Below are 72,089 nucleotides of genomic sequence, written 5' to 3'. Positions count from 1 at the left end.
TGAAAGAAGCCAGGAGCAAGGGAGCCAAGGTACAGCTGTAGATTGCTGTAGCCCTGGGTAGGTAAAAGTACAATGGAGAAGCAAGGCAGAGTGCCTTCGTGGTTGTTTCCAGTGTCTGAGGTGGATGGCAAGCATCCAAGCAGTGGCAGTGACGAAGGGCCTGAAGAGATGTGGAGACACGTTCCTCAGTGGTGACAGTGGGGAGAGGCTCAGGAGCAGACCTTCAAGATGTGGGATAGAAGAACCAGGAGCTGTGAAGATCAATAAACTTTCCCTCCTACCAGAGCCAATTAATAGGCTATAATCTTTCCAGTACATTGAAAATAAGGTACTTTCCTTGAAGTATGGATTATACGTCCATGCCTTTTCATATATACAACAAAATGTTTTTAGATTATGCCACTCAAAATTATATTATCTTGAAAATGCTTTTTTAGTTGAAGGGCAGACACAAGTCTTATTTTTGCCTTGTATGTAATTCGTATGTGTGTGTATGTTCTTTTACACTCTGTACAGCCATCAGATTTATGCATTGACTATATATTAAGAAGATACAAAGCGAAAAGTCATTGGTAACCTTTACATTGGGAATGTGACAATCAAAGACACATTTTTCATGAAGCTAATGAGCCTTAAGCTCCAGATCCCCTCACTTGTACAGGCCCATTCCAAGGCTCTGGGAGTGGCCCTGGCAATATGTACACATTATCATATGCTTTGGAAAATTTTGGAAAATTAAGAAATTTTCATCTCAGTCAGTTAACATTCTGGTCTCTTTCCACTCTGACCTTCCTTTTGTCACACTTCTTGTGTCAGCTAGCCTTGAAGTGGAGGTATTTTTGAGATCCAATTAAGGAGAAGTTAATCTGGGGATATATTAGTTTAGATTTAATAGGATATATTTATCTGCTTTGCTAGCCATTCCGGTATAAAGAGTGGGTTTTGGGATTATGCCTGCCATTCTAATGTGCTAATTCACCCAGTATCATGAAACAAAGGTACAAGACCAGATGTTATACCACAATACAAATGTCCTACAGGAAATTGGTCCCAAAAATATATCTATAATGGAGAAGAAACACAGTTTGAAATGCATGGAGGTAGAAGGTAGTCTGTAAAAAATTTCTCAGTTCATCAGACGTATGAAATGGTGAGTGAAGAATTTGTTTTTCTTTGATAGCTCATCAAAATGGACATCCTCTTCTGTCAACAATATACTTGATGAGATGTGGGAAAAAGCATTTAGGCTTTGAAATGTGACTGGGTTTGAATCTTGCCTCTAATATCTGTAAGCCTCAGTTTACTTCTCTGTAAGAAAAGAATAATAATATCTCTCAGAATTATAATAAGAATAGCTAACATTGAGTACTTTATTGTGTGTCAAGCATTGGGCTTCAAAACAACCCTGTGAAGGGGATACAATTATTTTTTCCATTTTACAGATAAGATTGAGGAATTTGCCCAAGGTAATATAATAACATAGTAAGCAATGAAGTTAGAATATGAACTCCAGTAGTTTGGCAGCCCCCGTAGCTACTCGACTCTTCTCTGAGGATACAAAAGAGATATGGAATGTTTATAGCACTGAGGCAGGCAGTTATCATCATCCAAGAAATTGTAAGGACTGTTATACAACCCATCATGGGCTTCTCTACCCGTGGTTGCCACTGCCAGTTATAGTAACCAGCTCAACTCTGGAGGCTGCACAATTGTCTTTGTCTCTCTCTCTCTCTCTCTTTCTCTCTCTCTTTTTTACCCACTACGGCCTTTGTCTTTGTTTCTTTCTCCTATGTGGATCTTTTCTTCAAAATAGGTGTTTTTTAAACTTTACTCATTATCATTATTAGCTAACCTATGTTATTTTTGGAACTAGATACTAAATTATAAACAAGTATGTAAAATGATGCTATTATACCATCTTTAAAAGGCTATGATAAAACAAAACAAAATAAGATAAAATTTTTAAAAGCTATGATAATTGTTATTTACACTGTTGTTGATAATTACACCATTCTCTAAACATTCTAAAGTTTTATTTGTTATAAATTATTTGCATGTATATATCACCAAGAATATTAAATTTTTCCTAGACCTGCAATAATCATTTACAGCAATTGACATTTCCTGAGTCACTATGTAACATTTAGTCTTATTAAACATACCTTGCTTCAATCATAGTATATTATTTGAATCTTGTAACTTCTAGCAATGAGATTACATACCATGCAGGTGTTATTCTGTTTCTGTTTGGTCATTCATTCATTCAATCAATACTTACTGTTTACTGTGTGCCAGATATTGTCCTACATTTTAAAAACATTTTTGCACATGTAAATTGTTAAATAGTTATATTCAAAGCTTTTAAGTCTGCATTTAATCTTTTCATTTTTTTCAAACAATTTCCAGGTTTTTATGATTATCATTTCTGATGGCTCCCTAATGTTACATTTGAAGATATCTGCCATACCTTACCATTCATTAATCCATTCCCAGGAATTTGAATCATGGTTTGGCATTAGAAATAATGTTGTTGTGAATGTCTTTGTAAATAAACCTCTACCTTTTTTCTTTTTATATATATATATATGATTTTTTATTCCATTCCCTACATTAAATTACTGCAACAGGTCATGGAGACTGAACTTTTTTTTTTAACTGGAATTGCATTCAACGGACTGTTAAAGTTCACACTTCCACCTGAAATGTAAGGCTATACCGAACACTTGAATATTGCTAACACGTGAATATTGTCATTTTAAAAATGTTTATTAGCACGTATAAAACAGTGCCTCCTTTTTCTTTAACTTTGCATTTCTCTAATAATTAGTGAGGCTAAACATTTCTTCTACTTTTGAAAACATGTTTACTAACTCTTAAATTATCTACAATAGAGATGTGTAAGGAGAACCAACACCAACACTAAACATGGACCAAACGCACACTGAGTGTTAGGCACTGAATTGGGTATACTTGAGGAATATTCATGTAAAGCTCCTGATGGTGACCATAGTGGCAAAAGTGTGGATTGAAAAGGCCATCCAACCTTGGGTTCATATAATTTTTCTTCCACTTACCAGCTGGGAAATCCTGGACCTTAACTTTCTTGTCTATAAGGATTGTAATAATATAAAACTTCTAAGATTGTGTTGAGTATTAAATGATCCTGTGGTACAGATCGTATTTCTAGTACATAGCACAATGCCTGGCATGCAGTAGGTGCCCAACAAATGTGTTACTTCACCAAGTCCCAATATGAAAAGTGCTGCCAGGCGCGGTGGCTGATGCCTGTAATCTCAGCACTTTGGGAGGTCAAGGTGGGCGAACGCCTTGAGGTCAGGAGTTCGAGACCAGACTGGCCAACATGGTAAAACCCCATATCTACCAAAAAAATACAAAAAAAAAGTAGCCAGGTGTGGTGGGTGGCACACACCTGCAGTTCCAGCTACTCGGGAGACTGAAGCGGGAGAATCACTTGAACCCAGGAGACGGAGGTTGCAATGAGCCAAGATCACACCACTGCACTCTAGCCCAGGTGATTGGCAGAGTGACACTCTGTCTCAAAAGAAAAAAAATTGGCCGGGAATGGTGGTCACGCCTGTAATCCTAGCACTTTGGGAGGCGGACGCAGGTGGATCACCTGAGGTCAGGAGTTTGAGACAGTCTGGCCAACATGGTGAAACCCTGTCTCTACTAAAAATGCAAAAATTAGTCGGGTGTGGTGGTGCATCCCTGTAATCCCAGCTACCCAGGAGGCTAAGGCAGAAGAATCGCTGGAACTCAGGAGGCAGAGGTTGCTGTGAGCCGAGATCATGCCACTGGACTCCATCCTAAGTGACAGAGCAAGACTCCGTCTCAAAAAAAAAAAAAAAAGAAAAGAAAAGAAAAAAAATCCAGAAAGCATGTCTTTCAATACAGAAATATTACAATATAGAAAGTCTTTCAATATAGAAATAGTACTTACTAGAAGAGTGCAAAGGACTCTTGACAGAATAGGAGGGACAGAATAATCAGTATGACTTAGTTCATCTGGAAGGGCAGGAGAATATAGGATAGACAAATCTATAGGGGCAGAAAGTAGATTAGTGATTGCCAGGACCTGGGGGAGAAAGAATTGAAAGTAAACTGCTAATGGGGTTGGGGATTTTTGACAGAGTGATAAAAATATTCTAAAATTAGATAGTGATAATGGTGGCACAATTTTGTAAATATACTAAAAACCACTAAACTGTACACTTTAAAAGGGCGAACTTTATGGTATGTGAATAACATCTCAACAAAAAAATTGGAAAAACATTATTTTCTGTGGCTCATAATTTAGAATCTATAAAATAAGCAAGTTCAGAGGCAAGATTAAGGAATCCATTCAAAAGCTCTGATATTCCATTTTCCATATGATTGAGTCCCAAACTTAGAAATTAGGGGACTAGTTCAAAAAAAGCGTTCGTATCAGCTGCCCCTATCATCAAGAAGAGAATGTGAGCATCTTCAAGTTAATTATTCTTTTCTACCCCTAAAATTAGCTATTAATTTCCTTGAACTTAAAGGGTATAAAAATTACTGTTTTTAATTATCTTGTATCTGTTTAATGCTCAGCAGTGTCTTAGGAGCTGTTTAGAGCATATTTCCTAACTAGGCAGCAATAGATCACAATTTCCCAATACCATGCACATGAAAGCTCATAATTCCTTGGGTAAAGACAGTAAAGATGCCTTTTAGGATCCTCTAATTATCCAATGAAAAGGCAAAATAAAGCAAGTGAAGGCTGGAACACCACCAGTGTAATTGTACTTATTTCCTTTTATAATTACTTTTGATTGTTATTTCTGATGCCGCCCTTTGAAATATCTTGGGTCATCTTCCTCCTAGTTTTGAAAACTCCTGAACTAATAATTTATTATTGCAGAATGTAGTTATATCACTGTGAAATGGGCAGATGGTGGGTATCAGATACCCAAAACAACTATACCTACTCTAATCTTGTATTTAATTTGTATTAACCTGTGTCAAATATAATTTTTCTGTGAGAAACTCAAAAGACAGACTTTAATTATATTTATTTAATTTGTAATACATTATGTGAGCAATCATACCCAGAACGTGATTGTATGACTATACACACAGCAATGTTATACTATACACTGTGTGAGATGTCAGATTACATTGTGTTAAGCATCAACTTATTCTAAAATTATCTGGCAATTAAAAAAAAAGTGATTTGGCCCCTTCCTGTGTAGTTTCTTTTGCTACACACTCTCCAGCGCTTACACACTTGATCACAGAATACCTGGCTAGGTGCTCTCAAAGTTATCAATCAGACATGGTAGAATCGAAATCTGTCTTGGATTCCTGCTTGAGCCAACAGAAAGAAAATATTAATCCTCTGCTATTTTGTCCTATTTAAAAGTTAAAAAAAAAAATCTTAAATACGTAGGAAGCAAACAAAAGCCTTCTGTTAAAACAATTGATGAAGCCTACGCAACAATTAATGACTTAAAATGTCAAATAGGCTCCCTGGATTTATCGCCATTAACCAACTCAAAGAACAGTTTAATTTTAAAGTGCATGTGTCAGAGGAAAATAAACATAACAAATACATTTTCACTCAGTTGAATCTTAGGATTGGTAGAGGGTCCAAAGTGGTGGCGAAAAAAAGTCCACATTGCCTCATTTTCATTTTATTGTAGGCCATAGGAGATTACAGTGAGTGTTCCTTTTCCTGGAGTTTTCTTTTAACTCTTGCTACTTAACAAAAGAAAGCTTACCCTTGGGGTGCCAAGATTTGGAAAAAAAAAATCAGCCTGTTCAAATCAAGACCCCATGCCCCCATTTTATTCTAATTTTGGTGCCTTTGAATATTTCCAAGCTCCATTTCTCTCTGCTTGAACATGGTAGGAGTGACATGGCCTTAAGAACGTTAGAATATTCTGGAAGCCAGGTGAGTGATGTTAGGTATTGGTTTTAGGAGTAAATGAATGAGGTTCTTAGAGGACGGTTACCCCAAGACTGAACTATTCCAAGACAGTCATTTCTCCCAGGAAAATCTGGCATTCAAGTGAATAGAGACTGTCCCTATCTTTCCCTTCCTGTTCTTTCTCTTCCATCTCCTCTTCCACATCTCAGAAACAATGCCTGGGTAAAGTCTTTGGAGTAAGAAAACCCTTCCAGTTTTCCTTGTTACATGGCTTAGGTTGTGTAGTAAACAAATGGCAAAAAAAGAAAAAAAACAACAACAAAAAAAACCAAAGCTGACCTGTGAATTCAAAGAGCCCAGGATTTAAAACCTGGCTCAGTTCATTCACCTGAGTAAATTCTTAATCACTTTTGGACTCAGTTTCCTGATCTATTAAATGGGCATATTTGCCTTTACTAGTTTATTGTGAGGAGAGTATCTGATACCTGATAAATGCTTAATAAATGCTGTTGGTCTACCTGTGTGCACTGGGAGGTATTTGGGAGGTGGAGGGAGGGATGGTATAAATGAATGCACTTAGTCTCTCCACAATTAAAAGTACCAATGGATGTACTGAGTGAACCCAGAAGCAGTTACAGTTCGTTAAGCACAATTTTAGAAAAGGGTTTACAAGATCTCGATTAAAAATGTCAACTGAACTAGCTTATTCAGAGTTCTCGTCCTAATACTTTGAGGGTTTTTTAAAATAAGAGCATCATAAAAATACTAAAGGATTTTTTTTAAGATGGATCAAATTCACATTTTAGAATAAACGATACGCAATTTTGAAATAAACTTAGCTTTAATTGTGGGTATGTAATTATACATGATACATATTTTTCAAATACAATTCAGCCACTACTGACATAAAGTATCAAAAAAATGCATGAGATGAAAAACTACATAGCAAGTGGGTGAAAGTAAAACAAAATGTAAATGAAAATAGAAGAGTATGTCCAGCTACATATTGGCACCTTTAATTTAGCACCTTTAATTAAAATTTCCAATTTAATTTTATTCTTAGTGATCATCCAATTTAGACAAACATTTGACACATTATAATTTTAAACGCACATGAGAATTACAATCATTTTTCTTTTCTCATTTTCCAGATCACTTTTTAAAGTATTTTACTCATTTTTTCAATATACAGCCACACCTAGAAATAAATTTATATAAATATCATCATAGACATCCCTTTTTAGTCCCTTTCTCATACATTTGTACAGCTTCTCCCATCCCTCCTCTTCCACCTGCATCAGCACTGTCAGGCAAACCCATGATAACAACTTCATATGTATCCTTCCATGTTTTTCCAGGCTTAAACAATCTTAGATGGACATACACATATATATGTGCTTTTTTTTTTCTCTTTTCAGTATTTGTTTTACAGAAACAGGATTATCTTTTACCAAATGCCCCAAAAGGCCACAATCTATAAAGATTTAGCTCAATCTTTATTCACTGTCTACATCTAAAACTAGCAGTTTTATAATGTTTGGCATACCACCAAGAAAATAAACTAATATATTAATACTTTGGACTATTTTCAAAAGTAAAGTTGAAATAAATTGATTTTACAGATCAATCTTTACTTAAGCTTGGTGAGAACCCATAGCGAAGAGTCCTGGGCTGAAGGGAAGAAAATCTATGGGTATGGTTCTAGTTCAGCCATGGACCACACATAGGAGGAACTTAACAACTCACTTTGCTTGTCTGGGTCCCAGTTTTCTCATTTGTAAAATAAAGGTCTTGAACCAGATGACTTCAGGGTCACTTCCAGCTCCAAAATGCTAAGATTCCTTCTCAGTAAGAGCTTGATTCTCAAACCATTTTCTTGTTTTTACTGAACTTTTTTTTTTTAATGCCTGCTGTCATGCTCTGTCTACCAGGGTGAATTTCCAAAAGTTTCTGCATAGCAATTTTAGCCAAAACTATATATGTTCTGGGGAGGATAGGCATAGGCACATTGAAGACCAAAGGAAAGAGTGAAGAAGTGTAGTTGGGTCATTGTGAATGGATGTTTAGATTGTCAAGAAAAGTGGGCCAGAGGCCCCACCTCACACTAGGACGGCAATTGCCTCTCATTAGTATCTCAGGCACCATGGGTCTTATTTGGTGTCATAAGAAACACCCTCAACAAAGTAATGAACCCTCAGCCTCCAGCTTCTCTTCTTCGGGATTCTTCTTAGGGCCTCCTTTTTCCTTTTATGTTTCCAGTACCCTGAATTTCTTATTCCCATCCCCCATTAAAATCTGCTTCAAAGAAAAAACAAGAAGGACACATTCACTTTAAGATCCAAATGAATGATAAGAGCTTAAAACATTATACTTATCAGTATTATTTGCATTTTTATAGAAACCAAAACCATATTTCAACAACAACAACAAAATTCCAACAATAGAATTGTTGTCAAGGATAAGAGAAACATAGGAAGAGGGCCTGTGGAGCTTCTACAGCACTCCCGAATGGACACATTAAACCCCATGAGAGAGGGCCCTGAGAATCCATTACAAAGTGCCCTGGGCTGAAAGTCAGAAAATCTGTGGGCATGGTTCTAGTTCAGCCATGGACCACACATAGGAACTTAACAAATCACTTTGCTTGCCTGGGTCCCAGTTCTGTAACTTGTAAAATAAAGATCTTGAACTAGATGACATCAAGATCACTACCAGTTCCCAAATGCTAGCATTCTGTCGCCACAGTGGCTCCTCTGAGTGGACCACATTATCATCTGAACCTTTTTTTAAAAACTTGCATGTTTGCCACAGTACCATAAGGAACTTCTTGGTAAATCTCTATTCTGCATTAGTTGCCTTTCTACCCCTAAATACCCCCTCCTACCACTACAGAAGAATGACTCCAGAAAAGTTTCAGCTCCAGTTCCACATGTGTGTTGATCAGTTCCTTGGCTGCTCACAAGACTGTTCCATGTGTTCTCAATTTTTCTATCTATTAAGCTCAACTCTACATTTCTGATAGGACTTTTTTTAAACATAACTGATCATGCCACTCCTGCTCAATTATCTATACTGGTTTCTCATCATCTACCATAGCAAATGCTGTTGGTTGCCAACTCAGCAATCAATTGTCTCCCTTTCTCCTACTCTCTATCGGAAACCCAATTTTGTTCCAGTATCCTCTACCTGGGCCATATAATCCAGAAGAAGTGGGACAGTTCTTCCAGGGAGTGAATCAAGATTGGTCTGAGCCAGTAATGGTGGTTGCATTCCCCTTGCCAGTGAATGGTTTAGGATTGGGCACGTGATGCACTTTTGGCCACTGAGGCATAAGGATGAGTCTGATGGGAGTGGCAGGGGAGCTCCTTAGGAAAGATTTTCCTTACTGATTGAAAAGACACAAATCAAGACAAAACAAACACCAACAAACCTCAAAAACAAAGAAACAAATCTCTCTTCCTCTTTGGTCACCTTGCGATCAGGAGAAGAGCAAGTCTGAGAGCAAACCATCATACCAAGGATGGCAGAGCGAAAAAAATGGAAAGAACCTAAGTCCTTAATGACAGAGTCGAGCCACTGAATTCAGTTATCCTGGAACTGCCTTTGAACATATTACATGTGCTAATAAATTTTCCTCAGTGTTTAAGCCAGTTGAATTGCAGATTTCTGTTCCTCGCAGCTGAATTCATAATAATAAATGTATGGTGTAAAACTAGCATACTTTGACATACAAGAACCCTCGTGTTCTGACCACCTCATCTCCATCATCGTGCACTAGACTCTAGCCACAGTAGCCTTTGCCTTCACCATTACTCATCCTACAAGTTCCAACACAAGCACATCCTCCTCTATTAAACGTTGACCACTCTCCTCAGGCAGACTGTGCTGTCTTAATTTTCCACAGCATTTCTTGCATGCCTCCATTATGTTATCATCTGCATGCCTGTCAACCTCACTAGACTGTGAACTTCTTGAGGGTAGGGGCCAGTTTCTTTTGTATTAACGCCCTACACATATGCCTGATTCATGGGCACACAATCAATATCTGCTGAATGAATGTAGTACAAGGACCTTATCTATCACTTCAGAAATGCTGCTCACCTCTAATTTAGAAAGTTCAGTTCCTTTGTATCTCAGTATGGGCCTTGCCTAGTAGGCTGTGACTCAAATTCACAGTCTGAATAACTGAAGTATCTGTAACAACAAAACCACCAGTTCCTAACTAAAACCTTCATGAACTTTGATAGGTGGCTTTGGAGTTAGTTATGTTTCCACAGCCTGTCAAAGAAATGGACAATGGAGGGAAATGTGCCTCCAATCATTTGGGCAGTATAAGAATCCTGTCCTGCAGCTTGACTCCAAGATGAAAAAATGGTAAGGCACGACAGGGCTCCCCAGTTGATCCATCTGAAGAGCATTAATGCAGGCTTAGTTTTAGAGCAACCAAAACTCTCAAAAAAGAAGGGTGAAACAAGCAAGTTTCAGGCCACAGAACCAAAATGTGAATCAATTCAGCATAAGTACTCCTATATGTTTTTAAACTGCTTAGCCAAGACCAGACATCTTCTGTTTAATGAACTCTGCTGCTCCTCTGTGCCCCTCCACATACCACACACACATAAACACCCAGGAAATCAGTTCACCTTCTTTTTGCAAATAAAAGCAGCTTCTTTTGATAGGTCTAGTGAGAGACAGTTTTAAAAGTTCGCATCTGCCCAGATGTGAAACAAAAGACACACTCTGTGATAACAAATGATAAATTGCTGAGAACTGGAACCCAACAATTTCAGCAGTCCTCTATTCAGGCCAAAAGCACTCTTTTAAAAATGTAGGTCACGTTTAGTGTGACAGGGGGTGAACAATTACACTAGGGTTGAGATGACTCATTTAAATAGCATAATTCAAATATCCTATTCATCTTGCAATATAATCAAACTCCTGAGAGATTGCGACGCTCTTTGAAGAAAAAAAAGAAAAAGTGACAAAGAGGAAAAATGCAGGGAAATTAACATAGCCTGGATATGCAGGTACCAGAAGCTGGAGGGAGTCAGGGTGAGCAGGATGCTGGCCGCCATAAAAATAAGGAGCCCTGATCAGCCCTCGAAAAGCAAATAAAAAAATTACCCTCTACTTTTCCCAGAGTCATGCATGAGTCCCCGCTGACTACTCACTATCTGCCAGAAAAATACAGGAATGTAAAACCAGAGCCATCCCATTATCAAATGTGCTGAGCGCTTACTATGTGCTGGCAATGGGGGTGCAAAGAGAAGAGAAAATTCTTCTTGTGGAAGAAGCCCTCACAATAGTAGGGAAAGCAGATGAAACATTGTGGCTGTGCTAGAACAGAGAAGTAGAAAAGACACTTCTGAAGAAAGTAAATTGAGTGTGAGTGTCTCAAGGCAGGCCTCACAGGACTTCTGTTTAAAATGCCTTGAAAGATGAGTGGAATTCTTTACATGAGCAAGGAAGGATATCCTGGGCCTGTTACGAGAGGCTCAGAAATAAGGAAACCTGTCAGAAGGCAGGAAGCTCGAGTGGGTGGGTTGGAGGACAGGTTGGAGGACTGCCTGGAGTCATATGATGAGAGGGGGTGTGAGTGACTTTCACATATATGCCCTGCCTCGAGCTGCCTCTCCAGTCTCATTTCCTCTGACTGCTTTCTCTAGATTACATGCTGGGCACATCCTTAAACACTCTGCCTGTGCCTTTCCAAGCTTTCCTCCCTAAGCATGTGCCCTGCCATCTGCCTCAAGTGTTCCCTCACTTTGTCTCTTTTCTGTGCCTGGGCCCCTCAGGTCTCCATGAAGCCCCCACTCCATATCCTTGGGTAGACTGAGGTGCACCCCTCTCTGTGCCTCTCATGTGTCCACTTGGTTAAGACAAACTATGCGTCTCCTTAAAAAAAGCATAGACACAGTCCTTGCCTTCACAATCAGCTCCTTCAGAGAGCTTGTGAACCCAAAGCCCTATAACACAAAGCAAGATGCAAAAGCCATGAGAAGCACCATGACAGTACGATTCCCGGCACTCAGATGAACACTGTAAGTCCTGAGCTGCCTCATTGTAATAAAGGCTCCAGAACCCAAAAGCGGTGTCCTAAGGGAGCTCCACTCTGGCCTCATGCCTCATTTCTTCCAATTCCAGTGTCTCTCACTGTATTGTCTCAATCCATGACCCCAATTTAGTTTCATCTTTTTAATTTTCCATTTTGAGGATTATCCAGTTCTTTTTCTACCTCACAACCAATTGTCTTAGGAGACAACAGTGAAAGAGAACACAAGTTTTGACTTCAGGCAGAATTGGGCTTAAATCCCAGCTGCAGAAACCTGACGACTTGCAGTGAGAATTTAAGGAGATGATAACATTGCACTCTCCCAAGAAATAGTAAGCTTTCAATAAGCCATAACTCTCATGGCTATTGATTATCCTTGGAGTCATCTATCACTTCAGTCATCTCCAAGCTTCATATCTAGGGCCATGAATTCCACCCATTTTCTCCCTTCCCTTTTCTTCTCCACTCTGTCCTCTTTCCCTCAACAAGAGTGACAAATCTCATGCAACTCTGAGACTCTGCAAGTTTCATAAAAGAAGTAGCATGTGTGAAGCATCTGAAAGAATAGTGGCACCTCGAACTGTGGAGCTGGCAGGAAGAAGGCATGCCAACCACAGTAAATGGTGAATAATGACAGAGATAGAAAAGCCCATATCTTGTTCATGCAAGGGACTGTGGGTGCTGCATTTGGCTGGATTTAGGGGTCCATGCCAAAGATCAGAATGGACAGAGTCTGGGACCATCATCTGTAGCTCCTGGGAAACGACAAACATGGATTCATGGGGGAAGGGGGTAGGGAGACTGTACACAGGATGCATTGGGAAGAAAAGAGAACAAACCACAGTTTGTGTCTCAGATACATCCTGCACGTCATGCAAAGCATACTGGTCCTGAAGTAAGAGTCCCTGGGCTCCAAGATCTGTAACCAATGAGGTGAGTGATCTTGGGACTTCAGTTGGCTCATCTGTAAAATGAGATGCTTGACCTTCATGTTGAGGCACCCAAGTTCAAATACCAGCTTGATTACTTATCAGAACAAGAAGACCTTAGGTAAGATATGAAACTTTTTGTTGCTTTCATTTTCCTCGTCTGTAAAATGAAGATAATAGCACAATCATTCCCTTGCAGTGCTCCTGCAAGGATGCAATGCCAAAACCATACCTGGCACACAGTAGAAATTTTAAAAAGCAAAATGGTGCTGTGAAAAAAAAAAAAAAATCATGGGCCTTTCAATTACAGAAACGACCATTCAGCAAAAAAATTTTGGAACACAACCTGGGCTAGTCTGAGATACAACATGAAAAGGTTTTTGTTGGTTTTTCTTTTTTTTTTTTTTGGTCCATTTTTCAAAAAAAATTATTTGAGTAAATAATGTTGTTTTCCAGATATATGTTGTCTTCAGAAAATGTTAATATATTATTAGGAAGATAGAAAAGCATTTGAAGTCCTGCAAGCATTAAAACTCAAGTAAGCCTTTGATTTCTAACCGGAATTCCAAAGAGAACAGGTTATCAAATAGAAATGCCAGTGTACCACTTGTTTTCCCTTGCAATTCATGGAGACTCTAGAAAACAAACAGACCACAGAACTATAACCAAGCATTTGCCAAAGTCATCAAAGCCTTAAATATCTCCAAATTTTGTCTGCGACAGATCTTTTTGTCCCCCTTCCAGAATGTGGTGACCAAAAATGTATGACTTATTTAAAGACTCGGGCTGATGAGGTCCTGCATTCGTTCTTAAAAGAAATTCCAGGAGTTTCTAGTTCTACTCCACCCTTCCAACACATCAGGTACTTATCTAGCATTAGGAAAACCCTGGCCACTTTGCACCTGGGTTTCTGCCTGCTTCGCCTCCCAAAGACCAAATGTGAGGACATGTCTCCTTCACCTTGCAGTGCCTCCCATATGATAGTTACCACACCTAATGTGTATTCAACCCTCATACATATGGCAGACTCACACTAACCCACTAACCTGAATGTTCTTGCTATTACACCTATTGCCTCCCAAAGTACTGAAGAAAAAGATATACCTGGAATAAATGGATGAATGAGCTTTCACATCTCATGCCATTCTTTCTACACCAAATACTCTTTCTTTTCATTTTTGAGACTTCTCAAGTCTCCTCTGGAAAGCATTTCCTCACTGATGCTTGCTCAGTTCTGACTATTTTCTGCCACTGTGTCCTTGTTAACTCTTATGTACTTGATGTGTATTGGGGGAATTGTCACCTTTTTTCTCTCTCTCTCCCTTTTTTTTTTTTTAAAGAGACATGGTCTCACTATGTTGCCTAGGCTGGTCTTGAACTCCCGGGCTCAAGTGATCTCCCAGCCTCAGCTTCCCAGGTAGCTGAGACTACATGTGCTCATAGCCATGCCTTGCTTTCCTCTCACTCTTAGGCAGGTTGCTACAGGGAGTAGCCTCTCGCCAGGCTCTGTCCCTTTGCTCTGCCATCTGCTTTATCTACTCAGAAACTCCCCATTGCCTAAGCCTCCCTATTCTTGCCCTGTCCTCTCACAAAAGATGCATCTCCAAGATAGACAGAGCAGGAGCCAGTTCCCAGATTCTCATGACTATTCACCACAATCACCTACAGAGGAAGAAAAAAAAAGATGAATATATGCATATATTGTTTTCTGGAAGGATAACAAGGAACGGTTAAGTATTTGCCTTTGGGAAGAACCAAGAGCTAGGTGGGAGGGGTACAAACACATTCTTTGCTGTATTGTCTAAATTTTTACTTTAAGCATGCATGTCAATTTTTTTTAATCAAAAAATTTAGATGCCCAAGATTATAATTTAGGAACAAGCCTCAACATCTGCATTTTATTTAAAACTCTGGGTGATTTTGATGAAAAGACAGAGTTGGGGCCCATGGGAGTAGGGGAAAAAATGTTCATGTGTACACGGCGTGTAGGTGTAAATGCACGTGGGGTTGTGTATGGTGGGGTGGGAGATGGGGGCAGGATTCCACAGCAAGAAATTTCTTCTCCCAGTATGCCATCTCTAGACGTTTCCCCTGCTTTCTCTTTCCCAGAAGCCAGATCAGACCATGAGCTCAGGCAGTTGCCTTCGCTAAAGAAAGGCCAGAATGGAGCTTGTTCCTCATTGGAGGGTAAGTAATTATTAGTGAAAGGCATGGATTCAGGAACCAGATAGCCCAGGTTCAAGTCCTGGCTTCAAGTATGTGACTTCGGGCACTTCTGTCTGCCTCAGCTTCCTCTTATTGTTGCATGATGATTAAATGTGCCGCTATGTCCAAAGTACTTATAGCTATGCCCAACATGGGAAAAGCATGGGGTAATCACTGGCTATTAGCAGAAACAGAGAAAGGAGGTAAGCCCCTTTTTATCACTGAATCCAAGCCAGGTCATCACCTTTTCCTTCGGTGGCCCTGCAGTGCTCTATTCCTGTTGCTATAGAATCACACCATCATGCCATTATTTGTTTACCTGTTTATCTGTGTTACTGGGGTTTTAGATCCCTAAGGAAGGCATTGAGTCTCATTTAATTTTTTGTTGTTTCTTGCACATAGTGCAGTGGCCTCTGTGTATGGGTAAAACATGTCAAGTAAGGAGTCACTTTGTTAAAAAGCCCAGCCTACCTTCCAGGAAGCACTGAACTGCCGGAGGTAAATCAGCACCAGAGCAGTAGGGATGGCTATTCCAGGAATAAGGACACCAGACTCAATTGGAGGAGACACTTTGATTTTCTCAAATGGATATGACCTTGCTTCTGTCTCTCTTTCTCTGGGGCCAGCTAGACCTCAAATGTCCCATGGAGAATGCTCAAAGGGCTAGACTTTTGTTCTTTACTGTCTGTTTTGAATCCCTAAGTAGGGGTAAACACACACACCACACCTTTACACTTCCCCATTCCAGAATTAAACAGTGGCCACCTACTCCATTTGCTGGTTGAACATACAGACAGTTCATTTCACGTGGGCATTTTAAAGTTCAGCTGGGGCATCTGCTTCTTCCAGAAAGCCATTCCTCACCTGTCCAGGCTAGAATCCTTCCTCCATGGACTCGTGGCACTCATCTCCTTCATAGCTTTTCACCACCTTATGCTGATATTCAATTTCTCTTCCTAGACAAGGGGGCTTCCTGGAGATGAGTCTTTTCCTTTGCTGTGTTACACAGTCCCAGATTTTGGTGCATTTCTTGGCATGAAGCAGGAGTGCAATAAATGTGTGTTGAGCCAGACTCCTGTTCCCGTCTGACCCCAGCTGACATACTCTGAGGCCCCTACAGAAAGCAAACAGGTGTTACCTTGATGTATAGTTTCCACATGAAGGAGGAAAGGGTGGAGGTGGAAGGTGGGCTTATCACTAAGAGAAACCTTTTTTAAGTAGAGTCTGCAGATATTTGAAAGAGAATAATTTGTTTTGTCCTGGTTCTAAAATCATAGGTAATTTCGCTTCATCAGTAGCTTGGCCCTTTGTTCTTTAAGAAAACTGCATAGGAATAACCTTGCCATGCTATTGCTACTATTAATAATGGGTAGGCCTTATCACATTACGTATTGTATTATGAAAATTGAGTGCCAACACAAGGGAAAACTGATAGGAAAAGCTACCTAACTGTTGATAAGGGAGCAGACTTCCTTCTGACCTGGATTAGCTCCCTTCTGGGTGTGTGAATAAACTGCAACCTCTTCAGTCCCAACCCCCTCCCCACACACGCACACAAATCAAAGCAGTCAGGGAGAAGGCTCTGCCAAGTGCTGCCCAGCCTTCCTAAAGAATTGGTTTCCATCTGCACCATGGCCAGCAGTCTGCATTCAGAACGACCAGCAGGCCTTTCAAAAGGCAGGCACACAACCCAACCCACACAGTTTTTTGTTTTTATAAGAACACCTTCCCAAGGTTTCCACTTCAGTCTTCCAAACCACACTTGTAAATGGGGCGTCGTCCTCACTTATGTGATCTTGTCTTCATTCTGCGTGAACTAGAAATTCCTCTAAACTGAAGGCTGGGCGGGGTGGGGGCGGTGATGAGATTCTCAACAGATGCACCCTTCTTCAGCAGGGGCTGCCCCAGGGATTCTGCTCTAGAATTTTAGCCCTCCTCTTCTCAGTGTGGCATTCTGGGAGTCTGCAACCTGAAGCGGCTCCTCGGTGGGAAGGAGAGAATTTCCATCTACAGTTCATTCAACACAGTTTTGCTGCACACCTCCTGCAAGAGGAATGAGGGCCTCAGAGTCCAGCAATCCACGGAAAAACTCAGAGGGGAAAGCCTCCTCAGGCTTTCTTTTACCTACAAAATAATCAGTTGAGGGCTGAAACCAATAAGGATCTCGTTTAACATTCTAAAAGAGCCTCTTATTCTTTCTGGGGAAACTCTGCCCAATGATCCAAACTGATTTCCATCATTGCAAATGCAAACTGTGCACACACACACACACACACACACACACACACACCACTGTGGAGAATTTTTTTGAGGTAAATGGTGGTGTTGCTAATGTCCAAGTTCAGCACCACGTTTTAACTTTCCATCACCAGACCTTATCTTTCTAGAAAACAGATGAAAAGGTCTGAGGGAGGGTGTGATCATACAGATGGGAATGTCTTTTATTAAGAGTGTTTTCCCAGACCTTAACTAAACCTCATCCACTTTTGTCAGTCAGGCCCGACAGTTGAGAGCAATATTAGAGGAGGTAATTGCATGTATCAGTCAACAGCTTTTGTCCCATGGCCGCCGAGAATTACAGTAAAACGGGCACAAGAAAACAGCATACTGGATTAAAGGCAAGAAAAGATCTTTCTCCAGTTTCTGCCTATTCACCAGCTGTTATGTTCGGCTGTAGAGACAGAAGCAGCAATAATATCTGGGGGAAATCTAGCCTATGACAGTCTGGGTTTTTCTCACTTCTGCTTTCCCTCCACCTTGAAAGTGATTAATGTTTGACTTTAAAGGGAAACTTTTTCAAAAAGCATTCTATCTCATCATAGCAATCAATCTATTAACCATATGCGAATTTCTCTCCCATTAAAGTACATGAACACATATAAACCCAAACCTTCGATCATTTTTTGGACTGACCATAAAACAACTACCTCAGAGCTTTTGATGTCATGTAGTAACAGGTCCTAGTATTGCTTAAGTAAACAGTTTGCAAGACACAAACACATTTTATGTACATCTGATTGTAAATTACACCAAGCCAAACTCTGATGAACAGTTAGCATAGACGTCTGAAAGTTGCCACAGGTAAGTAGGAGCTGCAGTTAGAGGAAGGGAAGACAGAAGAGTCTAACCCACCCCTGCACCCCTGGCACAAATCCTTCCAAGATAAGTGTGATTGCCACCATGTCCCTGGGGATCCAGACACAATAGATTGGCCCCCAAATCCCATTGTGAAAGGAATTCCCTTTCTCTCAACCGTGAGAAAACAACTATCTAAAATGCCTCCAGAGGCTTTGGATAGGAAAGAGGGTAAGAAGCACATTCTTAGTGCCAAGTTGAGTGTACCTTAGAAAGAGAATTGACTGACCAGGAAGAAATGGAGACCAACTTCAAAGAGGCGGCAGGAACCAGAAAACAGTGGGTTGGAGTCATTTACAAGGGACTTAGTGAAACAAGGGGCAAGAGGTAAGTTTGGTCAGCTTTACCATGGCTCTAACAGAGGCAAAGCTGGGACACTAATGCAGAAAGCTGTTTGTTAATGAGTTTCGTCCTTAAATCAACTTGAAATCCCATGGCATATCAGGGGAGTGAAGGTCAACTTCATGATAAAGCATTGAATAGTTATTATTTACATTTTACGGATCAAGAAATCAAGGTATAGAGAGATTAGGCAACTCAATCAAGTTAATGTAGCCAATGATAATATAAACAGGATTTATGCTCAGCTCTGCCTCCTCCAAAGCCTTACTCATGCCACTAAAACCATCTCACACTGTGGTAAGTGCATGTTCAGCAGTACTTGATCTAAACACCAGGATGTAAGGAGCTATAGGATAAGCCCATAGTGTCTTCCTGGGGCATCAAATTTATTCAAATATTGTTGGATATCAAAAGGAACAGGAGTAGGGTGGTATATGATTAATTGCATTCATCAGTATTTCAAAACGCACTTTTCACATTAAATTCCATGGTTATATTAGAGATCAGGATGCAATATTTCTATTTTAAAAGTTTGAATAGGTAATGAATTTATACGATTCAAAATTCAAGCACTACTAAATGGTATGAAGTGGAAAGTTTCTCTCTCACTTATCCCCCAATTTTCCTCCACACAGGCAAATAATGTACAGGTTAAGCATCCCCATATTTGAATATCCAGAATTCAAAATGCCCCAAAATCTGAAACGTTTTGAGCCCTGACAGGACCCTCAAAGGAAATGCTCATTGGACTATTTTGGATTTCAGATTTTCAAATTAGGGATACGCCACTGGTAAACATAATGCAAATATCCCAAAATCCAAAAAAATCTAAATCCAAAACACTTCTGGTCTCAAGCATTTCAAATAACAGATAATCTATATCACCTATTTATGCATATGCATATACATAAGATGATAAGTATGTATATAGCCTGTTTTCCCTTTTTAAACACAAGGAGTAAGTAGCCCACTAGACATGTTTTTCTGCACTTTGCCTTTTTTAAAAAAAGCAAAAAATCTTGGAGTTCATGTCTACACAAAAAGTACTTCTTTGTTCTTGTTTACAGTTGCATTAAATTGACGCAAACTTATTTATTTAGCCAGTCCTATTGGTGGGCTCTCAGGACGTTCTGAAAACTTTGCTATTACAAACAATGCTTAAATGAATAAACTTTTCATGGATTATTTCACACATTTGGGAATATATATGTAGGACATTTTGCTACCTGTGGAACTGCTAGGTGAAAAGGCATATGCATTTTTAATTTGGATAGATATTAACAAATGTCTTTCTGTAAAAGTCGCGCCAATTGGCAGAGAGCCATTTCTTAGTATTATCAAACTCTTACACTGCCAATCTGATAGGTGAAAAATGGAATCTTGCTGTAGTTGCAATTCACATTTTTTCTTTTATGAGTGGGGCTGAGTGGCTTTTCATGTGCTTAAAAGCCATTTCTACTTCTTTTTCTGCAAACTGTTTATTTCTATTTTTTGCTCTCCTTTAATACGGTGGTGGGCTTATTTAATTGTCTTATAGAGTTCTTTATGGAGAACAGATCTAGCCCTTTGTCTGAGACATGAGTTGCAGAGTTTCTACAGGCCCTAGAATCTACTTTGTCTTGTCAGTTTCCACTAAGAACCTCAGCCTCAAAATGGTAGCACCAGCGCCTGGGACCTGACCATTTTAATGTTGAGCCATATACACCTACTCTAACTATCATGAAACCTACTCAGCTGCCTGGTCAAGTTTCCTTCCATAGCTTGCGTTTATTCCCCAGGGGCTGCTCTTCTGTAAGGGACACCTACAGCACCCTGATCTAGCTACTCCCTCTCTAGCCTTTCCTGATAATGTGAGAAAAGGCCAAGAGCAGGCACATATTCTCCACACCAAACCTCAACCCAGGATGCATAAACACCACTATTTCTCATCTGCTCCCAGTATCATGTACAGTGGCTAACATATATTGGACATTTACTATGTGCCAAGTTCTGTTGAAAGCGCTTTACATATATTAACTCATTTCATCCTCAAAAAAATCCATGAAGTTCTTACTATTATCTTCAGCCCATTTACAGAAGATAACACAAATGACAGAAATGTTAAGTTCAGTGGGCCCTCTGTATCCATGGGTACCACAACTAAGGATTCAACCAACCATGGATCGAAAATATTTGAAAAAATATGAATAAATAATAACAATACAATGTTCAAAAAAATACAAATAATAAACAATATGGTATAATAACTATATTTTACATTATATTGGGTACTATGAGTAATCTATAGATGATTTAAAGTATATGGAGGATGTGCATAGGTTATACGCAAATATTACATCATTTTATGTAAGGAGCTTGAGTATCTGTGGATTTTGGTATCTGCTGGGGGTCCTGAAACCAATCCTCTGAGGAGATCAAGGAATGTCTTGTTGTGCATCAAGAGTCATAAAGCTAGTTATGAAGCCAGGATTCAAAACTGGGCAGTCTGGACTATATACCAATTTAATACTACCCTGACATTGCTATAAACTTCAGCAGCTATCCTAGCCAACACTCAAGTTACATAAATCACACACACACACACACACACACACACACACCATTACGGATCAATTTTACTAATGTTATGACGTTAAGAAAAACATTATCCTAGTACCAAAATGATATGAGGCCTTGTTGGGTTTATATAAACCATGATATTGCTAATTAAAGATATTCTGTTCTTCAGCTTGCCTCATTTCGACTGAAAGCCAAATCAATTTGAGCTTAGTCTGGTGAACTATCCGTCAACTTTCAAAAGATCACAGGAAATAATATTCGGAAAAAGATGGTTAAAGAGTTGTGACATGGACTGGTCCCTTGTCTTCGAGCTCTGAATTTATTTCTTCTACTTGCACAATTCTATTGCTGAGACTTTCCAGATCATTTTGCCTTTCTATAAGTGTGTCCGTTGTTTCTGAAGTTTTGATTGTTTTCTCTTTTTTCTTTTTTTATTATACTTTAAGTTTTAGGGTACATGTGCACATTGTGCAGGTTAGTTACATATGTATACACGTGCCATGCCGGTGCGCTGCACCCACCAACTCGTCATCTAGCATTAGGTATATCTCCCAGTGCTATCCCTCCCCCCTCCCCCCACCCCACCACAGTCCCCAGAGTGTGATATTCCCCTTCCTGTGTCCATGTGATCTCATTGTTCAGTTCCCACCAATGAGTGAGAATATGCGGTGTTTGGTTTTTTGTTCTTGCGATAGTTTACTGAGAATGATGATTTCCAATTTCATCCATGTCCCTACAAAGGACATGAACTCATCATTTTTTATGGTTGCATAGTATTCCATGGTGTATATGTGCCACATTTTCTTAATCCAGTCTATCATTGTTGGACATTTGGGTTGGTTCCAAGTCTTTGCTATTGTGAATAATGCCGCAATAAACATACATGTGCATGAGTCTTTATAGCAGCATGATTTATAGTCATTTGGGTATATACCCAGTAATGGGATGGCTGGGTCAAATGGTATTTCTAGTTCTAGATCCCTGAGGAATCGCCACACTGACTTCCACAATGGTTGAACTAGTTTACAGTCCCACCAACAGTGTAAAAGTGTTCCTATTTCTCCACATCCTCTCCAGCACCTGTTGTTTCCTGACTTTTTAATGATTGCCATTACACCAGTTAGAATGTTTTTTCTTTATGCTGGGTATTTCCTTGACTATTTCTCCCTTCACTTCTTGTATCGTGTTTTGGATTTCTTTGCACTGGGCTTCGCCTTTCTCTGGTGCCTCCCTGATTAGCTTAATAACTAACCTCCTGACTTATTTTTCAGGTAAATCAGGGATTTCTTCTTGGTTTGGATCCATTGCTGGTGAACTAGTGTGATTTTGGGGGGGGGGGGTTGAAGAGCCTTGTTTTGTCATATTACCAGAGTTAGTTTTCTGATTCCTTCTCATTTGGATAGGCTCTGTCAGAGGGAAGATCTAGGGATGAAGGCTGTTCTTTTGAGAATTGTCTATTCATATCCTTAGCCCAATTTTTGATGGGATTTTTTTTTTCTTGCTGATTTGTTTGAACTCCTTGTAGATTCTGGATATTAGTCCTTTGTTGGATGTATAGATTATGAACATTTTCTCCCACTCTGTGGGTTGTTTGTTTACTCTGCTGACTGTTTCTTTTGTTGCAGAAACCTCTTTAGTTTAATTATGTCACAGCTATTGACAATTCTCAAAAGAAGATATACAAACGGCCAACAAACATGTGAAAAAATGCTCAACATAACTAATGATCAGGGAAATGCAAATCGAAACCACAATGAACTAAAATAAAGAAAAACTAAAAGAAGATAAAGAACTAAAAGTAGAACTACCATTTGATCCAGCAATCTTACTACTAGGTGTCTACCCAGAGGAAAAGAAGTCTTTATACAAAGAAGATACTTGCACACACATGCTTATAGCAGCACAATTTGCAATTGCAGAATCATGGAACCAACCCAAATGCCCATCAATCAATGAGTGGATAAAGAAACTGTGGTATATGTTTACAATGGGATACTACAGAGCCATAAAAAGGGAATGAATTAATGACATTTGCAGTGACCTGGATGAGATTGGAGACTATTATTCTAACTGAAATAACTCAGGAATGGAAAACCAAACATTGTATATTCTCACTGATATGTGGGAGCTAAGCTATGAGGACACCAAGGCATAAGAATGATACAATGGACTTTGGAAACTTGGGAGGAAGGTTGGGAGAGGGGTGATATGGTTTGACTCTGTGTCCGCACCCCAATCTCATTGTGAATTGTGCTCCCATAATTCCCACATGTTCTGGGAGGGACCCAGTGGGAGATAATTTGAATCATGGGGGCGGTTTCGCCCATACTGTTCTTATGGTAGTGAATAAGTCTCATAAGTTCTGACGGTTTTATTGGGAGTTTCCGCTTATGCATCTTCCTCATTTTTCTCTTGCCACTGCCATGTAAGAAGTGCCTTTTGCCTCCTGCCATGATTCTGAGGCCTCTCCATCCATGTGGAACTGTAAGTCCAATGAAACCTCTTTTTATTTCCAGTTTCAGGTATGTCTTGGCAGCATGAAAACAGACTAATACAGGGGGCAAGGGATAAAAGATTACAAATAGGGTGCAGTCTATACTACTCGGGTGATGGGTGCACCAAAATCTCACAAATCATCACTAAAAATCTCACTAATGTAACCAAACACTACCTTGTACCCCGATAACCTATGGAAAAAAAAGATTTGACAAAAAAAAAAAAAAAAAAAACTTCCTGCCTACTAGAGGCTTATAGTCTATTAAGAGATAGGAATTAAACTAACAACAATTAATTTAAGAGAAATTATAATGCTGAAGAAGTTCTGCTTGGATGGAAGTAGGCACAAATGTTTTAGGAAGCCCTCAGAATGGCCTTCAGAGTTCAAATTAGGAAAGGTGGTAAAGGATACACACGGTAATCATTCACTTCAGAGGTAGCAAGAAGCTAACTGTAACTGTGGTTTAAAGGGCCAAGACTAAAAGAGAAGAAGCTATAACAGTCAACAGAAACCAGACTGTGAAAGGCCTTGCATGCCATGCTAAATGTATCTTTGATCCTAAAAGCGGTGAGGGTCGTGGAAGTACATTAAGCAGGAAAATGACATGACCGAAATTGGTTTTAGAGAGATGTCTCTAATGAGACAGTAGACGTAGCTAAAATTGTTAAACAGGTGACATTTGAATATTCTCTCATCTCCCTTTTCAGAATCTTTTCCTTCCCATCTTTCTCCCTGACTTCCTGCGCAGCAAAACTGCTTACGGTGGAAATAATTCATAGTAGGGTGCAAATGACTGATAAGACTTAATCAGTTATGTTTTGATAAGAGACAAAATCTTAAGCAAAGGAATGAATTCAAATGTGGAATTTTAAAAAAAATCAAATTAAATTGATGGGATAAGTATCTGTGAAGGAGAGACCCCATTGGCATTTCCCAAATCACATTTTAGGAACTTATCTGCCACTTGTCTCATTAGCACAAAATCTCTCTCTCTCTCTCTCTCTCTCTCCCCCTCCCTCCCTCCCCCTCCCCCTCCCCCTTGCCACAAGTAGGAGGTGGGAGGATAAGAGGCAGCAATGCTGGAGAACACGTACTAATCCCAAGTGGATAGATTTGGCTGATCTTCCTAATCAAAGAACCCAAGCCCCTGCAAGAGTTCAGGTTCCCATCGAGATACACAATTATGTTAGTGAAAGCGTAGAAGAACAGGCACTCTGAATTTTACTGGTAAGGCTGTCAACTGAGGCAACTTCTATAAAAAGCAATTTGACAATATCTATTAGAATTGAAAATGCATATATACCTGACCCAAAAATTCTACTACTAGAAATTTTCACACACACACACACACACACACACCCCTGCAAAATCATGATTATTTATTACAGTATTATTTATAATATCACAAGATTAAAAACAACCTAATTATCAAATTGAGACTGTTTTAAATAAATTGTGACATATACACAAAATGGAATACCATGCAGCTATAAAAAAGACTGAGGTAATTCATTACATAATATGTAAAAATATCTTCACTATATAGCATTAAGCAGAAAGCAGAAAATGTGGAACAAGTACTAACTAGTATTTGTCCACAAAAGGTATTGGGAACAGAAGGAAGGTGAATACAGTACATATATTTTTGTCTGTGCATGCATAAGACAACTGCAAGTATACACACGACAACAATAACTTTGATTGCCAATAGGAAGGGGAAATGGGTTGCTGAGGGAAGAAGACTTTACTGTTTTCCCTTTTGTACCTTCTGAATCATGTAAATATACTACTTCTTCAAAACTAAATAAGTTACAAGAAAAATTCTGTCCCTGTTCTTGAATAGCTCACAGTCAAGACAGATAAACAATTACTGTACAATAGGGAAGAACTAATTGAAACTATCTAATAGGCTACAACACAGAAGCAAGGAAAAGGTTAAAAAATTTCTCTGGGCCAGAGAAAATACAATTGGAAATTATCTTATTCCTCCCATTTCAGCCAACATTTCTGTGGACCCAACAATCCTCAAGGCCCATGTACTACAGGTATATTTAGGTCGTGACTCTTAGCACCCAGAGGGCTCTTTGTCCAGTGCCCTTACCTTACATATATATAAAGCTGGACCCCTGCAGGGTGAAGGGACTTGCTTTGAGCCACGTGGATGGTTGGCAATGCCCCAGTCCTGAGCCCACCACAGAGTCCCTTCCTGTAGCAGACACTGACACAACCACACACGCAGTGACTTGGTAGTGCTCTGTATCGGCTGAGACACAATTTGGTCTGTGGAGACTCTGCCTGCCAATCCTCTTTGTAGGCCCCGATCAACTTGTATGCCCACAAACCAGTTAGATGTTGCCCCTCCCTCCTTAGGGGCTCAGACAAAATTAAGCAAACTTCTCAGAGGAGGACAGAGAAATCATCAGCCTTTTCCTTCCAGGAAGTGCTCAGCATAAAAGGAGTCCATTTGGCCTTTGCCACCTTGTCAGACCAGGATCACAATCATGGCTGGACCTTTCCATTTGCTTCTTATGCATAACAAGCCATGTGGCCCACTGTGCGGTTAGTTAACTGAAATTTCAACATTTAGCCAGTAATCTTGCTTTCAAGGAAACAAAATAATTGTTTATCAGCCTGTCATTCCCAAGCTCACTCCAGTCTTTAATTTCTCTCTAGCAATAAGGCAATTTGTTTTCAATTGCAAATCCTTGCACAACCTGGCATGCAATAGAGAGCAAGTATGGCCTTCCATACCTCATGGCTTTAGAAACAGAATAGTGCCTAGCCTAAGGCATGCTAAATTTCATCATGATTTCAGAGCCCTGGCTTGCTAACATTTCTTTAGTTTTCCACTAAACTGTTCTTCCTGTCCAGGACCCTCCACCTGCTCCCACAACTCTACACAGTTAACCGTTGATCTCTCCTCTGCCCTCATCATCAGTCTCTTTATTCTTCTTGTTTCTTCCTATGCACTTCAGAGCAGCAGCCCAGTCTTAAAAATAGCTCCCCCCTTGATCCTTCCTTCTCTTTCATCTCTGATGCTATTCCTTTTTCCCTTTCACTTCTAGATGCCTTTGGAATATGAAGAGGAAAAAATCACACTTCAGCAAATTTAACATGAATAAAAATATAAATGACAAAAGTAACAAATATTTATTGATCACTTACTTTGCAGTAAGTACTGAGCTAAATAACCTAGCATGCATGACCTCTGAATGAACAAATATTTTGTTTTGCAAGCTATGTTTGTCTCAAATAATGATCTGCAGAAACATAGACTATGGTTGGTTTCAATACAATCCATTCTCTAAAACCACAGGAATCAATTGTGTGACCATACACCCACTTTCAAACAGCCCTTGGCTGTGTGACAGCCATACTCTAGAACCAAACTATCTGGCTATATGATGCTTGCATTATTGCAAGTAGTGGGAGGATGGATGACAACCTCTCCCCTTCTACCCGAAGGGACCATGAGATAAAGCTATCTTAGGTCTATTCATATGCCATTACGACTCAAATTTCAACATCTCTCACCACAACCACATCACTCCTACTTGAAAATGTAACCCACATGTGAAGCTATACAACACCACTACCCAACAGCCACAGTATTAAAAGATAGGAAGAGAAAGAAATACATGAAAACGCGAGCTGAAAGTTTCTCACATGCATCTACAAAATTCTTATTAAATCCAATAGCCTGGGATGGAGACTTTTAATAATGTCATTATAAGGAAATTCCACTAGAACATTGAGATAACTCATAAGAGTTTGTGATCCTATATGTTTTGTGCACCCACTTTTCCCTTTTTAAAATTGTTTGGTCGTGGAATACTTATCTAGCCATTCTATTAAGATAGTATCTGAACTTGGTTTCCCTGAAATCTTTCTCCCTTCTAATCATCTTCCTCCCACATACTATAATAGTGATACTTAAAATGTCCTATCTGAAAAAAAATGTTTGAATAGAATTAGGAAACAGATATATCATCACTTATCTATGCTGCCCACTAATATATCACAAGACCAAGAGGTGCTCAATAAATATGCTTTAACAAATACATAAATTATTTAGTGACCAGGAAAAGCATAAAACAGGAAGCTTATTGTTGCCTATCAATCAACATTTTTCATTTTTTTTGTTTTATGTTTTTGCTTTTTTAATGATTCTTCCAAGCTGTCAAGAATGCAGTACATTGAGTGCCCTGGTATTATTGACAAAAGAGAATTTGACAACATTGTTTTTCAAAGAGTCCTTTCAACTTTAGAAATTAACCCTATGATATGGGTTATATGATAGCCTTAATATAAACAGAAAAATATCTTATCCAGAAAATGTCAAAATTTGAAAATACTAAAGTTCAGCAATAATGGAATGTTGAGTAACTGGTGGTACAAATAACTCAATGAAATATTATGTAGCTATCAAAAATGATCATTAGATTTATACAATAACATAAGTGAAAAAGTAACAAAAAATGAAGATTGTCATAACACTCATGCAAAACAAGCAGAGACTCGTGCAAAAAATGCTAACAAGAGGAACTGGATTTGAATTTTGGCTCCCCAGTTTATTAACAGTGTGAATTTAGATGGATTAATCTCTATGGCTCAACTTCCTCACATTAATTACAATGCAATAATAGTGATAAAAATAATAACTTATTTCAGAGAAGTATTGTGGGGAGGTAAATGAGTGCTGTGGCTGAAATAGGATAAGTACTCAATAGATGTGATTAATATAGTGATTATTATGAGGGCAATGGAACTATGGTGTTTTGTCTTTGTTTCCCAAATCCTCAATGATGTGTAACATTAATATACATCGTGATGGTGATCTCTTCATCTCTCTACCCAGTCTTCTCTAAGAAATATCCGAAACTGGATCATTTCAGCCATTGTAGTCTCACTCTCTCTTCCTAGGAATTCCCATAGTGCTTCCTATTTGAAATGATTGTTAGTAATGTTTTTATTTTGCCTGGAGTGCATCACTACCTTTTATACGTACATGCTCATCTCCAATCCCCCGACCATGGCTCTCAGGAAAGGGGCATCTTGAGTCCCTCTCATTAGCCCTTCAGCATGCAACCAAATGTATCTCAATAGGTTGATTTAATTTTTAAAACATGTTGATTTGGCAATCATATAGATAGAAGCATGTAGAGTATCCAGAATTCCAGAATTCCATAAATGTTAGCTGTTTTTCTGTTTTTTGTGTTTTTTTTTAACATTTATTTCAGGGTCAGGGGTACATGTGCAGGTTTGCTATACAGGTAAACTTGTGACATCGTTGTTTGAGGTACAAATTATTTCAGATTCTTTCTTAATCATATTTTATTTCCATAGTCACAAAAGAACAAAAAAAAATTTTTTTTTAATCTTTGGGTTGGTTTTCTTTGGTTTGTGTTTTACGTCCACTTAGTTTTATAACTCAGTAGAGCCTGCAAACAGACAACATTATTTTTCATAAGATGAACTACGTCTGTATTTTCTCTGTACAGAAATAAATGTAATAAGCCAGGTCAGTGGTGATTAATTTCCAGAACAAAGGATTTACCAGGTGGAAAGCCAGAGGGTAGGCAGTATAAGACTTCCAGGGAAAGAACCCTTTGGAAGGCAGAATTCTATTCAAATTCAATTAAAACTATGCTCTCAATCCAAAGGTAAATGATTCTGCTTAAAGTTTTTTGTGCCTACTATTTCCCTAGGGCGAGAGCCCTGTAAGCAGATACCTTTAATTGTGCCAGCTCCTTTTGTATTTTTCACAATTAGCCTATCTCCAATTATATAAACACATACACGATGACAGTCTTTGGTTATGGAAGGTATTTACAGGAAAATAAAGGTAACTTTAACTTTGAGAGTTGGTTTTAGGACAAACAAGATTAAAGCTTATATGGATATACAAAATAATAGACTAATGCTATTGTCTGCTTCCCTTAAATTATTTTATTAGATGGAACATATTAATTATAATGAAAGCAAACTTGGACTCTGGGTTTCTAAAGAAAATTCCTTTGTAGCATCACAGCAGGATTTCCTACCATTTTTCTCTTTCTGATGAAATTAACTCCCCATAGTTGGTCAGCAGGATAATCTAATTTTAGCCAATCAGCTTGGGAGCTGCTGTTGACCTCACAAAGGGAGAGAAAGGTATCTGCAGTCATAGCAACCACTCGCTCAGCTCCGATCATCTCTCTGGACCCTTCCGCCTAATGACAGACACCGGCTTGCTTCTTAGATGATTAATCTTTTCCCCTGTGAACCTCCTTGAATACATTAGCCAAACAAGTCTGATAAATTTGTTTATCCCAAGACAATCATTAGAAAATTACCTGCAAAACTAATTCTCACTAGAGCAGTTTGTGAATGGAAAGCCATATGGCAGATAAAAACAGAAATATGCAATAAAATCTCTTGCTGTATGTCACAACAGGTTAGGAAACTTTTTTCCACTTTGAACTTTATCATTTTTTGCTAAATCACAAAAGCATATTAGCCTAAAAGCCATTTTCCATGAGCAAAAGAACATTGATTCTAGTCACTAGTCACTCCTCCAATCAACACTACACGCCTACTATGCGCTAGGCGCTGGGGATGCACCCGCGAATATGAGCTATTGCTGGCTTCCACAATCTCACATTCCAGTGGGAGGAGACAGATGTATAAATAGATAATTACAACATACTATAAGGGCAGTAAAAGAGGCAAAACTGTGGGCTCTGAAAGCATTGGAAAGAAGTGGATAACTGTTTTCCAGAATCAACTAAGATTTTACCGTAGCAACATTCAGATTAGGTAAAATAGCAGGACTTTTCCAAGAGATAGAATATTCCTGGCAAAGAAAATAGCATTGGAGAAGCATGGACTTATGGACAATGGTGATAAACTCCTGGGCAGCAAACTGCAGCAGCTGGGTATTGGCTACATCTTTTTTTCCAAGAAGTTGGACTGAAAATGTGGATTGTAACGGGGTTGAAGTACCCTATAGGATAGCACATGTTAGGGCCTCAAGAAGACTGAAACAACGGGGATGGACAGGAAGGGCCACTTTGGAAGTTCTGATGTTGAATCAAAAGAATAAAATTGTTGGTGTACCCTTAGTGATGCTCCTCACTTATGGAAAGAAAGAGAAGACAATAAGCACGTGTGTGGCCACACTGCTAATATGGGCCATTTCCATACACAGTCACTAGATCCACCACTAAAGGGTCAGTTCATTGAGTGAGAGACAGGGCTGGGTTTCTGTGTTGTTAGGTGCTCCAAAATGAGAGAAGGTATTTAAAGCAGCTGATGAGACAACTGTAACTAGTTGAGTAGGGTTATTAGTGTGGGCAGAACCTTGCTGACACTATAGGCTTTTATAAACCAACACTAGACAAACTTCACCAAAATCAGGGCTTGAGAGCCAGGTGTCTGGACCAGTAGCCAAAGCTGTCTGAGTCCAGGTGGTGATGCTACGAGTGGTAGGACAATTGGGCCCATGTCAGTTCTGCAGCCACGCTGTGATTTCACCAAGGCAGGCTTCAGAAACACGGACTGGAATGAAAGGTGTCATGTAGGTAAGCCTATCATTGATTAGGTTCTCCAAACCAATTCAGGAGCTTTACCAGGACATGTGCTCTAGGTCTAGACTGCCCAAGCTTGAGAATTTCTACATCTGCGGTTCTGTGCGAGTATTCCAGTCCAGGTTTCTAATTTTCTCATGCCTTGCAAGAAGAATGTTGCCCACCATAAATCTGCTCCACAGAAGCCTCAGAAAGGAGCCAATCATTAGACTGAGGAGTCTCTATTTCTATATTTGCCAAATTTTTAATGGTGAGCATGTATTAGTTTTGTAATGAAAACATGTTTTTAAGAGATAGAAATTTCAACATAAATTACCTCAAAAGCTGTTCTTCTGTAATAGCAAATACACAAGTTGGACACAATTATCAGAAGCACTTACACAATTATCTGCACTAGGCTGGGCATGGTGGCTCACACCTGTAATCCCAGTGCTATGGGAGGCTAACGCAGGGGGATTGCTCAAGCCCAAGAGGTCAAAACCAGTCTGGGCAACAGAGTGAGACCCTGTCTCAACACCCTTCCATGGCCCCTGCCAAACAACTGCACTATACCAGGTCCTGTGCAAAGCCCTTCACAGACTTGAGTCATGTAATCCTCACAGCAGCCCCTAGAGAGGGACTCCATTTTACCAAAGAAAAAACAGCATTGGAAATGTACAACTGAAAGAAGGAAAGACAAGAAAAGGAAGGAAAGAAAAAAAAAAGAAAAAAGTTTTGTCAAGGTTCCAGATAAAGAGAATATTGCCTGGAAATTAGGTTACTACTAAAGATTATTTTATTTTTAATTTCCATCCAATGACTATATTCTGAGCACCTGTATGTCAGGCTCTGAACTACAAAAAGAAACAGGTGTTCTGGTGGGGAGGCAGGCACATGGACAACTAAATATAAGATAATGTGATACGTTCCTTTAGAGTGGGCTATGCAAAGTGCAGATATTAGCCCATGTGTACCGTGTCTGAGGAAGCAACAGTTCCACTCCACTGTGTGCCAAGCTTCATGCTTGAGACCTGATAAATAGTACTTCATTTATACTGCATGACAACCTCAAGGGGTGCTATTTTTCTCTGACATTTTATAAATGAGGAAAATCAAGCTAAGAGGTTATAGAGCTTATCCAAAGTCATATAACTATTAAACAATAAATCTAGAATTTGAACCCAGATCTATTTAATTCTAAAGTTTGGGTGCTTTTCACTATGTTGTAAAGGTAGAAAAATACACTCGAGTCTGGGCGCGGTGGCTCACGCCTGTAATCCCAGCACTTTGGGAGGCCGAGGTGGGAGGATCACGAGGTCAGGAGTTCGAGACCAGCCTGACCAACATGGTGAAACCCTGTCTTTACTAAAAATAACCAAAATTAGCTGGGCCTGGTGGCATGCACCTGTAATCCCAGCTACTTAGGAGGCTGAGGCAGGAGAATCGCTTGAACCCAGGAGGCGGAGGTTGCAGTGAGCTGAGATAGCGCCACTGCACTCCAGCCTGGGTGACAGAGCAAGACTGCATCTCAAAAAAAGAAAAGAAAAGAAAGAGAGAGAGAAAGAAAGAAAGAAAGAAAAATACAGTCAAAGCCCATTTCACAAGTTTGGGTTTTTTAAGATTGGACAATCTATCTGTATTTAGAAACAAAATCCCATATTCACATAATGAGGGGTCCTTCCTTAATTTCCTTGTCTTCCTCATTCTTTCTCCACACAAGCAGACCAGGAGGCAGCATTTTCCAAAGGACAGGGACACAGGAAGCTGCCTTGTGAAAGAACATGTGTTTCAATTCCAAAGGACATAAGCTACAAGCTTAATATATATATAAATATATATTTTTTACATATTTTTAAATCTCTGCAGACCCTGGAGATTTGCTGGATACACCATTCTCTCCCTCCCACCCCCTTTTTGCAAAGGAGCTCTCCATCAATCATATTAGGTCCTCTGTCTTTCCCCTCTGAAACCCAAATTCAAACTATTGACCCTAATCTTACCTCTGGAAAGGTAATGCAATGTGTTTAAAACTCAGGGAGACAAGAGGCTGTGAGACCTACATGAGAATAAGAAGCCTTCATCGTTTAACCCAGAACTGCCACAAATTCTCAGGAGTATAAGGCTGAAAAAAAAAAGGACCACTTATACAAAATGACCTTTTTCACTTTACTTACATTAAGCAGAGGGAAGTAAGTTTTAGGACAAATCTATCTAGGCAAAATGTCTGAGATTCTCAGTGGGAAATGTGCACCTCTTTCTTTTTGTTCATCCAGACCTTGTTTTCTATGGGAAAAGTCACAAGGCCCCTGGGGCACAGGATACCCCATGAAGATATAGATATTTCAGGAAAGTAGAACCAGCAGAATGAGAATATTTTGGGCCAGGCGCAGTGCCTCATGCCTGTAATCCCAGCACTTTGGGAGGCTGAGGCGCATGGATCACCTGAGGTCAGAAGTTTGAGACAAGCCTGGCCAACATGCTGAAACCCCATCTCTGCTAAAAATACAAAAAATTATCCAGGCGTGGTGGCGCTTGCCTGTAGTCCCAGCTACTCGTGAGGCTGAGGTAAGAAAATCGCTTGAACCCGGGAGGCGGAGGTTGCAGTGAACCAAGATCATACCACTGCACTCCAACCTGGGCAACAGAGTGAGGCCCTGTCTCAAACAACATCACCACCAAAAAAAAGAAAAAAAAAAAAAAAGAATGAGGATATTTGGTTCCAGGGCAAAGTCCTTCTGAATTAAACAAAGGATCTAACCAGTGGGTGGGAATACCAGAACAGGGTTCAGATGTCCTGGGAAAAGGATTGGCTGACAGCCTTTGGAAAGCATGTTGAGGTCCAGAAAGAACCACCATTTCTAGCAGTGAACTAGAAAGAAAACCAGAGGCCAGGACAGAAACTCAGACAGACCACATTAGTATCTGTAGAACAATCTCCTGTCTCCTGCTCTCCTACTTTCCAAGGTTTCTTCCAAATCATGTTGCACACCATTTACAGAAGAATTATTTCGCTCTCCTGCTCAAGAACTTACTATAGCTCCTTGTTGCCTCCTATTACTGAAGTGATCATACATCCTGATTTGCTCAGTCTGTCTTACACTTATTATCCTTGTGTAATTATTAATGGCATCTCCTATTGCCCTCAATAGTGTTCCATTTGGTTAATTAATCATGTGGTTACCATATCTTCTACTTACTTCAAACTTCTCTGCCCAATTTGCCATTCTCTTTTATGCCCAGGAGTTCTCAAATAATTCTGTGCTAATTTAAAGGGATTACACTATATATACCATTATAGGTTGCCCCTGCAAGTTGAGTAGAACTCTTTACTGTCCTGAGCCATAATTCTTAGATATTCTAATAAGTTACATGTTTAGTAAATTACATATTCCAGTAAGCACAAACTCGTTTTTGGAGCTGCAATGTTAAACACAGGTGTAGTGGAATCCTGACTTTGCCACTGACAAGCTGTGTGGCCGTGAGCAAATCATATCTCCTCTCTCAAATGTTAGTTTCCATATCTGTAAGCACAGAGACAATCATAGAACCTAACTCATAGGGTTAGAAATCAGCTTTAGGAAAGAAGATCCAGGTAAAGTGCTTATTACATCCACACTGGCTAATGGTAATGGTTATGACTACCTCCCACCAACATCCCACTCAGCACAATGCTGTCTGATAGATGGCTCCACTACACAATGAGTCCTCACTTGCAGCAATGATACGCTGTATGCATTGATCACAATTTGGAGCCTTATTTGGCAAATGCTGGTGTCTTAGGTAGTGTTCCGCAGAAGCAGAGACTTAGATGGGGATTCTTTTCAAGTGATTTTTTAGGAGTGTTTTCTGGAGAGGGAGCATGAGGGATACAGGAGAGAATATGTGGGGAGGGGAGGAGATATTAAGCAAGATGTGATCTCAGTTTCAGATGACCTTCAGTTTGATCCCATCAAGAAACTCGGGAGCACAAAGTATATTATAATGTTAGCCCTAGTTTTAGCAAGTGGTCTCCATTAGTTTGTGATATCCATGTGGACCTGTTATTTCCCACTATGCCAGACAAACTCATGAAGACTCAGGTGGTTTGTGCATTTAGTATGTGTAAATCAATGCATTTTTCAAAATCCCAGTTTCTTCATTTCCAAAATGGCAATGGTAATACTTATATTGTAGGTTGTTGTAAGGACTTAGAAATAAGACTCCTAATCCTGACAGTAAATGGGCACATTTTTTCCTCTCATCAGTCACATTTCTCTAAGTGTATTACCCATGGTATCTAGGTTCTTACATGTCTTTGCTCATGATCTTTCTCCTCTCACACTTACCCCCAACCACGACCCCAGAAAACAGTGCCTGAGCACCATGCATAACACACACACACACACACACACACAAACACACCCTTCCCCTTAACGTGCACCCACGTATCCTTTACTCCAAGCTTCCCACTTCAAAACCCTGGTCCAAGTCTCACCTCTTCCATCAGCCTAACAGATTTCCTCAAATTGATATTCACCTTGCCTTTCTCTAAAATACTTTTCTACTTAATTCCATAGAGTTTAACATTTAATTGATTCCTAATTGTTTAGTATTTGTTTGGTCTCTTCTAACAAGATTTTAAATTTCTACTCCTCTATCCCAACCCTGCTACAGAACTCAGACAAGACTTAGACATCATTTTGGTTAGATTAAAAAGTATTTATTGATGAGAAGGACAGTGAAATAACTTGGTTGACCATTTCAATTCTCAGATTCTCAAAGCTAGCAAAATCCTCCCCTGTGATCCAGAGGTGCTCGGCTGACAACCTGAACCAATAGTGCATGTAAAATGAATGATAATGGCTTCCCCTGTAATTTAGCTCACAGATGAATCTTAGGTGAGATTTTTCCATTGAGTTCTAACAGTTTCTGAAAATTGGTGCCATAGGAGGTGCAAAGTGGAATGCCCAACACAGCTCTGATTATCAACTGCGGTCTATGCATGCATTACAATAACAACAGCAGGGTTAGGTTGCTTTCAGCATCCTGAAATCTCTTATGAAATCAAAGCTTAAGTATTTAACAAGTACGGTGTGTCCTAATTTATGCAATAGGTATACCTCTGGAAAGTTCATGTAAATTGACATTTTTGGAGAGAGAGAATCAAATTTTATTTAAAATTCCCTTGGAGTATTCTCTAAGTGATGGTATTATGATTTGGGGAATTTTCCTGTAAATAATTACTTATTTATTTAGTTAGTTAGTTTTATGTAGAGTTTTTGGTCCTTTCAAATCAGGATGTATCTATATTTTACTCTCAGACTTTTAGAAAAATAAATGAAATTAGAAAGCTACCATTATTCAATATTATTCCTTTTTTTGTCATCTTTTCCCCCAGTTTAAAATAGGTGAATTTACTTATTTTAAAATATCATCCATTTTATATCATAAAATATCACCACACTTTACAGATGAGACAATGAAAATTCAGAGAAGTTAAATACCCAGGGTTACAAAGGCTGCCATAACAAACTACTATAGGTTAGGTGGCTCAAAGAAGAGAAATTTACTTTCTCACAGTTCTGGTGTCAACAGAATTTATTTCTTCTGAGATCTCTCTCCTTTACTTGTAGATGGCCATCAGGTATGGACTGAATGTTTGTATACTTCCAAAATTCATATGTTGAAGCCCTAATCCCCAATGTGATGGTATTTGGAGGCGGAACCTTTGGGAGGTTATTAGGTTTAGATAAGGTCATGAGGGCAAGGTCCCCATGATGAGATTAATGCCCTTATAAAAGAAGGAAGAGCTCTCCCTCCCTCTCTCTCTCTCTCTTTCTCTGCCCCCCTCTCTCTCTCTGTGCATGCAGGTACCAAGGAAAGACCACACGAGGATATAACCAGGAAGAAGGCCCTCACCAAGAACCAGACCAAGCTGGCACCATGATCTCAGACTTTCAGCTTCCAACATGGAGAGAAATAAATGTTCACTGTTCAGGCTACTCAGTCTATGGTATTTGCGTAGTAGCCTGAGCTAAGACATCAGCTTCTCCCAGTGTCTTCATGTGCACTCCTCTATGTGTATCTTTGTCCTAATTGCCTCTTTTTACAAGGACACCCGTCATTGGATTAGGGCCCACACCAATGATCCCATTTGTCTTTATCACCTCTTTAAGACTTATCTCCAAATGTAGTCACATTCTGAGGTACTGGGGTTAAGACTTCAGCATATGAATTTGGGAGCAGGACACAATTCAGCCCACAACATACAGCTAATGAGTGAAGAATCAGGACTAGAACCCAGCAACCCCAAGACCTACTTCAAGACTCTCTTCCACTGTACCTCTCTGTCTATATTGTTTTCCTAGCTACATGTTGTTTGTGGAATTAAGAATAAGGTATCAAGTAAATATAAGTTTTCATCTACCTTTAAATGTTTCATCTACGGGCATTTCTTCTATGGTACAACGTAACTGAAAAAAGCTTTGCCTTCTACAAAATTGCACATGAAGAGTAACAGAGTTTATGGGGAAAATAAGGTTGAGCAGACCACTCAGTATCTGTGAAACTTTTGTAATAGAGCACTAACAAATACTTTAACAGTCTTTCAAAAATCTTCAGCAGTTTAATCTCTATTGGCATTTACACCTAGCCTCAAATTAGTCTCCATTATTTGCAACCTTAAACTCCACAGTTTGGGAGTCTTCTTCCAGATGTATGAATTAAATAAGATTTGCTTCTAATAGAAGCCACTTTTATCAAAATTTTAAAATCTATTCCTGAGCTCAGACTTCATAAAGATGTTGTCCTCATATTCTCCCCTAATATTGCTTGTGAGTACCCTGCTCATTGGGACCAGTGACTCTTAAAGTTATCCTACTCTGTAAAGTCCACACATGCTTCTGTCTTCAAGAACTGGTAAAATGATAATTATCATACTAATAGCTACCATTTATCAAGCACATACTATATGTCAGGCCCTCAGCCAAGTCTTTTACACATTTATAATCCTATGACAACTCTACAAGGTAGGCATTTGTATTACTGTTTTTCAGTCAAGAAAACTGAGGCTCAGAGAAGTTACAAAACTTTTCTAAAAACACACAGACACCCAACCTAAATCCAGAAGTTTATAGTAATCTGTGTTAATGGCCATCCTGTTAATGAAGACCCATTATTTCAGGCATTTGTTATCTTTTCCATTTGTATTCTATTGTATTAACTTCCCTCACAATCCAGACTTCTCTGCATATTTGAGGAGCATCATATTTGCCAACATCAAGTCATTAATAAAAACACCGAACAGAGCAGGATCAAGATTAGACCCTTCCCTCTTCTAAAGAATTTCTCATGGTCATACAGTTATACTGTTAATCCATTCCACTCTTTTACCATTTAATCTGCACTGGATACCCACAGGTTTTCACAGGTCTATCATCTTGCTGAGATTAACATACAGTTAGTCAATGCATTTGGTTCTTCAATCAAGCCAATAAAAACAAATGTCTCTGCTTTTCTTTTAGGCACTTACAACCATCAGATATATAATTTGTTTTCAATTATTGCCTAAGGTCAGCATTAAAATTTAGTAGTCCAACTTTTTCTTCTTTTGGTAACATCAATAGCATCACTTCATTTCCTATCTACTGTCTCCACTCACATTGTCTATAACCTCTTGTTAAGTTTGAGCACTGGATTGCTCATTACATCTGTAGACTATGGACATATCCTACGTACTTCACTCAAAAATGGAGGCATGACTCCATGGGAAACTATGGATTTATTTAAATGTAAAATTCTTATTCTATCTTAGTCAAATGTATCCTCCTAGAATATATACCCTACATTTTAGAGTCTAGAGACCATGCTGCTCAACACAGAAAAAAGAAGTTGAATACGACTGCCTTCTTTCCACCTTCTACTAATATTACATTCCAAGTTGTTCATTTTTTTCTTCTCTCTTTGAATATCCTTTTGTAGTCTTTGGAGTTTCCTGAGGTGCAGGACATTTTAAAATTAACCCTTCTGGCCGGGCATGGTGGCTCACGACTATAATCCCAGCACTTTGGGGGGCCGAGAAGGGTAGATCACCAGAGATCAGGAGTTTGAGACTAGCCTGACCAACATGGTGAAACCCCATCTCTATTAAAAATACAAAAAAGTAGCCAGGCATAATGGCAGGCACCTATAATCCCAGCTACTCGGGAGGCTGAGGCAGGAGAATCGCTTGAACCCAGGAGGCGGAGGTTGCAGTGAGCCGAGATTGTGCCATTGCACTCCAGCCTGAGCAACAAGAGCGAGACTCCATCTCATAAAGAAAAAAGAAAAAAAAAATTACGTTGTTTTAGCAAACACTATCTTGGTTAAATAGCACATTAATAGTCTTAATCATATTTTTAACTCAACAAAACATTGTAAACTCTGAAAATTTGGGAATTTAAAATCAAAGCCACAATGAGATACCATCTTATACCAGTCAGGATGGCTACTACTATGAAAAAGTCAAAAAATAACAGATGCTGGTGAGGCTGTGGAGAAAAGGGAACAATTATACACTGTTGGTATGAATGTAAATTAGTTCAGCCACTGTGGAAAGAAATTTGGAGAACTTAAAACAGATCTATCATTCAACCCAGCAAACCCATTACCGGGTTATACCCAAAGGCAACAAGAGCAAAACTCCATCTCAAGAGAAAAAAAAAAAAAAAAGAAGAAAATTAGCCAGGTGTGGTGGCGCATGCCTATAATCCCAGCTACTAGGAAGGCTGAGGCAGGAGAATCACTTGAACCCAGGAGGCAGAGGTTCCAGTGAGCCAAGATCACACTACTGCACTCCAGCCTGGGCAATAGTGCAAGATTCTGTCTCAAAATAATAATAGTAACAATAGTCAGAGATTTTCAACGGGGTAAAGAAGGAAATTGTCTTCTATGAATTCATACAAGGTTGGTTATAGTGTCTTCCTCTATGATTTTTTTAAACAAGAGTTGGTATCACTACAGAGACAGAAACAGGAAAATCTCATCTGATTTCAGAAACTGCACTATATTTTTTCCTGATCATATTCAAAAATCGAATTTTCTATACTTTGCTTTTATTTTCACTAAGAAATGTTCTTTGATAAAAGTGACTCAGACTTTTTATGAAAGCTGAGTTAAGCAGTAAAATAATATTTTATCTTAGCTATTAAAAAACACGCCATTGGATGGGTGTGGTGGCTAACACCTGTAATCCCAGCACTTTGGGAGGCTGAGGCGGGCAGATCACTTGAGGTCAGGAGTTTGAGACCAGTCTGGCCAACATGGTGAAACCCTGTCTCTACTAAAAATACAAAAATTAGCCAGGCATGGTGGCATGCGCCTGTAATCCCAGCTACTCAGGAGGCTGAGGCAGGATAATCACTTGAACCCGGGAGGTGGAGGTTGCAGTGAGCCAAGATTGAGCCACTGCACTCCAGCCTGGGTGACAAAGCAAGACTCTGTCTGAAAACAACAACAACAACAAAACAAAACCAAAAAAAAGCAAAAAAAAAAAAAAAAGTGCCTTCATTCTATGAAATGTGTTAAAGATGGGAGAGTAAATTAAAATTTATGTTCTCACATAAATTTGAAGGATGCTGTTCGAGGCCACAGCCTATTTGCTCATCAACATTCACATCTAGACCTGAAAGCCTGTCACATTGTCAAGAAGACACTACCTTTGGGAATCAAGAAGACACTACCTTTGGGAATCCAATGACTAACTGAAGCCAAAGACAAATTCAGGCTCTCATATTGCTACTCCCAACTGAACTTCTGAACTTTTCACAAGTGAGTGAATCTAAAACATTCCAGGTTGATTCACATAGTTTGCTTGATATAACCTGTAAAAGACTAGAAAGAGAAAGTTAACTCTCCCCCACCAGATTGTAAACCCTATGAGGGCAAGACTTTTGACTCATTTATGGCCATGTCCTTTGTGCCTGGCAAGAAGTGTGAGAAAATATTTATTGCACTAATAAATAAATGCATAACTTTTCCTTCTATACTTGTATATTTTATGTGTAGCATCTAGGCTTCTGCATCTAAAATAATTTAAAGCTTTTTTTTTTTTTTTGGAGACGGAATCTCACTCTGTTGCTCAGGCTAGAGTGCAATGGTGCAATCTCAGCTCACTGCAACCTCCGCCTCCTGGGTTCAAGCAATTCTCCTGCCTCAGCCTCCCGAGTAGCTGGGATTACAGGCATAAGCCACCACGACCAGCTAATTTTTATATTCTTAGTAGAGATGGGGTTTCGCCATGTTGGCCAGGCTGGTCTCGAACCCCTGACCTCAGGTGATCCACCCACCTCAGCCTCCCAAAGTGCTAGGATTACAGGCATGAGCCACTGCACTGGCCTAAAGCTTTTTTTTTAAAGGCAGTCCATATCTGCAGCCAACTGATTTTCAACAAAAGTGCTAAGAACACACATTGGAGAAAAGACCGTCTCTTTAATAAATGATGCTGGAAAAATTGAATGTCTACATGCAGAAGAAAGAAACTAGATGCCTTCTTTTCATCATATACAAAAGTCAACTCAAAATGTATTAGACTTAAATGTAAAACCTGAAACTATGAAACTACTAGAAGAAAATAAGTGAAATGCTTCACAACATTAAATTGGGCAAGGGATTTAAAAACAAGACCTCAAAAGCACAGGCAGCCAAAGCTAAAAATAGACAAAAGGGATTATATCAAAAAGCTTTTGCACAGTAAAGGAAACAATTAACAGAGTGAAGAAACAACCTGCAGAATGAGAGAAGATATTTACAAACTATACATCTGACAAGGGGTTAATAACCAGAATATATAAGGAACTTAACAGCAAAAACAAATAAGCTGATTTAAAATGGACAAAAGACCTTAATAAACATTTCTCAAAAGAAAACATACAAGTGGCCAACAGATATATGAAAAAGTGCTCAGCATAACTAATCACCGGGGAAATGGAATCAAAACCACAATAAGAGGCCATCTCACTCCAGTTAAAATGACTATTATCAGAAAGACACAAGAAAATAAGGGTTAATGAGGATGTGGAGAAATGAGAACACTTACACATTGTTATCTGGAATGTAAATTAGTACAGCCATTTTGGAAAACTATATAGATGTTCCTCAAAAAATTAAAAATAGAACTACCATATTATCCAGCAATCCCACTACTGGGTATATATCCAGAGGACATGAAATCAGTATGTGAAAAGATATTTGCAATTCCATATTTATTGCAGCAGTATTCACAATAGCCAAGATATGGAATCAATCTGTGTATCCAACAACAGATGAATGGATAAAGAAAATGTGGTATATATACACAATGGAATACTATTCAGCCATAAAAAAGAAGAAAATCCTGTCATTTTTGACAACATATATAAGCCCAGAGGGCATTATGTTAAATATAACCCAGACTCAGAAAGACAAATATTACAAGATATCACTCATATGTGTAATCCAAAAAGAAGTTGATATCATGCAAGTAGAGGATAGAACAGTGGTTACCAGAGACTAGGGAGGGGATGGTGGGGAAAATGGGGAGAGGTTGGCCAATGGGTAAAAAGTTACAATTGGGTAGGAAGAATTAGTTCTGGTGGTTTTTTTTTTTTTTTGAGACGGAGTCACTCTGTCGCCCAGGCTAGTTCTGGTGTTTTATTGCATAGTAGGGTGACTATGGTTAGCAGTAAGATATTGTACTACAAAATGGCTAGAAGAGAGGCTTTTGAATGTATTCATCACAAAACAATAATAAATGCATGAGGTGATGCATAAACTATCCTAATTTCATCATTATTCAACAAATACATGTATTAAAATGTCAAATTGTACCCCACAAATATGTATGATTACAACTTCATTAAAAAGTAAATAAAATAATAAAGGCAGCTCGTAAGTAAGAGCAGAGAAAAAGGGAAAAGGAGGTGTTCCCAGCACATCAAAATAGAATCCCAAAATCCAAATCAATGTGTAATGAATGTCTACTTTATAAAATGATTGAGGTTCTGCCTAGTAATGCTTGATTTCAAAATGTGCACACGAGAATTCTTAAAATTACCTGGGCCATTATCTACCTAATCAAGCCCTGACAAGACCAGGAATTGAATGAGTCAGAAACACAAAGCAAAGCTGACTCATGAGAAGGTCAGGCCCATCTACCACTTCCATTTCTCTCCTTACCCGATGTTACCCTTCCACTTTCAGACCCCTCGCCAACTCCTGCTACTCTCTCCTGGCACTCACTATTGCACCCAAAGTGTCACACATGGCTTGGTTTTAGGTCTCTGTATTTCTCCTTTCATCCCACCTATGACCTTTTGATCCCTACATGCAGGCTTGGTTGCTGCCTCCTATTCCTGGGATCTCTCAATTACAAAAAATTCCAAGACAGATATCTTCTTAATGTTCTGTCTATAAGCCAACAGCAACTTTTGAAAGATTATAAGGCCATACAGCAATTTTCTCATCTTTATATCTTTGATAAAGTCATTAACTACAGGTACATATGAACTTGTTGGTATACGTGTGAGCATACATGCCAAAACACACACATACGTATACAGAAACATACACACACCTGGCATAACCAGATACTAGAAGTTTATGTGTAGGTTGCAAGCTCTATAATAAACCATTTTCTGGTATCAAATGTCTAAAAGTATTAAATGACCATTTATTTTATTGGCACAGACTTGTGATCATTATTATTCATGTTGGTGAGCCTATGACATTGCAAGATATTAATGTACTTTCTGATATAGCAATAATTTAGTGATTTCTGAGCAGTTTCAGTAGTCAATGGATTTGAACCAAGTGAAAGCTGACAATTTCTACCTAAAGGATGCTAACCTGGCTAATTTCATCTGGTACTAGCTTGGTGACCAAATGCCCATTTGTTCTTGAGGACTGAGGTTTTTCTTCAATGACACCTGAATGGGGTCTTTAAGCCATTTCTAAAGTAGAGTTTACTACAAAAAAAAAAAAAAAATGGAAATAATCCTTGGCAAATTAACTTAAGTTCACTTATCTATCTGTGCATCTATTTTCTATGCATTCATGTATGACTTATTATATGCAAAGATTTGGAACTGCCTGGCACATCATAAGTGCTATATAATTGTTCATTATTATGATGTGAAAAGAGCATCATGGCCAAGACAGACTTACAGTGTTCTTTGGATAATGAGGCATTTGCCAATGCTTGGGTTTTCTCCTCTTGTTGCTGCCCCTGTATCATCCAGCATTGTCTCCTTTTTTATTTCCATGTTACTTGATCTGTGTTAATCTCGTCTTCTGTATCCACACCAAAATGCTAACTGGAAAACCAAAAAACATGTAGCACTTTAGGGAAATGCTTAAAATGCAATGAATAAGACATTAAGATTTTTAAACTTAATTATAAGATTTAATTCACTGCTACCACTGCTATCTAAATTTCTGCAGGCAGAATGAACTCATTTGACACCCTGTAGCAACAACTCTACCAAAACCATGCTGAAAACTTCCTCAGGACACCCTTGCAACCATATAACCAGTCTCCCAGTGACAGCGGAAGTACTATTTACAGTCCTAGGCAGGCTTACAAAGGAAAGAAGAGCTTCCTGGCAAAGTACACACAATTCAAATGCCCTCTTCTCTATAGTGCTTTTCCTGTCTCTCTTACTCCCAAACTGTGCAACTCAAAGCTATAGCTTGCTATCAGCAAGGTGGCAGAGGGGAGAAAGTGCTACTTCAATTGTTACTTACGTGCTATAAGTTGAACAGCTATCAACTGTTTTATTGATTAATCATTGCATCTCAACATCATAATAGGGTCCCAGTAAACGCTTATTTAATAAATGAATGAAGGTTGGTAAAGCAGATTTTATTCACCAACACAGCTAACGTATCATTCTCATATAAATGGAATTTTATTGCATGCATCACAACTGCTTTATATTATTTCATGGAGAGAGAAACAAACATTAAAAGATATCACCACCTGAAACAAATACATACATTTATATGTCCCTGACAGGGTCAGTTGTGGAACTGATTTGGTTCAAAGGAGCATCCACACACAACTCCATTCCAACATGATTTTATCCTACTGTTTAGATTGTTTTGCTTACACGTAAATCAGAGAGCCTTTCCCTTCTTCAGCAACTGTGAACAAATGAAAACATCACCTTCCGGAACAAATGAAAACATCACCTTGTAACATTTCACCACCATTTAGTTAACTACTGCTTAAACAGATACTATCCAAAATAAGTTATTTCCTTTTTTAAACTAAAACAGTAGAAAAAAATCTGACTTTTGAAATTAGCCAATAAATATCAAAATATATTTTCATTGGAAAGAAAATACCACAGAATATTCAGCAAATGTTTTCTGAAAGCATAATGTAGCCAGAAAAAAACTTGAAATGGAGAGTTTTGAGAAAATTTAACAGCATAGTAAGTCTGCTGTTAAGTAAGTAAGCATAGTGCTGCCTTCCCTTTCTTCAAATATAAGCATCTTCTTATTTCTTCAAAACTTAAAAAGAAGGCTGGGAAGATTAAGTGATGGAAAGGAACACGCTCCATATTAAGTGACATAAAAATTGACTTCTAAGGAGAGTAAAGTCTGGGCTTTTACCTAGGAATTCGGAGCTTGGAAACCATTCAGTCAGAGGTCACAGACCTCAGCCAGCATTCAAAAATTATGGATTTCCTGTCAAAAAAAAACAAAAAACAAAAAACATGTTCACACACACACCCCCTTAGATTTCTAGTTTCTCCAGACTCACCCCTCAACCAACCCCACCAAACCTGGGTTCTGGGCACCTCTGATCAGGAGGTTTTCTCCCTTTGAGTGGTAGGTTGACATGAGGAAAGCCTAGCCAAGGCTTCCCCAGTTATCCTGAGTCACACACATGTTCCTCCTGCTGCTGTGGAAGTAACTAGACCAAGTCCAACTCGTCATTCTTGGCAATCTTGAAACTTGAACCAGGAACAGAATAAAATCCAGATGCAAAGAAATATAATTATGTCATTTTGAATTTCTGCTTGTTTATCCATCTTACAATTGGTAAGAATACAAGGCAAATCTATAATTCCAGAAGCTGTTCTTAGCATAAATGTCCACATTTCAATCTTCACTTGTATTGAATAATATTCAAATCAAAACAGGGCTTAAAACCTAGATGATGGGTTGATAGGTGCAGCAAACCACCATGGCACATGTGTATCTATGTAGCAAACCTGCACGTTCTGCACATGTATCCCAGAACTTAAAATAAAAAATATCTATCTCAAGAAAAGAAAAGAAAAAATAAACAGTGTTCTTTGTTAGAGTTTGGTTTGCTAGCAAACCTCAACAGGTTGTAAGTTCTTCCAGAGAAGAGAAATCTATGATGTGATTATTTCATATTGCATGTCTGTATCAAAACATCTCATGTACCTCATATATATATATATACCTACCGTGTACCCAAAATAATAAAAATAAAAATGAGGAGAGGAGGGAAATCCTTATATGCCTGGCCCGGTCATGCCATTATTTTATACCATCCCAGCCCTGAAGGTTGATGAATACTTGAGCGTAATGGAAGGCTGATTCTCTGAAGGGACAAGTCAACGTTACAATAAGACAACTTATAACTTTCATGTTAACATATAAGTAAATGCTATGTTAAGGCATCGTTTAAGAACATACAAAGGAAGCTCAAAGCATTGAAGTCAGTTCCTAAAATATTCAAATTACATTGCTATTTCACAAAACGGGTTTTAGAGCCCAAGGTATTTCAGGAACTGCCTCCTCTCTTTTTACAGCCTACATTACATCAACCATCAATTTAGGAAGGAAATATTTAAACGGTAAGAAATGAAATGTTTCTTCACCATAATTGATTTTCCTTATTCTTTATGAGGTTAAAATCCCTTATACTTTTCATTTAAGAAAAAAAAAAAAAAAAGCCAACTTCTGGTGAACATAAATGTTTTTAAGAACTGAAACCATTTAAATGTAAAAGGGAAATTGCTTTAAAGTAATTCATAAAGACACAAACAAAAATCATAAGTATTCAGAATCTGAAACAAATTCATTTTATGAAGCAAAATGCACAAAATCAAATATCTTTCATAGCAATGAAATATAATTTTCCTTAGGGAGTTTGGAAAATTCTCTCCAAAGTTCTGATTGATAAGCCTTTACAAGAGAAAGACTGCTTTTTGAGGTAGTAAATCGCCTACTGACATATTCTACACAAAGCTTCAGTGTTTAATACCAAGCTGCAGGGATATGAATACAAAGACATCAATTATCCCAAAATAGATTGGGGCAGAGTCTTGTTCAGTTATTAGTTCTTTAAGCTATGTCCACAGAGGACAGGGAGAAATAGAGATTTGGCAATCAGCTGGTTAATTTGATCACTGTAGTCAACTGCACTGTATAATTTAGATCGGAAACATACGCTGACCTGGTGTTTTTAATTTGGAACATTCATCAAATTAATAAAATAATTGCCAATTCTCAATTGCACTATACCCTGTAAGCAGAGTTTTAGTAACACTGATCATGTTTTTGCTTATAATTATAAACACAATTAGACCTTATGTTATTTGGGCATCTGCACCTTTTAGACGGTGTCCCATTTTCTACATAGTTCCTCTCCCCTAGCTATGCGCCTACTTCCCTTTATCTACTCTTCTCTGTCAAGATGATCTTGCCTCCTAGCATGGGAAGGGAGTGAAGGCCATCAACTAGGAACACCCTTGGCTCTCCGTCCTCCTACACACACACACAAACACTCTTTGTGGGTCCACACACCTTGACTTCCGTCTCACTGGGAGGGATATTTGGCTTCCTTTACAAAACCAACTTCTAGCATCTCCAGATTCCATCAATACTACTTCTCAGGGATCTTGCTCCATCTTCATCTTTTTTTTTTTTTTTTTTTTTCTCTTTTGAGACAGAGTTTTGCTCTACTGCCCAGACTGGAGTGCAGTGGTGCAATCTCGGCTCACTGCAACCTCTGCCTCCTGGGTTCAAATGATTCTCCTGTCTCAGCCTTCTGAGCAGCTGGTATTACAGGCATGCGCCACCACATCTGGCTAATTTTTGTGTTTTTAATAAAGATGGGATTTCGCCATGTTGGCCAGGCTGGTATCAAACCCCTGACCGCATGTGATCTGCCCGCCTCGGCCTCCCGAAGTGCTGGGGTTACAGGTGTGAGCCACCACACCTGGCTCATCTTCTTCATCTTTATCCCTTCCCTTTTTATTGGCTCAGTCAACTCAGCGTATAAACAAATTAATCCTCTCTCTGGTAAAAAAGGCATCTTTGTATACCATTGTTAAAGAATGTAAATTAGTAGGACCTTTCTGGAAAGCAATCTGACAAAAGATATTGAATCTCCTTTAAAAGGTTCAGGTCTTTTGACCCAATGAATTCTTCTAGGAATCAGTACTAGGGAAATCGTATTAAGATATGGAGCCAGTTTAATTTCAAAGGTGCTCCTGGTAGTTTTATGATGAGGACATTTCTGCAGTTTTTAATGTCAGGGGAAAATATTGTCAAGTGAGAATGTCATTCAAGTAAACATTGGAGCCTTGTATGTCTAACAGATGAGTGCAATATCTGTATATCATAGAGGCGGAAGTGAAGTCTGTCTGCAAATGGCACTACTCAAACATCATGAGGTGATAAGTGTCTGTCTTATTCACTACTCCATCCCTCAGCAACTATAACACAGTGCACATGATGGACAACTAATAAATCTTTAATGAATGAATTTATGAAAGAAGTTTTATTTCTGTCTAATTAAATAACTCCATATGGAGAAATATCCAGGGAGCAGTCAGGGAGGAAAGGGATCTAGCCAATTAGATCAGCCAAATCACTCCTGGTGATTAATTTGGGGACAGATGCTATAGCCAAATCCTCTGTACATGCAGAAGCAAAGGCTACAATTACCCATTTGGTCTCTTCTCAACTCAGTGAAAATGCAAGAAAAAGACTGGAAGGAATAGTTTAAAAAAAAAAAAAAAAAGGGCAGCATTCTTTGGATTAGCGTGGTTGGACCCTTGCGGCTTTAATACTTTCCTGTACTGTTCCAATTTTCTACAGTGAATGTGAACTCTACTTATAATTTCAAGAAAGTTTAAAAATAACCCCCTGCCATAACTCCACATGCCCCTGTAGCTATTGTGCCTCTTCTTTTTACAGCTAAGCCTCCTGAAAGGGTCCTCTACCCCCCGGCCTCCAATTTCTCACTCTGAGTCACCTCTTTACCTACCACTGCACTAAAATGGGCATTGCCAGTGTCACCAAAGGCCTCCAAGGTGTTCAATCTAGTGGTTAAACCCCTGTCCTCATCTTGCTGAACACCTTGGCAGCAATTGACACTCGACCCCTAAACCACCTACTTGAAATCCTCTCCTCCTTTGCATTCTAGCACAACACTCTTACCTTTTATCCTTTACTTGCTGCTTTTCTCTTCTTCCTCACCCCACTAAATGCTGGTCCTCCCCAGGATTCTTTTTTCATTTTTCTTCTCACTATACATTATGTTAAGGGGATCTCACCACACTTTTACATCAACCACCATAGGTGTTGATAACTCTCTGAACTTACTTCTCTAGATTATTTTAAGCTCTCAAATCGTATGTACAACCACTGACTGTATGTCCCATGAAAACCTCATATTGCCATGTCTAAAAGTGAAAGAAAGCCTTTCTCCTTCCTATAGCACTGATCTCTGCTCATTGCAGCCAATCCAAAAACCTTGGATCCTTTGAGATACCTTGGTCCCTCTCACTGCTTCAATGCATAAAAATAGTCACTAAGGCTGTCAATTGTTTACCAAGTGAACTTTCTTCTGAACGTCTTCTGTTTATTCTTGTAATCATTCTTTCAGCATTCACTACGTCCTTATCAGTAAAAATGAATTTGGTACATCTCTGCCCAGCCTGGTGAAAGGCACTAACTAATAAATCAGTCGCGATGGCAACTTCAATGATATAGGTATATATATAAAATGCTGCAGGGTTAAACAACTAGATGAGTTGGGAGAAGTCTTTCAGCAAAGGATTCCTGAAGGATAAAAGCCTTAGATTCAGTCAATGATGGTAGGAATGAAGAAGGGGAAAAGGTGGAGCTTGCTGATATTTTAGATGGTGTTAGGGGAGTGGTCAAGGATGCCTACCAGGTTTCTGACTTAAGAGATTAGATAAATGGACATAACCCCTACTCACCAGGACCACTGAATCAAAGAATATAAGAGGAGAAGCAGCTTTGGGAAGTAGTTCAGTTCAGAACAAAGTGAGTGTCAGATGCCCATGAGAAGCCCAGTGTCTACACATGTATATTTTTTTCATCTGTTGAATGAAAAAAATGCAAAGCCAAACGATGTGAGCAATATCTACTTTTTCTGTTAGGAAGGGAAAAAATAAGAACCTATATTCTTATTTGTTTTAAATACAAATAAATTTGCATTTTTTCTAATATATCTATGAAGAACCTCTGGGAGGATATATAAGAAACTAACAGCAGTGGCTGCCTATGGAAAACTGAGGGACAAAGATAAAAAGAGACTGTTCACTCTGTTTTGTGCTTTCCCGGTTTGAACTATGAAGGAATTACCAATTCAAAAAACACTTTAAGGAGAATATAGTGGTCAAGAAGTCTCACAAAACCAAGACTGAAAACTGAAATTGAGTAAGTAGGTGACTGGGGCTCCAGGGGAAGCAGTGTGACTGTGAAGTGTGGGGAATGAAGAACCATGGGTCTACAATGGGAGGGCGGAGAGCCCTCTTGCAGTGCATGAATGGAAGTGAATGGACAGAGAAAAAGAAGAGACTGTGGGGGTGGAGCACTCCCCTGTCGAGAGCGTCGGTGAGAGAGAGATGAGAAGAAATTAAAGAGGGTGCCTGACTTCTTTTCTTTTCTTTTCTCTTCTTTTCTCTTCTTTCTTTCTCTCTTTCTTTCTCTCTTTCTTTCCTTTTTCTTGATGATTTTATACAAAGGGCTGGCATTCTGATTGTTCTTTTTTCAGGTTTAATCCTTATTTTAATAAAGTTTTCAAGAAAAAAGTTGAAAAAAAAAAAAGAGGGTGCCTGGCTTAGTGCATTGGTGTCCTAAGCAGAGTCCCTTCACAGTCTCTCCTTCTCAATCTGACCTTCCTATTGTTGTCACAGTGACGTCAGGGCTCCCCACCATCTTTGAAAGAACTCCACATTCCTTGGCACACATGGGTTCCTTTATGCTGTGATCTTGCACCCTGCCCCACCTCTCACTGTTTTTGGCATTTCTCACAGAAAGTTTCCCTCTTCCAGCCAATGTCAAATGAGTAGCAGTTCCCAACATTCCCATGCTTTCCTTTGGACTATTGTCACTCTCTTCTTCACCTGGCTCAGAGGATTCAGTCAAAAAACACCACCACTAAGAGGCTTTCCTTGCTGGCTTCCTGACCTCCAGGGTCAGCACCCTTTGCTCTGTACTCTGATAACACCCACAGCCTTCTTTACAAGGTGTGGCTCATTGGTTTAATCACTTCACCTCATCTCATCTCCTTCATTCTGTCACTCAGCAAATATTAAGTGCCTACTGTGTACCAGACACTGTGCAAGGTGCTAGAAATAAAAAAGATGGGCAAGATCAGTATAGTTCTGCCCTGAAGATGCTTACAGTACACACACACACACACACATATGTGTAATACATAAAATATATACTATATATACTATAGTATATATAGTATATATTTTTACTCTATACTATATATTTATATATAGTATTAAATATATATAGTGTAGTATACTATATATACCCTATACTATTCTTATATGTATAGTATTTATTTCTCTCTATATATAGTATAGAGTAAAAAACAAAACCCAAATTAGCTACTCACAGACGTGACAAGTGCTAGCAAGAAAAGAGAGAGGGTAATCTTATAAACTGTTTGACAGTAGGGACACAGTGATTTTTTTAAATTAAATCAAGCATTAACATTTTAAATGTTTAATTGAAAAATTAACATAAATCAGGTGACTTTATATCTAAGTAAATTTTTATTTCAGAAAATAACCCAGGGAAAACAATAATAAAATGTCATACCATAAAGAGGGAAAAGAAAGTATTCACTAAAAGAAAATGATAAATGTCACTCAGTTTTTGCTGATAATGTCAATTCTTTTAACTGACAATTTTTCTAAACAACTATATAAAATCTGCTAAAAGTTTTATTAAAGCTCGAATATCTTATTGGTCACATAGAAATACCGAGGTGGAGTCAGGCGAGGTGCCCCATGCCTGTAATCCCGGCACTTTGGGAGGCCGAGGTGGATGGATCACTTGAGGTCAGGCATTCGAGACCAGCCTGGCCAAAATGGTGAAACCCCATCTCTACCGAAAATAGAAACATCAGCCAGGCATGATGGCAGGTGCCTGTAATCCCAGCTATTCTGGAGGCTGAGGCAGGAGAATTGCTTGTACCCAGAAGGTGCAGGTTGCAGTGAGCTGAGATGGCCCCAGTGCACTCCAGCCTGGGCAACAGAGAGAGACTCCATCGCAAAAAAAAAAAAAAAAAAAAAGAAAGAAAGAAAGAAAAGGAAAGAAAAGAAAAGAAATACCCAGGTGGTCTCTTGATTGGAAGTAATTTCAGTTTCATTAGCTCTTTCATTTGTTAAGCTATATTTTGTTGGAGGTATATTTTTCCCCACCAACCTCTGGCCCATTGAAGTTTATCTATTACACACACATCTGCCCACTTATTTGGCAAGAAACACAGGCCTAGGAAGAGGTGGGGTGTTCACCTGTTCATAGCCATCATGCTGGACCCTCCTGGCTTTCTCCCAACTCATTCTCTTTCCAGACCCACTCCCGCCTGTGCACCTTGACTCCAGGCCCATCTGGGACCTTCTGTACTGGATCTTCATGCTCAGTCTCCTAGTCTTTGAGTGCCCCCTCTCCCTCCTGGCTTTTGGCTCTGACTTGCTTCTGTACCACCATGGGAATGTCCTCATCAAAGCATAGCTTCCTCAGAACTCAAACACCAGATCCAACTGTTGCTGAAATCTTTTAAAGCACAGGGCAAGACCTCTGAGAGTCTGCTGGTTTGTGAACAATCAGGGCTCCTTGTCCAGGCTGATAAGCTCAGTATGTTTGAACATAAGACTAACAAGACCAAGATCACAGATTTTTTTCCCTAAACAAGTCAGTCAGCCTTGACCTTGCCTGAGGGACTAAAAGTTTTAAGTCTCCATATCTTCTCTCTGGCCCCAATCTGAAGCAAATTTGCATTGGTAGTTATAAAACGCCCCTCCAGGAGCCAGGTGACAAGAGGAAATGAATAGAAGGAAGCTTTTTTTGAGTAGGGGTTGTCAAACTACGTGAATTGATGCTTATTCAGAAACATTCCGTTTAAAGAAAACCAGAAACTGAACTTGCTCACCGCAGAGTTAGAACCTGGGAGCTAGATGGCCAGGAGTTCCAGTGGGAATCCTCAGTAACGATTTTCCCTCTCTCCCCTACTCCCAGTTTTCCTGTCTCCTTTCACCCAGGTATCTGCTCCTCTCCATAATATTGATAACTTCCTGGGGGTAGCACAAGTTGTTTTGCTTTTAATTGTGCATATTTTTCCAAATAATTGTTTGTTAATCTTTTAAAACCATATTGTAGATCAAGACAATATATAGCTTTAATCTTGGGCAAGTGTTTTACAAATGTGGGCATGACCATGAAGTTGGGAAACCTCTGTTCTATCTTCATGGAATTAATATATGTACTTTTTAACAAACATTGACTCATTAATTCAACAAGAATTCGAGGTCCATTCTGTAGCAAGCAATTAGCTGACATTAGGGATACAAAGTCAAATAAGACATGGTCTATGTTGAAATTTGGCTGTTGAGGAACCAGTAAGCCGGCCATGCTCCTGGGCATCTATTTGCCTGAAGAGATGTGCATGAAGAACCTGCTTTTCTCTAAAAGAGACAGTAGTGCCTGCAAGAAACTACAGAGGAAAAATGAGGAAAAAACAAACAGGCAAGGAGAACAGAGAGACAACATGCTATCAGCCCATGCAGCCCTGTCACACAGCCTGGGGAACTGGTTTAGATCCACCATGATGAGGAAGATTATGGAGGGAGAATTTGAAGAACATCATTGGAGGAACAAGCAGGGCAGTTGTGGGGCCCAGGAAACAAAATGTACCGAGAGCTGAGAAGAGGACCATTCCTCTCCAGCTCTGTCAGAGACTATGGTGTGTCTTTGGAACACTAACAGCTCAGCAGAGGAAACCTGTGCCAATGAAGCACTGTCATCACAGCTAAGCCAGAGGCAAGGTGACATGATGGGTTACCAGATTGGGAGAGCATGCATGCACTTGATCCTATTCTAGAAACTGGAAGAGATGGAGGGGGAAGCTGGTGTCCTATGATCATGTAAGTGGGCATAAAGGATCATCATAATTAGATCCATAATCTTTAAGACCTTATTTATACTCCAAGGCTGATAGGAGTTTAGCTTCATTTGGATTATATTTAAATTATGCTAAAAGCTATCACCATGGAGTTTCACCCTTTGACCCTACTTCTGTCCCCAGTGTCACTGGATTTTTTTAAGTCCAAAATATGACCTATTTAAGGACAAGGACTCCACCTCATTTATCTCTGCAGCCACAATTCCTGCTACACCTCCTATAATATTGAACAAATGTTGAACAGTCTTCAATTACATCAGGTAACATCTACTCCGTAGGAAAATACTACACATGTGCAATTAAAAGTTAACTAGCAGCCACTCTTCATACTCAGAAAGATAACCTGTTTCTTAGTTTGGTTATGTCTCCACCAATTAACCTTCCTCGGTAAAAATTATGAAAATAAAGCCACATCAAAGAATGCTCTAAGCTGCCGGAAATATTTGCACACATAAGAGATCAAGACCATACAATAATAAAGAATGAAGAGAGAAAATTTCTACCTCAGGAATGAAAGCAATAAAGGGGCTTGTCCTAAATGCAAAGGCTCCTCCACTAGTACTACACGGATCACTGTCATCGTTCTACCTTTACTATTATCTTTTCTCTGGGAACAACAGACCACAAAATGCTAAGAATTAAAGGAAAAACTTGAGATCAACTAATCCAATCCCCTCATTTTTCAAAGTACCAAAAAGTCCTTATAGCTTTAAACTCTAGGGCTCTAAAATTTTGTGATTCTATGAATTAAAACATTTAGTTTTATATGTGTTTTGCAGCATTTGCATGAAATGAACTATTTAAACAGATTTCTAAAACCTGCTGAGATTCATATCTTAACAAAATCTTTCAGGTCTCAAAATAATTTCCATGATGCCAGGTAGCAATAGAACTGTAGGGTCAAAAGGCATGAACATCTTAAATTTTAGTAGATATTGTCAAGGGCCCTCTGAAAAAGGTTGCAACAATTTACACAGCTAAAGGCAAACTCTTGTTTTATTTTATCTGACCTGTCCTATATATGAGAGGAAATAAAAGACTATGACATCAAGTTAATAGCTAACAGGCAAAACCAGAAGTATACCAAATTTGTAAACAAAAATAAACCTCTTTATTGTCCCCATTTGCACCCCAATAGAAACTCATGTTCCAGGAAAGATGAGCAATGCCCCCAAACTGCTTTTCTGGAGAAGCAAAAGAAGGACATGGTAAATGCTGAAATTTGGAGTTACTAAAGCAACTATTGGGAGTGGGCTCTTAAACAACAAAAATTTTTTTTACTATCTATTCTATGAAAATACATGTATGCAAAAAATATGAATAAGGAAGGTCATTGAAGCATACTGTGTAATTAAAAAAAATTGCCTATGGGTTTTTTACTGGGGACTGAGTGAAATACATTCCTGATAATGCTCTGCAGCCATCAAAAGGATAACAGTGTCAAGGAAAGATGTTTCCAGTAGATGGTTAAAAAAACGCAAGTGACAGGACAATTTGAAGACTATGACCCACTTGCCTATAAACACAACTGTGTGAATGTATGTGTGTGTGGGCACATACACGGTTACAAAGAAAACGGCATAGAGTAACACATGCAAGTTACCGTAAGTGGTGACCTCTGAAGAGGGTAGCAGAGATGACGTGGGAAAGTTGCAATGAGGGGCTTTTACATTTTAACTCTATATATTTACATAAACTTTTGCATATAATTTACTTGTATAAATATTTTATATGTATTACTTGTTTATAAGTATGTATTGCTTCTGTAATTTTTTCTTGGAGTGCCATTAGATGAAATGACAAGATTCTTCCTATTCAAGAGGAAAGAAGTAGTGGGTACCAAGGAAGCTCTTGTTTTTCCTGGGAACATGGGCCAAAGATTTGCACAGGTGCTGTTGGGTCAGCACCAAACTGCTTGCTGATTAAAATGTGTTTGTGAGCTGCCATTGATCGTATAATCTAGCTGTCTATGGGATTCAAATATACCACAGCTTGACTCAATTCCATTTTATAAGATATAATTTCACCCCAAGCCAGGAATCCAGGCACCCCTAGAAAAATGTATTAGGCATCTGTGTCTGAGAGTCTGTGACATGAAGCAAATGCTGCACTAGAATTAGTAGGAGATAAGGAATTATTTTTAAAAGCACATATTGATCTCAAATGGCAGAAAATCTTCCCTCAGAAGAGGACAAGATAAACCACAGCACTGTTTACAGTGGAAATTATTTCTCTTCAAAACGTTTTTTTCAGAAAACTCTCTCAGACTGAAAGCCTCGCCAATGTCTATGCTTCCCCATGTCTTCTAGAACATGACACCGTTCACAGCTCCAGCAGTGGTCCACTAAGGCTGAGGAACCCAGTATACTACAACAGGTAGCTTGTGTAGTGCATTAGGAAACACAAATCCAGAAGCCCTTACTCTCAATTTGGAAATCCAAAAGTGCTCTAAATGGACAGATTTTTTTTTTTTAAATAACTTACTTGCCTCCAGAAACTGACCAGACCTGAATCCATGTTACAAAATCCAGTCTGAACTGATGTGAATTCATTTATAGTCTTTATTTATTTCAGATCTTGTAAATATTCAGGATGTTTAAAAAGATTAATATGTTCATAGTGTGGAATATTAGTCATCTTGACTCCCTGAGAATATTATATTAATTCAGCATATTCACTGTTCTATCTTTCTAAAGTCAAAACACCATGAATTTTAAAACACATCTGGCCCTAAGAATTTCAAATAAAGAATGAGGACCTGTATATGCTATAATCAATGAAGGTTTGGAATAAATGAGATGCTTATTGAACAAAAGATTTCAATAAGCACTTCACCATAGAGTGTATATGAATGGCTAAGAAGAGTTCCAAAAATCAGGAGCAATGTAAGTCTAGAGTACACACACAAACACACACTCATGTGCATACACACACACACACACACACACACAGAACCTTGTTAAAGGCTAATAAATAATACTCTCATTACCTAGAGAAATAAAGTGAGTTGTTGGGAATAAAGAGAAGCAAGTGAAACTATGGCATGTCAAAACCATGGTAAATAGGAAATGCCTTTTTACTGCCTGAGAGAAATCGCCCTACAGTTGTTTGATAAAATAACACACTGAGAAGAACATTCTATTCATGGTTTAGGACATAAATATGACCTTCTCAAAGGAAATATTTCCTAATCCTCCTAAATAAACATGATCTTATGTTTTTTTCTTGGTAAAAATTTTTGAGGAGTCAATAATAAGAGCAACTTTGGTTGATTTTGTACGTACAGAATCTAGCTAAGCTGTGAAAACTACCCTGAAAAGGTAGGGAAGAACTACTCTGTAGATTTCATTCCATGGTCCTTCTGATTTCAGCCTCAGGAGGGCCTATAGAGAACTTTAGCTTCATCTAGTCTTCGAAATCATAACAATCATGAAGAAAATAGAAGAGAAATCCTTTGTGACCTTGAGGTTAAGCAAAGATTTCTTAGATATAACCCCCAAAGCATGATCCATAAAAGAAAGAATTGACTAATTTATACCTCATCAAAATTACTTTTGTTCTTCTAATTCGCCACTAAGCAAATGAGGAAACAAGCCACAGATTGGAAGAATATATTTATAGATCATGTATCTATATATGTAACATGTATAAATGTGTTTAATGTAACATGTATAAATGTGCATATATATATATATATACTCAGTTTGTATTAAAATATATTAAAAACTCTCACAGAAATAAAAGACAAATGGGCCAAGCAAAAAATTGACAAAAGATTTCAATAAGCACTTCACCATAGAGTGTATATGAATGGCTAACAAGCACATGAAAATGTAGCCAATATCAATAGTTATTAGGAAAATGCCTGTTTAAATGACAATGTGTTACCACTACACAACCACTAGCATATTTATAATAAAAAAGACTGGGCCAGGCATGGTGGCTCATGCCTGTAATCCCAGTACTTTGGGAGGCCAAGACAGGTGGATCACCTGAGGTCAGGAGTTCAAGACCAGCCTGGTCAACATAGCAAAACCCCACCTCTACCAAAAATACAAAAATTAGCCAGGCGTGGTGGTGAGCGCCTGGAATCCCAGCTACTTGGGAGGCTGAGGCAGGAGAATTGCTACAACCTGGGAGGCGGAGGTTGCAATGAGCAGAGATCGCACTACTGCACTCCAGCCTGGGTGACAGTGTGAGACTCTGTCTCAAAAACTAAATAAACAAATTAATTAATTAATTAATTAATAAAGACTGGCCAGGTGCAGTGACTCATACCTGTATTTCCAGCACTTTGAAAGGCTGAGGCAGGAGTTTCACTTGAAGCCAAGAGTTTGAGACCAGCCTGAGCAATATAGTGAGATCCTGTCTCTCCAAAAAAAAAAAACTTTTTAAATAAAAATAAAATTAGCCAGGCATGGTGACATGTGCCTGTAGTCCCAGCTACTGGGGAGGCTGAGATATGAGGCTCCCTTGTGCCCAGGAGTTTTAGGGTGCAGTGAGCTATCATCACACCACTGCACTTCAGCCTGGGCAGCACAGAGAGATCCCATCTCCAAAAAATAAACTAAACTAAAATAAAAAAGATTGACAAGAACAAGTGTTAGTGAGTATATAGAGAAACTAGAACTCACATATATTGCTGGTAGTAATGTAAAATGAAACAACCACTTTGGAAAAGTTTGGCAGTTCTTTTTAAAAGTTAAATACATACTTACAAGCTCTCATAATTCCATTCCTAGGTACCTACCCATATAAAAACTTGTATACAAATGTTTGTAGCATCATTATTCGTAATAGGCATAAGCTGAAAATAGGCCTACACTGGAAATAATTCAAATGAACAAACAATATGTGGTACATCTCTGTAATGTAACACAGCTTAGCAATAACTGATACATTCAACAAATTGAACCTCAAAAAACATTTTTCTAAGGAAAAGAAGCCAAACACAATACGTAGTCTTACAAATTGTGATTCCATTTGTATGAACTTTCTAGATACGGCAAAAACTGTAGAGACAGAAATTACATTGGTAGTTGCCTAGATCTTGCATGGGGTGAACATTGACTGCAAACAGGTATAAGGGAACTTTTTGAGGTCATGGAAATGCTCTAAAAACTGAGTTGTGGTGATAGTTGCACAAGTGTACAGACTTATTAGAAATCACCAGACTGTTTTTAAAAATCACTTGTTGTGTTCATGTTTGATACTGTCTCTTTGGAGCGACCTACAGATCAAGAAGAACGTGTTTTAGGAAGTATGGGTTAAGTCAGCCTGAGGTTAATAAACAATTACTGAGTGGCTACAATGGAGTTAGTGCATGAATGCCATTCTGTGTTCGTTACAGCGTTGTTTGCCATAGAAAAACTAGAAATAGCCTAATGTCTATCATTAGTATCAGCTGGCAGTTTGTCCATCAACAGAGCAATAGATAAGCAAGATGAAATTCATCCATCTTATGAAAGACTATGCAGATGCAGCTCTCAGAAAGAATAAAAAGATCCCCAAGCTAAGTTGTCAATTGAAAAAAAAAAAAGCAAAGTCACAGAACAATAATGAACAGTATAATTTAAATCTCATATACACACTGAATTATGAAAGGCTTACCTCTGGAGAAGATTGAAACAATTAGAGTAGAAGTGAACTTTTTAGAAAGCATGTTTTTCTTTAGTGTTTTTTTTTTTTTTTAACAACAGACTTATACTGCTTCTGCAGGTTAAACAATGTTTTATAGCACTCTTCTTAGCACTTGACTAAATATCACTTTCTCAGCAATTCCTGCTGCTGGGGAAGTCATTTTCCTTAAAAGGAGACCAAAGTAAATGGCTTTGAAACATGCTTAAAATAAAAAAAAAAGACATTGTATCAGCTGGCAGTTTGATGTCCTTGTAGCTTAATAGTAATGATGATAAGGACAATATTCTTCATGCACATAGTTTTCTGCTATGACAACCCTATGAGGTAATGCTGCCACCCTTATTTTGGAAGAGACTCTGAGGCTCCAGAGGTCAAAGTCACCTGTCCAACACCACCCAAGTAGGCAGGGTGGGAGTGAGATCTGTAATTTTAAATCTGTTGCTTTTATTCAGCTGCCCCACCTCATCAAGGATGATGATAAACCTAATGGTGACCCTGAGGCACTACAGGATCCTGAAGGTCTTACGAATCATCAAAGAAAAATTTAATTAAATTTAGTGAAGTTTGGATTTTACCCATACTTAATTGTGTTTATAATCCCTGGAAAAGTGTTCAGCCACGTATAGCACACACTACCACCCTTGTTAAGAATAGTTGATTAACCAGAATGCCTCCAGCCAAGCTAAAACATGAAGAACTTACTCTAAATTGATTCCTTTCGTGATTTGAGTCTTTACTTCCCTCTTAAAGAGAAGACGCCTTATCTGCCCTGCCTCACCTCCACCCTCACCTCAGAAAGCCCTCAATTCTTTTTTCCCTAAAATCTAGGTCAGGCTCCAGCCTTCCCACAGCCTGAGGGCAGAAGGGTCAGGTGAGGGTTGCCTGAGCCACTGCCAGCAGAAGCCTGAGGGTGCTGTGTCCCCGCCGCTCCACTCCTACTGCGGGGCACCAGTGATCTCCTGGTGACCACACCCTCACTCTGTCTGGGTGTACCCATGGCCTGTGAGTGGGAACATTCACAACAAAAGGGAAGTGAATGAGTAAATGAAAGCAAGTCTGAGCTCAGGCTGAAGGCCGGCTGCCACACAGCTTTCAATTTGGGAGGGGGCCTCTTCATGACAACACCAAACTATCCCAGCAAGAGGAATGCTTTTTTAGGGGTGAATCAACCCAGTGACACGGGTAAAAACAGACCCGAGTTTTACATGCAGAGACAAGAGATAAAGCTCTAAGACTAGGAATCAGGTAGTCATGCTGGAAATAGTGAAAGCCCATTTTGAAACCATTTTGAACCAGATAGACATGGGCTCAAAACTTAGCCTGGACTCTTACTAGCTGGGTAATTTAGGATAAGTTACTTAATCTGTATGCCTCAAGTTCTTTGTCTACAAGATTAAGGTGGGGATAGTACCTACCTTGATAGTGTGATTTAAAAATAACCTATGTAAAGCGCCTAGTATCATTCCTGGCACTTAGTCACCACTGTTTCATCTGTCCCAAGAAGCACTGAAATAAATGCTAGATTACCCAGGTGCTGGGCCAGGTGTCCACCATAGAAGTCATTAACCACAACAGTGAAATGAAAGAATCACAATTCCTACCCTTACGTTATTTCTTCTTAAAGGCTAAAACTCTATTGATAAAAATAACACATGCTCTTTGTGGGCTGGGAAGTGCAGGAAAACAAAGAAAACTATCAACTATAATCTTACAATGCAGCTGTGAATACTTTAATTTACTGAATTCAGATCTTTTATCTATACATATTCCTCTTTATGTAAGTGAAACTCATTGCTGCATGTTAAACTGCCTGTTTCACTTAACATTTTAACAACAACCAATATCCCAGGCCAATGGCTCTTTCCAGAGCTTGAAGCTTGTGGCTCTGGACTCCCTGCAATTGCAGGCAAAGCCACATGTTTTATTCAGCCCACATTCTAGAAGCTCAAAGGGGGAAGAGTTCCAGAGAAACCAGTAGTCACCCCTGTTAAATTCCCTTAACCCCATGATTTTCAGAGAGTTCAAGGTTATTGAGATGTATTTCTTTCATTGGCTCTTAATGATATCCCAGTAGGAGGAAGATATTGGGGGAGAAGGACTTCATTCCTCTCTGATCCCTGGTTCTGCATCTGACATTCAGGCAATGGATGTAAAAGAATGAAAATGTAAAGCGGGGATGGGGGATTATGTCCATGGAGCAGCTAAAGTAGAAAAGCAAAGATCCTCTCAATACCTGCAGTTCATGCAGTGACCCACCTGAAATGGGGCAGGGCCAGGAGGTCCAGGTGACAGGCTGCATACACCTCTGAAAGCCTTGACCTCATAAGGAGGCCACTCTTTCAGGCTGGATGAATCATAAGAACTCCTCTAGGAGACTGCAGCCATGAAATTCTTGTGGACTTTGTAAAAAAATAATAATAATAATAATAAAGAGGAAGACATTAATTAAAGTTTAAAATTGATGGTATCTTTGATAAACCTGTTGCCTGGAAACCCCAGAAGCCCTTTTGGTGCTGATCTTTAGTGGGGAGTGGTAAAGTTGGGACAGTGGTAGTTGTATTTTTATTGAAAAAATAATAGCCATAGAACATGGTTAAAATAATAACCATAGAATCCCTTATCCTTTCATAATGTCTTGGACCAAACATGAAGCCAAAACCCCAAAATACTCACTTAACAACATCTCTGATATTTAGTTGCTAAAACACCAGATTCAGAAGCAGTCAAGAAGAGGGTGCTGTTGAAGGTCAGAGGTTTATAATTGGCAGCAAACTTTTAACCACCTGCTACTTCAAGGGAACTGAAGGGTTGGTGAAGAATCAGTGAGTCATGTTGCACTGAGAGCCAGCATGGATAATTTAGGGAGAAATAGACTTAACAGTGCAAGGCAGTGTGACTGGGAACAGAGTATCTGTCAAGCCATTTACCTGACCACTTACTTCTCAACCCCTTCAATTGGTGCTCACTACACTTGTCCAAAGGGCGAAGATGACATTGGGAGAAAATTGTTTTCATTGCATAGTAAACTCTTCTCTCTCTCCCGAGTTGGGCAGAATAATAGAACTAGCCTGCCTAGAATATTAATTCATCAATACATGTCATATTGATTCTCAGTTTCCAGAAGGATCAGGGCAGGGATGAGTTCAAGGTTATTGAGACATATTTCTCCAACTGACTCTTGATGATATCCCAGTGGGAGGAGGACATGGGAGGAGAAAGACTTCATTCTTCTCTGAATCCCTGGTTCTGCATCTGATCATCTATCTGAAAATTCTCTTAACCTTGTCGTTCTTTTGCGTCTTTCATTTTACAGTAACTCTGTATACTAAGATAGAACCAACTGGGAACCAAGATAAAGGTATTCATCTCAGGCAGTGAAATGTACACACATGTGAGTTATACAAATAGCCACAGTGACAAAATTAGTTTACTAACTGATATCTTGCCACCTCAGAAATTTCATTCCCTTCCAGAATATAACCTCACACTGGATACAGCTCTTACTTCAAATCTGAAGACTTGCCTTTCAACTTCAGTCTTTCATTTGTTGCTGATGGTCGTTTGGATTTCTCTCTTCCGTAAAGCCCAGTTGATGATTCTCCTCAGGGGCGGCCATCTTGGAGGAACATGGTAATGAGGTAGCTGTGATCGGCAGGGAGCTTCTGTATTACTCTCTCTAGGTAGTCAGGTCCACTCATAACAACTTCCAGAAAGCTAGAGAAGGCACTGAAAAACTTAAACACAATGGTTATAATAGGTGGCATACCAGAGTTATCCAATGGAGCTGACAGAATCAAGGCACACCTTAGCTCTTATGAATTTTTCTTGCCCCCAGTGTTCCTCCCTCCAGCTACCTAAATTTGGTCTTTCTTTTAAGGCTCTTCAATTAAGCCTCCTTTAAGCCCCTTCTAACCATCTTCCCAGAAACCCCTTCTCCCTCTGAATTACAAGTGCTCTTATTGTTGGCACTATTTAAAAATGCCACTGCCCTGTATTGTTGGTCATTATGTCCCATCCTTTCACATGGATTAGTCACTATTTAAAATTTAGAAGCTTTTCTTTTGTTTCTGAAAAATCCCCACAGCACTCAGAGCCTAATAATGTGAGGCTCACTAGGACCTCAGAGCCCCGTCGGGGAGCGCTGCCCCACTCCTGCCTTCCAGCAGGGCCCTGTGCTATCTGTTCTTACCCCTGCCTGTATTTCCCTATCTTCTGCCTCCTAATCTCCAATCCTAACACCACTCTCCACCCAATACCCAACAGGGAAACACATTTTTTCTTCCAGTGCCCAATTCTCAAATGGCTGGGGCCCCATATGATGTTTTTTTCTGTTTTACCTCATAACTCTCTCATTCCCAAGACACACAGCCCTCTCAGAGAGCTCTCAGGTTTCAATTGGGTTCAAGTGCCTGCCATTAGAACCACCACATCTTGGACGGGCGCAGTGGCTCACACCTGTAATCCCAGCACTTTGGGAGGCCCAGGCGGGCAGATCACATGAGGTCAGGAGTTCGAGGCCAGCCTGGTCAACATGGTGAAACTCTGTCTCTACTAAAAATTAGCCGGGCATCGTGGTGGGTGCCTGTAATCCCAGCTATTCAGGAGGCTGAGGCAGGAGAATCTTGTGAACCCGGAAGAGAGAGGTTGCAGTGAGCCAAGATGGTGCCACTGCACTCCAGCCTGGCGACAGAACAAGACTCCGTCTCAAAAAAAAAAAAAAAGAAACACTGCATCTTTCTAGTGCATAATTCCTGCAGCGGAATCTAGTCTACAGTGCCAAACTCCTTACTCTGGGTGATTTTTCTCTCAGGAATTTGCCTTTCATCAGCATTGCCCCAGCCCAGTCTATCGGTTACAACTGTCAAGGTCTGAATCTCAACTGCCAAGAGCGTTCAAATTCTCTCCCATGGTGCTCCTGGGCACCAGACCAATCACATGGTAAGATGTCAGTTTAGTTGTCTGGGCATTCTATGGCAGTTTATGGAGTTATATGTGGCTTTTTTACTTCCCAGAGGACAGAGAGGACCTTTTGTTGGGGAGACCTAACTCCTCAAGCCAATGAATCAGGAACTTGGTAATGAGATAATCTAAATCTCCTGACCAAGAAATGAAGGCATTACTGGGAAATTAGGGTAAACAGCTTTTTAGTGAGGGCTCCAAAAGTCATGTACAAGGCAACGCGGCCAAACGCTTTTTTAATAAAAAAGTTTGCCCTTTTTTAAAACTTTGGGCTAACACTAGAGAGTTTTGTTTGAAAGGTGCATTGAGAGATTCTTATTAGCATTTTGTTGCTTGTTAATTTCTGCCTTTGAGAGAAAATGTTGGTTTTTTTCTTTTTTCTTCTTTTTTGGCAAGAGTCTCACTCTGTCGCCCAGGCTGGGGTGCAGTGGCATGATCTCGGCTCACCGCAACCTCCGCCTAGTGGGTTCAAGCGATTCTTCTGCCTCAGCCTCTCAAGTAGCTGGGATTGCAGGCACGCACCACTACACACGGCTAATTTTTGTATTTTTAGTAGAAATGAGGTTTCGCCATATTGGCCAAGCTGGTCTCAAACTCCTGATCTCAAGAGAAATGATCCATCTGCCATGGACTCCCAAAGTGCTGGGATTACAGGCGTGAGCCACTGTGCCCAGCCAAGAGACAGTGTCAATTATAACAATTTATGTGCATTTCTGGTAATCCACCCCTCACAGGTTGCTTTGAACAACTTGTTGTTTCCCCTAGTGATGAGCTGAAAGTTGTAACAATAACCAGTCTCCCATATGTTATTGCTGAATAATTCCTTCTTAGTGGCTTCATAATAATAATATACAAAAAAGAATCTATTGTTCTGTTTGGCTCTTTTGAGATTCCTAGTATCTCATTACGTCAGGAGAGTCTTTGTTTCCTCAAGGTAAAAAAACAAAAAACAGAAACCCACATATTACTGGCCTTTTTATTTAGCTGTCACAATACCAGCAGTGGGAGGGTCACTATGCAGAAGAAACAATGGTAACATGGATCACTTCACATTGAAACGTGGTACCTAATTATTGTTTTTAGGGGTAGTCTAATGAGTGGTACTTGTAGGTGATTAAACATATTTGGGTTTGGAAGACCAATGGGTTGAGAACCAAGCCACCCTCCTTACAACAGTATGTGGAGAGAGAGTTTGGGTACTGCATCTGCCTCAAGAGCCCCATCCCACCCCACCCACAGTGCCTTCTCATGGCTTCCATGAGAAGCCATTTAACAATGGCTGAAGATGCCTGAGAAGCCACCCAGCCAAAAGAACCCATTCAAAAGGACATCCTGGATTTGTTGCATATCATCATGGATTTAGCTTAGCAGCCACTGAGAACAAAAAGGATTTAAATATATATATGTATAGCTGATGATCCTAAATTAAAAGGCCCTAAAAATATTAGTGTATGAGTTCCTTACCCTAGATCATATATTGTACTAAATACTGAGGACAAAGATAATAACCCTCCCCATCCCTCAGGGAACTTCAACATGCACCAAAGATAGACCCTTATATATTTAACAGAAAAGCACAACGGTGTGTTAAAATTTAGGCATGAACAGATCATAATGGGAGCATGAAGATGGAAATGACTACTTCTTCCCAGTTTAGAGACATTGAAGGAAAAGGGGGGAAAAGTCTCCATAGAGGAAGGAGCATTTGAGCTGGGCTTTTAAAGGAGGAGGAGGAGCTTGGCAGATAAGAGAATGGAGCCTCTGGTAGAGGAAACACAAAATAGCAATGGGACATTAAAGTAGGGACCAAATTTGCAAAGCAGTTCTAACATGACCTGTACAACAGTAATCCTGTGTTCATGCTCCTCTATGGTTTGAGTTGCTAGATGTAAAGATAATGTATATTAAACATCTTTCTTCAATCTTGCCAGATCTTGAAAATCAAGTTTGTAACTGCATAAAAATGGTCTGTTCCCCAACTCTGTGACCTAAATCTTTTGCTCAAATAATGAATACCAATTTAAAGAGCAACTTAGAGAAAGTTGAGTGACAAAGTGAAAAGAAAGTAGTTCAGAAATGGAGTGTGCTTTCTCACAATCATTCCATTTACTCTAACTGCACAGTCTTAAGCACTAGGACTTCAAAGATGAATTAAACATGACTTCTCCCTTCTAGGAGCCCACAAATAAGTGAAGGAAAATACAATGGCTAAGAAGCAAGACATGCATTTATCTAGTGGATACTGAAGGACTGGAGCTGGTTAATGACGATGTTTTCATCAGTCTGGGGCAAAATTAGCAAACTTATTCTCAGCTTTATCCTTCTTACCCAGAATACATCCTCTACAATTGCTATGTGACATTTTACATTTCTAAAGTGACATAGGGTCTGCACATCTCAAACTGAGTTTTAATTTTTAGAAAAGTAAATGCATTTACATTTTCTACATTAAAATATCATTTCTTCTCTGATATAGTAGTAGATGGTAATTAGGTTATTTAAATGGCTTTACTAATATGTCACTTCCATGCCGTTCCCCAAAAGATATTTACCAGTTCCTATAAATGCAAAAAGTATGAAAACTTGCAGTCTACACCACACCAAACAAAATGTTTCACTAAATATTTTTAAACTGTGTTTAGTAATGATTTTGGAAATGTTTAAATTCAGCCATGAAAATAGATCCCTATTACACACAGATTTAATAGACTAGGTATTATTTATTAACAGGCTAGAAATATAATTGCAAAAACTGCCAAACCAGGATTTAAAATAATGATTGTGAGACCCACAAAGAAAAAGCAGATTACACAACATTTTGTTTACTGCATGATATGTGGCTAATATATATTTTTCACATATATTCACATATATATATACAGGAAAAGAACTGAATGGAAATATACATATACATATATGTGTGTGCATATTATATGATTTTTTCTTTTTACATATCTACATTTTGAAATTTTTATATTATGAATCTATATTGTTCTTATAAGAAAAATATGTATTTCTGGGCCAGGCACGGTGGCTCACGCCTGTAATCCTAACACTTTGGGAGGCCGAGGCAGGCGGATCACAAGGTCAGGAGATTGAGACCATCCTGGCTAACATGGTGAAACCCCGTCTCTACTAAAAATACAAAAAAAAATTAGCCGGGCGTGGTGGCGGGCGCCTGTAGTCCTAGCTACGCAGGAGGCTGAGGCAGGAGAATGGCGTGAACCCCAGAGGCGGAAGCTTGCAGTGAGCCGATATCGCGCCACTGCACTCCAGCCTGGGCAACAGAGCGAGACTCTGTCTCAAAAAGAAAAGAAAAGAAAAGAAAAATATGTATTTCTAAAGAAAAATAAATATATATTGATTTTTAGAGAAAGTACTTATTTAAAAAGTACCATCAATGTTTTTTAAAATGAAAATTTTAACCCAACAATTTACCTTCAAGACTCTGCCAAGGAAACAAGAACCAGAATTAAAATGCAGAATATAAGATTTGTTAATTCACTCAGTAAGTATTTACAGAACACCCACTGTGTCAGGCACTGTGTGGGGCAAGAGGATTTCAGCTATGAAAAAAAAACAAAAACAAAAAAACAAATAAACAGTCCTCTGAGAACTCAAGATCAGTGGTTCCTAATTTACAACAGGATCACCTGGAGGGTCCTTTTATTTTTTTCTTAGTAGCCACCTCCCTCTTCAGGAATCTAGGGCGGAAGAGAGAAATCTGGTTTAAAAGCTACCCAGGTAATTCTGAATCAGTCAGCCTGGAAACAACCTTTGAGCACCCACTAGTGAGGTGGTGCCTTGCCGTGTCCTTTCCAATACTGAAAAACTGAAAACCAAGCACTTGTTGGAAAATAAGAGAAAGTTTTAATAAAGTAAAGGAAGTTCACATAATGAAATTTTATACAGACATTAAAAATCCTATTTTGAAATACGGTTTAAGATCTAGGGAAAGTCTCATGATAAAATGGTACTGGAGAAAAACACAGGTTAGAAAGTTTTATTCAATATGATCACAATTTTATTACATAAAATGTATATGTAGAGGAAAAGAATAAAGACTGTAAAAAAATTGTCTAAAACATGAACACTAATACATATTATCTTACAGGAACATGTTTTTACTTTCTGTTTTCTATTTTTTCAAATTTCTTTGAATTTTTTCCAAATTCTATATAAAATAAACATGTATTACTTTAATAATCAAGAAAAAATTACTTTCCAAAATAACAAGGAATCATCATCTCTTCCCACCCCCACCCTGATGGCAAAACATGGGAAATCAGGATAACATGGCAGCAGAGACATAGGCCTCCCTGTCCAGAAAGGGCCTGGATTGTTTGCAATTCCTAGGTTTATGAGAGACAAGACTTTATGAAGTAGGTGTGATAATCCTCGTTTACAGATGAAGAGATAAAGCCTCAGAAAGCTCCATTCTCTTGTTACTCAAAAAAGAATGATTGTGAAGCCTTTAAGTCAGGCATTGTTCACAGTGTGAACAGGGCACAGTCCCTTCCCACTAGGATTCACAGACTAGTAACTAGACACTCAGGAATGTGCACAAAGCTAGAAAGTGGCAGAGCCAGGATTTGAATCCAGGTCCTTCTTGTCTCAGAGCTTATGCTCTTTTCCCTGGAGCACTGTTGGACCTAACCAGGTGTCAATATATATTAGACTATTTTAGGTCCCAGCTGGGGCCCTCAAGGCAGGGATGAAAGGAGAAGGTCATCCTGCTCCGGCTTTATCTTCAGATCTTCCTTTGTAATCACCACCTGCCATCACAGAATGCATCTATAAATCTGGAGTGACACAGGGTTTCCACCTCTCATCAGAGAGTGGGGAGAGTTTAAGGATAAAAATAAAATGATTTTCTCATAGATGCCCTTTCATATGTCACTCCAGTGCTCAAAAATGTTTCAAGGATTCCCCACTGCCTACTGGCATGGTCAGCCTCCATATCAAAGACGCTCCATGACCTGTCCCAGTGTTCCTCTCTACCCTTCCCACGATGCCCCTTAACATCCATGAGTGCCTTGCCCTTCATCCCCTCCAATCACTGGGCTACACATATTTATTGGCTCCATGGCTTTGGGCAGCTTACTTAATATATATTTAAGTCCCATTTCCTCATCTATACAAAAAGAATAGCATTATCTCATCCCAATTTATTAAGGATTAAATAAAATGTTTCCTGTAGAGCACTTAGCGGGGTGCTAGCCCATAATATTAATAAAGCAATCAGTAATGTTAATTTATTGCTATTGTTCTGGCTGCTATCTTACTTTTTGCTTTCCCTTTTCCATATCCATATTTTTCCCTTTCTAAGTTGCTTTTCTTTTTCTTTTTTTTTTTTTTTTGAGATGGAGTCTCACTCTGTTGCCCAGGCTGGGGTGCAGTGGCACCATCTCGGCTCACTGCAACCTCTGCCTCCCAGCCTCAAGTGATTTTCCTGCCTCAGCCTCCTGAGTAGCTGGGATTACAGGTGCGTGCAACCATGCCTGGCTAATTTTTGTATTTTTACAGGGTTTCACCATGTTGGCCAGGTTGTTCTCGAATTCCTGATCTCAAGTGATCCACCCGCCTTGGGCTCCCAAAGTGCTAGGATTACAGGGTGTGAGCCACCAAGCCTGGTCCCGAGTTGCTTTTCATATTCCTCCTCTTCTTCCTCCTCATAACCTAAACCAAAACTATTCAAATCCCAGCTTCTTCCTGAAAGCCCTATAGGGCAATCCTAGCCCACAGCAAATACTCTGTCCTCTGAACTCTTTCTGTAGAAATTCAATTTTGCACTGATAGTTGCCAGATAACCTATGGTTAAATGTTCATTCTCTGGTGTAAAGCTACCTGAATTCAAGTCTCTGCTCTACTCCTCACTAGCTACAGGTAAGTGTCTCTGCCCAGAGTTGGTGTCCCATCATATTATGCTGTCCTGCAGAGAGACCATCAGACTCAAGCCTGCTAGCCCCATATGCTGTGCATTGCAGCTGCACTGTCAAGAGTCCAGCCCTAGGCTGGGCGCGGTGGCTCACGCCTGTAATCCCAGCACTTTGGGAGGCCGAGGCGGGCAGATCACGAGGTCAAGAGATTGAGACCATGCTGGCTAACACGGTGAAACCCGGTCTCTACTAAAAATACAAAACATTAGCCGAGCTGTGGTGGCGGGCGCCTGTAGTCCCAGCTACTCAGGAGGCTGAGGCAGGAGAATGGCGTGAACCCAGGAGGCGGAGCTGGCGGTGAGCCAAGACTGCGCCACTGCACTCCAGTCTGGGTGACAGAGCAAGACTCTGTCCCAAAAAAAAAAAAAAAAAAGAGTCCAGCCCTCTAAACCTGATGTGGGTTAACACGCATTCCAGGGGTTGGGTTGCCTAGGCATATCAGGGATAGTTAGATAGTCAGTGGCTGGGAATCTCAGGCAAAAACAGTTATCCTGTCTTTTATTTGAACAAGTCTCACTCTGTCACCCAGGCTGGAGTGCAGTGGCACGATCTCAGCTCACTCCAACCTCCACCTCCTGGGTTCAAGCGATTCTCCTGCCTCAGCCTCCCAAGTAGCTGGGATTACAGGCATGCATCACCACATCCGGCTAATTTTTGTATTTTTAGTAGAGACAGGGTTTCATCATGTTGGCCAGGCCAGTCTTGAACTTCTGACCTCAGGTGATCCTCCTGCCTCAGCCTCCCAAAGCAGTCATTGGTCCTTTTGAATCACATAATCAAAAGCCAATCTCAAACGTTCAGTGGCAATGTAGCACAAGGTTCTAAACTGAAAATTTTTGTATTATAATAAAGTAGCTTCAGTCAGCTCTACATCAAAGACCCACTGCCTTTTATTAATTTAGAGGATAGTCTTATGATCAAAGAAAGCAAGATTTGT

General features: G+C 39.3%; 1 pseudogene; it reads right to left on the bottom strand.

The window, feature by feature from the left end:
- Positions 1–14,776: 14,776 nt before the first annotated feature.
- On the bottom strand, positions 14,777–45,255 carry LOC134809500 (uncharacterized; annotated as a pseudogene).
- Positions 45,256–72,089: the final 26,834 nt, after the last annotated feature.

This window comes from Pan troglodytes, chromosome 2 (genome assembly GCF_028858775.2).
Source record: "Pan troglodytes isolate AG18354 chromosome 2, NHGRI_mPanTro3-v2.0_pri, whole genome shotgun sequence".
NCBI classification, from domain to species: domain Eukaryota; kingdom Metazoa; phylum Chordata; class Mammalia; order Primates; family Hominidae; genus Pan; species Pan troglodytes.
Note: the sequence above shows the minus strand (reverse complement) of the source record. Positions and strands in the feature narration are given on the sequence as shown.